The sequence below is a fragment of the Fundulus heteroclitus genome, chromosome 6 (genome assembly GCF_011125445.2).
Source record: "Fundulus heteroclitus isolate FHET01 chromosome 6, MU-UCD_Fhet_4.1, whole genome shotgun sequence".
Lineage (NCBI taxonomy): Eukaryota > Metazoa > Chordata > Actinopteri > Cyprinodontiformes > Fundulidae > Fundulus > Fundulus heteroclitus.
In genome coordinates, this window is record NC_046366.1 from 8893060 (window position 1) to 8964159 (window position 71100).

The following is a 71100-nucleotide window of genomic DNA, read 5'->3' on the forward strand; positions in this document are numbered from 1 at the left end:
CTTCACATTGTGTGAAAAAGATTAACTCTACTCATCCTAAGTAGGTTAGTGGCACCTATTTCTTTGACTGTGAAAACAGTGAGACTTCAGCCTTTATTGGAGCTCTCCTTGGGCCTACACATTAAATACTAACACTGCACACTACTCTAAACACATCCTCCTCTCCATGAAAGGAGGTGGTGGCAGCATGGTGCGGTGGGAAAGATCCCCTTCTGCCGAGACAGGGAGGCTGGTCAGAGTTGATGGATAGATGGATGAAAATCCAGGACACACCTGAAAGCCTCTGCGGTCTATTGGGTTAAGCCTGCATCTTTAATACAGGAAGGGCATCTAGTGTGAAAGTTTTGCAAATTCCAACATGGCGAGCTCTGAACAAGGGAGCGGCCGACAGGACCAGATCAGACCTGGAAGAAAACCATGTGTTCCTTCCACTTCACAGGAATGGATTATTTAGTGTTGGTCTGTCTCACAGAATCCAAACCAAATACATTAACGGTTGTCGTTTTTACTTAACAAAATGTGAAAAGCATAAATCTATGAATTATCTTTTGCAAAGCCCCTGTATTTAAACTTTGTCCTCTGGTGTTGATCTATTTATTTTCCAGGGGACCCTACACATGCTATCATGGCTGAGGATGAAATGCTTCTCTCCTTTTTGTTCCTCTCTTACATCCCTCTTGTCTTCTCTTCAACTCTTTGGGGACTTGAGGTTTTATCACAGGCATTACTTGGGCTTTGGCATAGCACAACCAGCTGCTCCTGCCTGTAAACAAATCTCCCGTTGGCAGAGTTGCTCATCATAACCCGTATGAAAAAGTGGAAGAGATATCAGCGGGAATCACTGAGGCAGAACGCCATCCAGCCCGGAGGGAGGAAGTCTTTTCAAAATCTAAGCTTTAACAGAAAAAAAAAAACAACAACAAAGCCCTTGAAAATGTTCTCATCGTTCATCAAGTTACAGCAACAAACTTCTATGTATTTTAGTGAGATTGTATCTAATAGAACAACACGAAGTAGGACATAATTCCACTTTTTGCTGCTATTACAACACAAGGTTCTCTGGGGTTTCTCTGTCAGCTTCACCCATCTAGAAACTTAATCTCAGTCCATTCTTCATTGCAAGAAGAGGACATGTGCTTTTTAATGCCTTCTTTTTCACATTGAACTCATTCGCTTGCGTCTATATAAAGTGGAACTGCAGTGCGTTGTTCTGAATTTCTCGTTAATTTACCCCAACATTCTCCCTTTTTACCTGTGTTGTGAGGTTCGTCTGAGAGCAACTCGTTTTGGTGCTGTCTCTTTAAATCTAAAGGAGGCACTTCATACCCCGCCCCCCTCCAGGTGCTTTCCACTTCACCCTGTCACTACCACTGATCTCTATTATACACTGGAGTGCTGAAGTCACTGGCCGCCATCTTGCTACTCCCTACTCTCACAGAATCCCATAGGATTTGGTTGCAACAACAAGCAGTTTTCTGGCTGTGTGAAAACATTTCACAGGTAATTCTACAGTCAGTGGATGTACTAACACTATCAGCTACTAGGAAATTAGGTGCTGAAATATTTTACATGTTATTCATATTAAATATAAATATATGTATATATATGTGTATATGTATATATGTATATATATATGTGTATGTGTATATATGTATATATATATATATATATATGTATACATATATGTAAATATATGTTTTTGTATATTGTTATTTATATATTTAAAAATGTTTTATATATATATTTAACTAAATAAAATGCAAAGTATTTCAGCGCACGACTTTCTCAGTACTTGATAGTTTTAGAACATAACATAAAAGTATATGACATTTGACATTTTAAAAGTTTTAAGCTCCCCTGAACATGAGAAACGTGGTTACTGGGGGAAATTAGGGAGTACCAATATGGCGGCTGGTGGCTTCAAAGCGACTCGTTCTAACAGCGGGCTATTAGCACTCCAGTGTATAATATAGCTCAGTGGTCACTACCCAATCTGTACTGGAAGCACAGTCCGTACAGTCGATTCTTTTGCGCATGTGCAGGCAGAAAGACTTCCAGGAAGTCAATTTTTCTCATTTTGGGCCACTCCAAAAATGGATCTAAAAATAAGTCAAAAAATAAGTTTTTGTCCTTGATTTGAGCAGGTAAATAAGATTATCTGCCAATGGAATAAGTATTTTGACCCCTAAAATAAGATAATTAGACATCCTGCACTTGAAATAAGATGATGGAGATGAGTTGTTACTATTTTAAGAGCAAAAATCTTATTCCACTGGCAAATCATCTTATTTACCTGCTCAAATCAAGGACAAATGCACTAATTTTAAGAACATTTTACTTATGTTTAGTTCTATTTTTGCAGTGGGATGTTTCTTTCATTGTTATATTTCATTGTAATTAGGTCAATATTGCATTGTTCACTCAAGTTTAATAAACAACTTTCCAATGCAATATATTTTGTTATAAAGTGAACCATAGCTTTTTGTTGTAAAGGATGGAAATACTTTTTTTCCAGTCCTTTTTAAACTAATAAAGAGCATTCAATGGCGGCCCGGAAGTTATTCTGGTTGCGCATCAGCAGAGGAGCTGATGGTACGGATTGTGCTACTAGGTAGTGACACACCCTGTTCGGCCATTTTTTGAAGCATGCTGGGGGGACAGTGTAGTGAACAGCTTGGACTACCAAATCACGGCAAAATAATGCCAGTAAGACCGGTAAGCAGGAAGTCCATGACCTTGTTTAGCAGTTCTGCAGCAAATACTATGAATTGTTCAAAACACAAAATAGAAGAAAGAGAAAGCTGGACAGCTAGAGAAATATGACCCAAAAAGAACACCAAGATATTTACGCAGCTCCTGGTCAGACTAGATTCTGATTTTCTGCATTCCCAGAGACCCCAAGTACGCAACAAGATGTATTTAAGGGCTAAAAAAGTGGATTTTGCATGATATGTCCCCTTAAATTCTTGCTACGGATTCCCAGTTTCATTTAGGTCCAGACTTTGACTTGGCTCTTCTAAAACATGATTATGCTACTACATGAACCACTCAGCTGTAGCACAGGCTGTTTGATTAGAGCCATAGTCCTTTACATCTAGGCATGTAGGCCAGAAACATTACATTCTGGTCTCGGTTGACCAGAACACCTTCTCCCACACGTTTGCTCCGTCTTTTACACGGTTTGCCGCAAACCGCAAGCTGGACCTCTCATGGCTTTCTTTTTTGCACCTCTTCCACAAAAGCCAGATTTGTTGAGCGCAGAAGCTGAATATGACTAAAGGTGACTGCATTTCAAGTTCATTTATATCCAAAGACGTATAAATAAATGAATCGGTGGACACCCTTGTGTGATTACTAAAGCCGGCTAATGTCAGCATATCTCATTCTTCTACAACCACTCCCTTCAGTGGTAACCAGCAGTCAAAGCCTTTGGGGGGGGGGCCACCACCTACAAGCCCAGGGCCGTGGGCCCACCTGTTAGACCGAGTGCATCTGGTACCAGCTGCTGGCCACAGCCTCATATTTATTCAACAGATGTAAGGTGTTTTCACCCATTTCTGGACAGGAATGTGTTTTTGTGATGTCTTTAATCATTAGGCTTTATGGCGCCTTATTAAAACAAGGCAGCCAGGAATTACAGAAACCATTGGGCGTGAGAAATAAAGCACTCCACGGACTGAGATAGAGTGCGGTTCAGCTTGTTCAGCATTAGGACCGTGTTTTGGTCAGATTGTATTATGAGAATTTTGTTATTCATTGCCAGCTGTGAAATGTGTGTGTATGTGTGTGTGTGCGTTGGCAGAGTTAATGCGTGTGTGTTTTTCTTTTCCTGTACAAAAAAAAAAAAAAAAAAAAGTCCTCACACATGCAAAGCTACACACGAGCCCAGGTCTTAACCGCCTGTTTTTTTTTTTTTTTTTCGTTTTTTCTTTTGGTGAAATACATTGATAAGCAAGTGCATGCATACACAGCAGTGTGAAATTGGGTCAGCAGTGGAGAGTGGGCTTTAATGCTGAGCACATACGCTCTCTAAAACTGATCTACATATTCATGTGGGTGGCTATCAAAATGACACACACGCGCAGCTACAAGCGCACACATAAATAAGTACGGGCCTTGTACACGTTGGCCGCAAACTTATCCATCCCACACACGTGCCCACACGCGCGTTTACATGCAGGGTGCACGCGCGCGGAGACAGCAGGGGCACAAAGAAAATGCTGAATCTCATGGATATTGTAACTGTCAGGGAGCTACAGGGGGCATTTATGTTCCACTCATTCTAATTCTCCGGCTAAAAAATGAGCTTCTTCCTCTCCCAGCAGTGCCATGTCAATCATTTCCCCCCTTTTCCTTTTCACTACCCTGTCTCCACTGATAGGGTTTCTAAGCAGTCTGGGAAAGTCTGAAAAAGTCTGAAATCAGATGTCAGTATTTTCTGGGTTTGGATACGTAAGTAAAAAGAAAATACTGTAAGAAAAAAATAATTATTTGCTGATTTCATTTCCTCGTCTGTATTCATTCTTCTGGCCTTTTTTGTGTCCTTTTTTCTGCCCTTCCATCTATGCTTCCTTATGTCTAACCTTCCCTCCTTCCTTCCTTCCTTCCTGCTTTGTGTCCTCCCTTCCTTCCTTGTTTCTTGGTTCCTACTCTTGTTTCTTTCTTTCCTTGCTTCCTGTTATCCCACCCAGCTCCTTCGTATCCTTCTTCATTCTTTGCTTTTTTGAGTTATTCTGTTCTCCTTTACTGTTTGTCCTTCCTCCCCTACTTCCTTGCTGCTTCCTACGCTTCCTTTTTCTTGTGTCCTTCCCCACTTCCTTCCCTGTGTTCTTCTTTTTTGTTTGCTTGAGTTCTTTGCTTGTTTCCTCTTGTTTCTTAAATCCCTCATACTTGCCTGTTCTTCCTTTAAAGTTTCTTGGGTCTTCCTTTCCTTCCTTCAATCACTCCTTCATGCCTTATGTCCTATTTTCCTTTCCTCAATGTGTCCTGCCTGGCATCGTTTGCTTTAATATGTCCTTTTTCGTTCCTTCCTTTCATTCCTCCATGCGTCAATCTGTTTTTTTTTTTTCCACGTTCCATGTCACTGCAGAAATATACGCCATAAATCCACAGTGAACTTTTAGATTGTATATTTTAAGAAGAGCATTAAGGATGGAGAAAGGTGGAAATTCGAGTCTGGAATAGCGTGGAACTTTTCCATCAAAAAATGTGAAGGTAGCCTATTCTCCCTTTCTATTCTGTCACTGGCAAAAGGCTGTGACCATCTTTGTGAGGGAAAGCAAGGTCCGGCTGCTGCTGCAGCCCATCTGTGCAGAACGGCTCTCATTACTGGAGAAATTTGGGAGTGAGCCGCAACATTGTCAGAAGTCTTAGAAGTGTTCACACTTCCCCGCTAAAAAGATATTCACACTCTGAAAACTGGAAAAAAAGAATAATAATCACGATTCGGCTGAAGACTGGTTGTGCTGCTGAGCTGTGACGAGAATTGGAGAATGGCAGAAGCAGAGTGAAAGAGGTGTGAGAGAGGCTGCGGAATAAGAGGTCTCTCCCTGCGGATATGCTTGTCAAAATTCCCATACTTTGCGTTTCTGACTTTTCGGCAATGAACAACAGTTTTTTTCTGACAAAGCATTTTCCCGCTTATTTGCAGACGGAGGGAGGAGACGCTGCTCAAGTTGGAACGTGAGAAGCTGAAAGGATGCAACAAAGGATTCGGAGCCCAGTAAGCAGATAGCTGGGAAGGCCGCTGGGGGCCAAAAGAGAGACGGAGAGTGAGAGGAGAGAGGAGGGAGATGGGTGGAGCGGAGGGATGCTTGGTGGTGTCTTTTGAAGATGGAGATGGAAGGAGAAAGAGAAAGGAGGAGACGCAGAGAATGAGACAGAGCGCGTGTGTCTCCTGTGGATGTGTTAGGGGACCAACACAGCGAGGCCTGAGCATGTGATTTATTTCAGAATACTAATGTCCCTTTGATCTCTGCTGCTTAAAAAAAGAAAGAAAGAAAAGAAATGCCCTTCCGGGATTGTGGGCACACACTTATGCACAAACACACTCTTAACGCATGCACACAAATGCATGCATGTGCTGCACACCTACCCACATCCTCACAGTCACATTAATATTGTTGTGGCCCCTTGACTGACTGCTGAAAGGGGCTCATTTATGCACACACACACACACACACACACACACACACACACATACTCCAGGGTGTCTAATCTACATTAACTATCATCAAATCCTCAGAGATCCAATTACAAAGATAGAGGGATATTTGTTTTTCTCTGTACACCCTAAAAGACTAATTAAATTTTCATGTAAAGATGAAATTATTTGATACAACACAAATGTCTTTTCATTTTCATAATTGTAACGTAATATGTTTTAATTAGGGATCCTGTCACCGCTTTTGCCTGTTCAAGCTGTTTTTTTTTTGTTGTTTTTTTTCTGGCCCACTTAACCTGTATTAGAGTCAGCCGGAAACAGTATCCGGATGCACACCCAATCTGTTCCCAACACTTCCCTTGATTATTCCAAGTCGGGGGTCAGGGGAGGTCAGAGTGCGTCCCAGCATGCATGTGACAGACAGGAGTCAATCACCAAGCTAACTAAAGACGCCCACAGATGAATGTGTGGCTCCGAAGGAAACCGATCAGAACCCGCAAGTGGGCTGCCTTTCGTTTCTGCATTTACTTTGGCAAAGTACCAACAAAGTGGGATATTGACATTTTGTAAATGTCAGCGTGTTTATTCTAAGGTACTTTTGGAACAGGACATAATGATAGCATCAAAATGTTAAAACTTGTAACGAGAAACAAGAGAACGCTTGATCACAGCAGCTAAAGAAAATATTCTGAAGGGATTTTATGGGGTTTTGAATTTACAAGGCATTATATGCTTTGCTACTGAAATGAGAATAGTCTTTTAATTCCCTTCATTGTTTTTGCATTTAAAATTAGTACAACTATCTACAACCTGTATCAAGACAATTGCTTTTTGAATTGTTAAATCAAAATAAGGTTTATACAAATGAGTTTGTAAAGTCTGTAAACAAAAAAATTATGTTTGCCAGAGCATTTGCTGTAAAATAGGAAGCAAATCTTTCAATGGAAGCTTATGGTTTGCTTCGGCTCTCAGTCCCCAGCTGATCAGAGCAGATCTCCACCCTCCTCAGGTCTGGTCCTTCTGAAGCTCTCTCCTAGTTAAAATCGAGCTCTCCTCTCCGCCGTAGCCGGCTACCCTTTGCATGCTCAAGCTGAGGGACTGAATCAAAGTGAAGAGTTAATGAAAACAGTGCGCCGCCTTAGGCAAAGCAAACCAAAACAACACGAGGCGGCAAAACACGATGTATCATCTGAAGAGGACAAAGGAAACTAATGTACTAATGTACAAAAGACAAAGTCAAAAGATACATATACTGAATGTGTCTAAGAAATGCAAGTTGAGTTATCGTCTGGGCCAGTGTAGCGTTGCCTCAAAGCCTATACCTCAAAATCAGAGTCAGCCTATCTTGAAATCACAACTTTTTGTCAACCATCGCTTGTACCCTACAATTTATTGCAAACATGACGAAACCAGAAAAGATTGACTTAATTCGTACATCATAGCGGTGTTTCAGTATAAGATTTCCCCATGTCAGGCTTGATGAACCTCTTTTAATAGCCGTCATTGCAAAGCCTGCGGTATCAAATGTACAGCTGGGGCTAGCGTTTCGATCTATAAAAACATCCTAAATGACTGTAATTAAATATGAATGCTAATCTGTGGATGAATGCTTTTTTTTTTTTACTTTAGTTCCAGGTCGCAGAGAAATTACAGTGCCGTGATACTGCTGTGTCAAGAGAAACGTCCTGACACTGTCTGGGTTTGGACGCTTGTCTGCAGCGACGAAGAGAAGCACACCAAAACAGCTGCGCCGGCTACAGAAACGGAAGGTGCAATGTTAAGTGTTTTTATATGCGCTTGCTTTTGACATTTACGAAAACGTCTCTCTCTGCACGGCCCAGGCTTGAAATAGCAAGAGGGTTAGTGGCTCCGTTCCTCTGGCGAACCCCTAGTCTCTGTTGATGCATGGTATCTGTCAGCTAGTCCCCGATGAACGCCTTCAGCGGCGGCCTCGGGGACGTCAGTGCATGCAGCTGCCGGCCAGGCTCCTCTGGGTATTCAACTCTGCTTTCACTGGAGGCAGCAGGTGTAGCAGCTTGGTGATGCCACCTCTCATGAGGGGCTGGCACAGTGCACCGGCTCCACTCAGATCTGGAAACAGATGTGGTCCCCCGGTACAGAGAGGTGTAGAAGACCGCTCCTGTTTTGAGCACAAGAGATAGAAACTTCCTGAGACATTACTGTCGAAATAATAAGACTAACTAGCATAGAGCCTTCCTGTTTAGAATGCACATGCCAAGTGCAGAAAAGCCATTTTACAATAACGGAGACTTCTGTCACTTGCTGAGAGCACTTGAATTATATGAAACACGATCCAGCATATACCCACTGCACTATTCTTCCAAAAATAATATTGCATACCCCTGACTTCAATGGGTCTGAAATCATAATTTATGGAATCCCTAAGCCAAAAATGCACAGGGGAGTCCAATTAAACACATACAATCAACCCGATCCGAGCTGCCCTTGGCATTCCAGGTCCCTAGAGTGAAACCTATTTGATCGAGTGCGTGACTAAAAATCTTTTCGGAGTAATTTTTTTATTCCTGGTTTTCACTGGTGTGTTGAATATTTGATGTCAGTGCAGTTCTATCTGTGTTTGTTCACCTTCATAGAAACAAGTCAAGGTCTGAGCCAATCAAACAAAAAAATAGAGCGATCTTTACCCTTTGTGAAAATCCAATCTTCTGATTAGCTGTGGCCTTCTAAATAGCTTGTAGGCATACTTGATATTGCATCTTGGTACTCAGGTAATTATGAATAATATGCTCAAATTTGGACAAGATAGGAAGATTTATGTGTTTTTTTTTTCCCATATCCCTGACTTTGGCTATGAGTTACACTCCCAGTGGTGGATACTGTATATCCCTTCATCTTCCACCACCCCAGGTTTTATGTAAAGATAAAAGGGTAAAAAGGGCAGACTATAATCCATTTTAACCTTAGTGTACTGGATTTGAACATCTGAGATGTTTTTTTGTATCTTTTAGGTTTGCAGACAGGATCATCGGGGCTGACCTTTCCTCCATCCAGGATTTACACAGGTCTAGGGTCAGGAAAAGGGCAGCTAACATCTCTGCAGACCCAATACACCCTGGACAAAAAACGTTCAGACTATTACCTTCAATTTGGTGCTACAGAATGCTATTTACAAAAACCACCCACAACAGAGACAGTTTCTGCCCTCAGGCAGTCATTCTGATAAACAATTGTGTTCAAATCGATACCATGCATATTTGATCCGATGCAACCACGACTTCCTCTTTTTTTAAAAATCACTGCATAGATACTTACAAATTTTGATTTCCCTTCCTCATATATTTATGCTTAAATATTTTCATTGAGAGCAACGTCAAACGAAATTTAAATTCCTTTTGTGCACAAACTTCGCAACTGAAGTTGATTTTGATTCTTTTATGTTTGCAGTACATTTCAAATGTGAATCTGCATCTTTTTCCTGCTACAATCATTTAAATGACAAAATACAACTTTCAAAATTGTAATATTGAGTAGGTTTGATGTCTAGCACCTAACGTTTGTGGCGGTGCATCTAAATGAAAAGGTCATCCATCCATACAAATGGTAAATGGACTTGAACTTATATAGCGCTTTTCCAGTCATGCTGACCACCCAAAGTGCTGTACACTATAGCCACATTCACCCAGTCGCTCTCACTAACTCGCACACATTTATACACCGAGACGCAGCTCGGTAGGCAACTTGGGGTTAAGTGCCTTGCCCATATACTTACATATAATCTACAGCAGTCTTTGGGCAAAAGGCAGGGTAAACCCTGAACTGGCCGTTTCGCCACAAGGTAACACACAGACAAACAGGACAAACAATTCATCTGTGGTCGTTTCCAGATTTTTGACGTAAATATAGTATTTGCTCTGATTGTTGCTCATCTCCAGAAACTCTGCCTGCTGCAACAAAAACTCCACCTTCCCGACTCCATTCCAGCTGTCTGCTTTATTATTTTTACTAAATAGATCTGCATGAATGGATCACATGAAACAGACCCCAAATGTGACAAATAATCACCGGATTAAGTTAAGACCAAAATTATTTATAACGCTCTTCCTGCAGCTCTGTTAACTGCAGCAGGAGTTACTGATGGCCACAAGCAGTAAAAGAAGCTGCAGAAGGCAGGGTTTTAGTTATTTTTATTTATTTAATTTTTTTGAAATTAACAAAATTTTTGGCCACAATTTAGCTCCATAGAGCTCTGAACGGCTCACCCGCAGCGCAGACGGGGGTTGTTTATTTCCGTGCGGAAGGTCACGTGTGACGCGTGTGCGCGTGCTGTCAGGGAAATGCGTGGCACGCGGTCATTGCCTTGAGAGCCCTGCTAGCTCCTTTTGTTTCTGCTAAAGTTTTTGTTGTAAATAAACAGTGAAACACAATTACTTTTAGGTCAAACGTTTTTGTTTTCTCGTGATTGTTTTGTCGCTAACTTTAAGCTAATACATGCTTGTTTTAGCTAACGTACTGGTTCTGGCTACCCTGCTAGCAGGTCTGGTGATGGCTATATTTAGATTTTAGGAGAGACCCTTTGACAGTATATTGTGTGAACTCAAAACATATTAGATACTTTCCAGGTTTAGCAATATTTCTGCTCTCCCGCTGAAGTTGTTTTGAGTGAAGCTACGGAGATTAAAGCCACACATAAAATGAGTAAAGCAAAGAAGAGGAAGCTGGCACATTTGCTCAAAAGGTATGTCCAAACTCTCCACTGACTCAGTAAAAACTGCCAGATGAGCTAAAGTCATATATAAATATAGGTACCTATAGGTAATCCAATCATAATTCAATTTCTTGACATAAAGCTATCAAATTGGATTGCAAGACCGGGTCAAGTTAATTGTTCCTTTTGCGCATGTGCTGTCAGAATTGCCATCAGGTGCCTTCACTTCGTATTAATGGTTTTCTTTGACAGTTTTTCCCATTTAAATTCAGAGCCGAGCAGAAGCAGGGAGGTGATGAGAGAAGAGCAGAGCGGGAGAAGGTTGGAGGGCAGTTGGAGGAGGAGCGAGGACCGAAGCAGCTTGGGAAGGAGAGGGAAGCAGCAAGTGAGGAATTACCTGACTCCTGAAATAAAAATCAATTTGAATATTTTAGCAAAGCTTTCACCAAGAGCAAACCCCCATGGTTAAAAATAAAATTTGTCACTCAAATCAGATAGGAATCAAATAGGAAAACTTTAATGAGAGACTGTACTGGTAGGCTCCTATGATAAAATTCATACTAAAACAGGGGGAAAAAAGTTCCGATTGCAGTGAACATTGTAAATAATACAGAAAAGGACACTTGAGGTTTTAGAAAAACATGCCCTACTGCTCTGTAATGCATTCCTCTCTTCCAGGGATGTCCATGCATTTTACAACAAGATGATGCAAAATCATATTCTGCACATTTTACACGGGAAGGGACTGGACTGGCCAATCTGCAGTCCATGCCAGTCCAAAGTGAAGAAGAAATATGGCATGAAGAACTTTGAGATAAATGCAAAAACTGTAAGCGGTAGTTTCTCATCCAGAGGCAGTTAATTTGACGGCCAGCTTTTGGCCCTCCTTTTAGATCTAGAGAACTAGAAAACGCAACTTCAGATGCCATCACCACTGAGCTGCAGAACAGCTTGCAGAAATGTGGCCTAATTATATCACCCTTAAAGTTAGTCTTGTGGGATTCTGTGTGGATGAAACATTGAGTTGGAATGGTCTTAATCAGATTTTTACAGAGACTAGCTACTAAAATCAGCCACCAAAACAAGCTAGTGTAGCCTCTCAAATAAGGTGTGTGTTTGAGAGGGATCGGTTTAGACATAAAGAAAAGGCAGGAGGCTGAATCTTGTTGTGAACGCTAAGTGTTGCTCTCCACCTAGTGATGAATAATTAGATGTAAACCAAAATTCAAGTGAAAGACAGAGCTGCAAGGGACCTAGTTTTTCACTGCAGCTAAAATCAGAATGAACAGGAGCAAGTAAAATGAACACATTGCTAAACATTTTGGTCTATTTTCTATTTTTGTTATTTTTTTTCTCAACTGTTCAAGAGTCAAAATTGCATTCTACTGTCAAAAATACGTTTAAAAAGTGGATGCTGGTGAGATCAGATCTTAAAGGTCACAAACTGAAGGTTGGACCTTCCCCTACAGGATCTTCTGATAGAGTAGAATTTATGGTTCAATCAACAACAGGAAGGCATCCAGGTCTGGGACCAAGTGAGCGGGTTTTAGGCAATCCACAGATTGGCAGAGGCGGAAACCACGTTCGTCTACTAAAAGGTTTTTGGGTCCCGTCTTCAGAATGTGGAACGGCCCGTATCATATGGAGGCTGAGGAGGAGAAAGGTGCGCATTGTGACGGATGAACATATAACCAGCACACATTAGGTCCTGAGGCACATGAGACTGGGGCAGACAGTGATGAACGGGGTACTGGGCCAAACTATCTGTTGATGTCCCAGAAAACAAACCTATGAGTCACAGCCAACCAAGGGGGCGAGGAGATGGGGAGGAACTCCCCAGAAACACTCAGTGATTGACAGAGGCGGACCTGGATATTTGGGGGCCCAATGCAGAATATGTTTTGGGGGCCCTACTTTACCATAAGTGGACAGTCAAAGCTACTTACAAACCAAATACTGTATGCAATTATATACCTTATGCATAGCATTTGACCTGTATGACCATGGTGTATCACAGTTAACTACTAACTGAGCACACTCACTGTAAATGCTGCACGGATGCATGTGTGGACATGCAAATGAGGGCAGAGACTGTGTTATAAAGTGCTTTGAGTAGCCTCATCGGCTAGTAAGGAGCCATGTAGGTACAGGTAATTTACCATTTGTTGGTCTAAATCAGAGGTCAGCAACCTTTACAGTTCAAAGAGCCATTTTTACCCTCCATCCAAAAAAATCAAAATTGTTTAGAGCCACAAATGTTACATAACATTTTGAAAAAAGACGACAAATAATGTTTAACAAATATCTACAATAGAAAACTTGTCATTAAAAAAACACTATTTTATTTTTACTGTATTTTCAGGAGTTAACATAAAAAACTGTTTATTGTTTGCAAAAGAGATGCACATATCTTTTCTCTATGGGATGCTAATATTTGTGGAAAGTTATGTAAAAAAAGAAAAGCACATAGTGTCTTGTATAATGTCAATAAAAATAGATCTAAAAACAATGAGTATGGCACTTTTAGTTTAAGCTAAGCCTAACCCTACTCTGTCACATTCTAGTGGAGATGCCCCTCTCTAGTGCCACCACAAGACAGACCTTGGGTGGGTGCCTTTTATTCAGCAGTGTTTTTTCACCAACTTCCAAGTACTCATTCTCACCGGGTACTCTGGCTTCCTCCCTCAGTCCAGTAGGTTACTCTAAATTGCCCTTGGGTGTGAATGCGTGTGGTTGTTAGTCCTGTCCCCCACAAAACTCTGCAGGAATAAGTGGCTATAGAAAATAAATGGATGGATGGAACGATGGATGGATGGTCTGTTTCCTACTGTTAAATCATGAACACTGGCCTTAACGAAGGCTTGGGAGGTTTGCAGTGCTTTAGCTATTGTTCAAGGTTGTTTTGTGACCTCCTCTGTGAATAATCAATGTGCTGTCAGAGTAATTTTGGTAGGCCGGCCACTCCTGTGGTTCAACACTGTTCTGCATCTGTGAGCAAAGCTTTCATTGTGGTTCAAGGAGAACCGAGTCCTTTTGAATATAGTTTTATCATTATTTTTACGCAAATAGATATTAAGGATTTTATTTCTAACATATTCTTCAATTTATAGCTCAGGACCTGAGGGGTTGCTTCTGTTTAAGTGAATTTAGCGATCCAAGAACTTTAGTTGATCCCAGTAAATTTAGGAATTAACATGGGGGCAAACACATTTTCACAGGTTTTCTTTGGCAGATATCAACATTTCCGGCGAATTCTCTAAAACATTTAAGTGTGAACAATCCAATTAAAAAGAGCATAAATCTGTAGGATGGTATGCACTGCAGTTGTGTGCAGCCCTGTAATAGAAAACCTAGCTGAGCAAGTCAGTATAAAACTGTCTTTAATGAGCACGTTCTCTTGAACCCTGGGATATGTAAAGGAAAGCTTTAGTGAGAGCAGCGCAGAGAACATGAGAGAACTCCAACTACTGTTTTATGGCCTCACGACTGAAAACTCAGTCTGATGTCTTTGTTCCAACATTCAGTAAAATAGTTGGACCTCTAGGGAAGCTACTGATTCTGTTAGGAAGCGGGTAACTACCAGAGGGCCTGTATGCAAAGAGCAGTGTTTCTGTAAAAAATATCTTCACTGAAAGACTTCACATTTTCCACCAGCTGAAGACTGGTAGGCTCTCCGTGCTTTCTAACGTATTAACTTTTGTTTGAATCAGCAGAGGTGTAAGACTCTCTGAATTGTGATTCCGTCTCTGCCTGAAGTGGAGTATGTCAGTGTTTTATACATGAGTGACGGGGAACGGGAGATGGATAGACGGATTGTAGCAATGTGGGCACTGCTCTGGTCTGTTATGGTGAGGACTGAGCTGAGACCAAAGTGTAGCTCTCAATTTAATCATCCGTCTATGCTCTCTCTCTCTCTCTCTTGAGATATAGATAATGACCGAACGAATGAGACTGAAGCGGCTGAAATGAACCTCTTCTGTTTCATGGCTGGACTCACCGTTAAGAGATAGGGTGTAGAACTATGTTATCAAGGGAAACTCAGAGCCTGCTCTGACACTTTGAAAGACGGCTGCTGAGGTAGTTTAGGCTTCTGGACAGGATGCTACCTGGGCACCTCACATGAAAGTTGTTGGTGCATGTCCCACTTGGAGGAGACCCCTGTTCTGATCCACAGCTGCATACGTTTGCTGGGGGAACACCTAAACATTTTCACAGTTTACCATGGTGTGATCCAAGGTCTTTTGATGCTTTCACAAATCACCTTGCAAAGTGCCGTAGTACTAACTCATCCACAAGACTCCACACTGAAGTCATTGTACCTGGTATTGATAATAATAATAATTGTTGCTATAATAATGTTTTTAATTAATCCACCAGGGGCAAAGGGTTTTAGAGCTTCAGAGCATTAAAGGTTCTTTCACTTTTAGTTTTTAATCTTGATTTTAGGACAGTTAACCAGCCCCAGATCAGTTAAGCGAAAAGGACCAGTGGTGATATAGGGATCTAAAAGCTTGCTGATGTATGCAGGAGCATTACCACGAAAACCATTAAAACTCCCCAGAACCTTGATCTGGGTCCTGTGCTGAACTGGTACCCAATATAGGGAAATCAACGACGGTGTGTATGGGAGCGCATATTAGACAGGGTCAAAAATACTGAAGCTTCATTCCATACAAGCTGCTTATGATTCATAAAACTTTCACTGACACAAGTAAAAAGAATAACAATAATTGATGCGAGAGGAGATAAAAACATGAATCACCATTTCAATTGATGGACCTGATCTCCAAATGTCCTTTAAGTGAAAAAAGCAGGAACATATACATTTCTTTGCATAATATTGAAATAATAAAGCCCATGAAACAAAGCTCCAGAGATTCTTAACAGTAAGCTTGATGTATGAAGCAACTGAACCCAAGTGGTCAGTAAATGGAGGAACCAAGAACCTCTGTTGTTTCCTCATTCAACTGGAGAAAATCATCATTCATTCTCTATTTAATTGATTTCATTTACCAATGTTGAACAAATAATTTAGAAACTGAATGGGGTTCATTAAAAGCTAAACATCGTCAGCATAGCTGTGATAAGAGATGTCATTAAAAGATTTTAAAAGATGGTATAAAGAAAGGGGGATAAAGCACAAATAATATAGAGCCAAGAACAGAAATCCAGTGGAACCCCATAGTTGAGAGCAACAGACCTCGAGTTAAAATTGGAATGGCCAAAACAAATATTCCTGAAAAGTCAATGAGCGGCAAAGCAGACCAAAGCTTAGCTGAATATGCCTGCATCTGAAGCATGGCGGAGTGATCCCCAGTACTGAAGGCTGAACTTAAGTCCAGGATCACTAGCACTGAAGATTCCCATTTCCGATCTCTGCATGTCATCAAATCCTTAGTCACTTTGAAGATTGCTGACTCTGTAGAGTGGACTCTTTTCAAAAACCGGATCTACCATAAGGGAAATCTGGGCATGTGCCCAGGGGCCCTTGGGCAGATAGGGGCCCTCTCTGGCAGCAGATTTTCTTTTCCCGTTACACAAATAGTCTAAACAGGGGTTTGACCTGAATTTTCATAACCATCCTGTCAGAATACAATAAAAGTTGTTTACCAAAAATGCACTCTCATGATTGTCTCTTTTATATGTCAGTTTGTTGACTGGTTATGATTAGCAGCAGGCGACAATGCACGGTGTAGATTGGCTAAAGATAACAATGGAAGGGCATAAAGCAGGTGGTTTCCATCATACTCGTCCCCGATCAGATTTTCTCAGATCTGGTTGAAATTAAAATGTTGCAATTAATTTGAAACTGAACCACGGTCTGTTGTGAGTCTGTAAGTGGAACTGTGAGAAAGCTGAGCGCAATCGTGTTAGCAGAAAGTGGACAGCGGAGGCAAACAAATGAGCAGCGAGGCTGACAAAACAAAGAAGAAAAAAAGGAGAGAAAGAATCAGCTGCTTAAAAAAATATCACACTAATTATTAGCTTTTTCAAAAAAGCTAGAAGATGAGGAGGATGGTTTCAAGCTAGCTAACGTCAGCTCAGAAGTATCGCATCATTGAAATCATTGTATATTATTGTGTTTTGTGAGTGATATAGCAGAGCTTGGTTTGACATGCTGGAAAGATATATTTTCAGGTGGATTAGTCATTCAGCGTGTGTGATCTGACATGCCAGCTTGGCTGGAAGTTAAAATTATTAGACTGGTCCTTAGCAACGTGTGTGTGTGTGTGTGTGTGTGTCTGGTAATGGTAACATCAGGTGGGTGTCAACAACCTTATCACCTCCATTAGAGGGTGTGGATGATTTGAAATATGAGCGGCAACAACTCAATGAGTTTTAGATTATTTCAGATCCAAAGACAAATAATCAGTGATCTGAAAATTAAAAAATCCTCAATGGAAACATTTGAGATGTTTAGTCTTATCAGTGCTGACAGGTATTAAGTTATTTTTTATTTATTTATTTTTTGTACAGCAAGGTCATACCATGAGTCTGTTATGTGATTTGGCTAAAGAAAGAAAAAAAATTAAACTATATTTTTCAGCCCATCTGCGTGTCCATCGAGGGCTCTACACATTATACCAGAGTTCTCACTGTTGTGTGGCAGATCTTTCTACCTGGGCAGGCTCTGAATGTGAAGTCTGGAAAACTACAGACCAGGATGGATGGATCAATGTCAACGGGAGCAAAGTCTAAAAATACAAATATATTGCCATACTTATCTATACCTGAAAGATGCTTTAAAGATATTCCATGATTTCACAGACCATGCATGAAGCCGTTTATATCTTACATTTTCTGTCTAGAATAACTAACAATGTTCCTCCCCGCTCTGCTGAAAGCCGCCTCCCGCCGCAGAGGCAGCATGTAGCCGCGGGGACACACCGCCATCTGGTGGCCGCCGCGCTGCGTGCAGCCGGTGGGCGGAGCTGAACACGTGGCGTGACGCTGCCCCGCCCCTTTGTTGTGTTTGGCTTTGAGGAAGTAGAGCCGAGATGGTCCGCGAGGAGCTGACGGTCCGTCTCAACGACGAGGAGTACAAGAACTGGCTGAAAGCGGGACGCTGCCTGCTCATCCTGAAGGATGGCCTCCTGCCGTTCACCGACGGCCAGATGAGAGCTTTCCACGGAGATCTGCTCAACCAGCACAGCCTTCTGCGGAGACCATGCGAGACCTCTACGTGCAAACCCAGAGGGAACAAGGTGGGCTCGGACACCTGTGGGTGTACTTCAGCTGTCCACAGCAGCTTTCACAGTCACCGTGTGTCTGTCCCCGTAGCTTGTCCCGGCGTGCAGGGCGTGTTCAGAGTGGCAGAAAGTGATCCTGAGACACCACAGGCAGCCTGACGTCACCATCCACTGGACAAACTGTTTCCCCCCTGATTGGAGGACAGACCACTGGGAGCTGGCCAAGGTAGTTTCTTCAAGCTTTCCTCTTTACGTCAGCGTCTCCTTTGATTGCTTGTAGAATGGCTGGATGACGCCACAAAACATTCACATGGTCGTTGCAGTGGCACAAATGTTGTTTTCCAAACTTTACACCTCCAGTTCAGTTCATATTGTCCGTGTATCATTTTGCAAAGATGCATCACTCACCGGCAAAAAAAAAAAATGTGCTGGAAAAGATCTGGATTTTCGCCTTAGCACATAATAAGTAGGCATCTCCTTTTCAGCATAGTGACACCGTAAACTCAGGTGAGACTGAACGGGTATCTGAAGTTACTTTATCGATTGAAAGAGCCGACCGATCGCTGTGACACGGGGACACAAGTGCAAGGACTTGTCTTCCACGTTATCAAAGAACTGTCAGGTGGGCGTTTTGTTTGGAGGGAGGTCTTCATGGTGTCCACGAGGGTCCATCAAATCCCAGGACTGTCTCCTAGTGTGAAGTGTGGGACAGGACTGCGTCGGCCACCGGTGCAGAGCTTGCTCAGCAACGTCAGCAGGTGAGGGAGGCGTATCGAGGGACGCATTCAGGCACAGATTTTTTGGACCTGTGGCAAAAAATGCCATGCAAGAAAAACGTCACGAAGAGACAAGAAATGTGCAGAACTTGAAGGGAGGGACAGCAGCAGACGAATGTAACGTTATTTTACGCCTTCATGAATGTTGTTCCCACAGTAAAGCTGCGTCTCATTCCAGGAAGTGGGCTTCCTCGTGATTCTTAAGATCAGTGCTATTAATATCAATATTGTTCAAATGTTCTGCAAGACCAACTTCTTCCAGCAGTCCAGACAGAGGGTGGTTGTTATGTTTCAGCATGGTACACCTCTCTGTTGTCATGGATAAATAAGATTCATGTTTCTTTATTCAACCAAGAGGTTTGTTACTGATAGGCAACGACACCCGCAGCTCCCCATAGATAATGCTGTTATTGTAGTAACTTAATCAAAAATGCCATTTTTGATTAAGAACCCCCCCCCCTCTCAAAAAAAAAAACTTCTGGCAGAGAACACAAACTGATGGCGCTCTGACAGATAAAAGTTTAAAGGCCTCTGCAGAGGAAGTGAAAACGCGTGTAAACAAACCCGAGCTCGGTAGTTAGACACAGCTCATAAATAAACGGCGGTGAGGGGATTCATCGCTGCTCTAGAAGCGCGTTTACTGCGCAACGCTGAAATCACGGTGAGCAACGGACACATTTTTTTAAGCAGCATGTTCTGCTAGGTAGGCAACATTTGTAGAAAAAAAAGGCTTATTTTAGGCTGACAGCACGGGCTGAGGTGTAAAAAGAGCCGGGTCGAAAGTTCTGATGCGTTATGAAACAAAAGATGATTTGCATCCTGGAACGCGTGTGTTCATTTCTGGAAAGATTTTTTTTTTTTTTTATTAAAGTGTTATTGCTAGACAGCACCTCTGCTTTTGATTTGGATCGTTCAGATTGTCTTTAATCTCAAATAGCTTGAGGAATAGACGAAACAGAAAAGTGTGTTTTTCTGCCGCACGCTGCAGTAAAACCACAAAGTGATTCTTCTGTGCAGAAGAGACGGTAAAGCATGACGTGGTTAGAAAGAAACGCGTTTAAACTGCTGTGCTTACTAAAGCTGCTCCTGGAGAGTCTGCCCATGCTCTGTCCCTCTGTCTCATTAGGCGTACATGCCGCGAGGTCAGGCGAAGGCGAAGGGGGCCAATCAGTGCGACGCGGCGGCTCTCCTCAACCTGATCAACTACTGCAAATGGTTCAGCGGTGTGGATCCCAAGCTGGTGAGGCAGGTGAGCCGATATGGACACGTCACACGGCTCCGTCTCTTTGTTTGCTGCGTCTGGCAGACCGGGCCTGAAACCGAAGATCTCTGCCTTTGTCTTAGCCTCACGTTACCCTCCGGTTCCTCCGCGCTCAGGAAGCCGCAGCTGTTTACATCTGCGCCACGTCTCACTCTGGGCACACACCTGTTTCCCCCTGCGCACAGCTGGACAGAGACGGCTGTAAAAAAAAGTGCCCGAAGCAGCTGTTCTCGTGTGAATATGTGTAAATTCATCAGTGTCGCAACTAAGGACAGGCAGCTGCTCAAGCAGGAAGGATACGCCCACCGCTGTAACCCTGCAGCAGCTCCAGGTCAACCATGCATAACGTTCTGCCCTCAGCTCCCTCCGTTTATAAAGCAATGCATTCCCTTCACAAAGTCTCATCATGTGCCTCTTCATCTTAACTCTCACCCTTAGACGCGTGGTATGCACAAAGCAAATTGTTTTCTGCAAATCGGGTGCAAAAGTTTGAATTTACTGTAAACCACCCAGGATCAGAATCCTCCGTACGTCACACCTCACCCACGAGCTTTTTAGAGCCACTAACAAGCTCCTGGCAGAAATCTGACGGGACAATTGCCCACTGTTCCTGGCAGAGACGGTAGAGTTTATTTTTTTTATTTAGTTTCTTTCTTGGGATGGAGCTGGCTTTTAAATACGGCACAGAAATGTTCGCAGCGCTCGTGGATTAGTGTTTGGGAAGGCCGTCCCAGCAGCTTGACTTCAACTTCAAGGCAACCTTAGGAGAAAACCTGTGAGGGGATGCAGAAGAAATGAAGCGCTGCTCAATAAATAAATAAATAAGCATGCAATTAAAAGCACAAAAGTCCAGGAAATAAATAGTAATGGTAATGAAATTATACAATGAGACACAAATGTATATATCTGTATATTTAATTTGTTTCTTTATTCATTCACCTTTGTAATAATTATCTTATTTATTCAGTATAATTTTCAACTTTATTAATTATTTCTATTTCGATTTATTTCTTCAGTGCTATTCATTTCTGCCTGTCCTTTTTACATTTCTGTATAGATTTTTCGGCCTCATAATGCAAATGAGGCAGAAAATGGTTGGCCTTCCTCCAGGCCAACAAAGAACTTTATGAAAAATCATAACGGATAATAAATAAATCAGGTAATTATTACAAAGGGGAATTAGTAAAGAAGCTAATTAAAAGAGATGTATACATTTGTCTCGTCGCACAATTTATTTCCTGCCTAAATTTAGTTATTGTATTTTCATGTATTTAATTGTATGCTTATTTATTTATTGAACATTTATTTGTTTCTGTATTTACTTTAATTATGGCGGGATTGCTCCTCCACACAGGTTCACCTTCAAGCAGGAAAACAGCACTAGGCACCATGAAATGATTCAGCTGACAGCATAATCAAGAGCGGCCCAGTCAAAGTCCTGGTCTGAACCCAGCTGAGAATCAGGGAGTAAAAAAAAACTACGGGGGAGCAGAGTTTTAAACCGTGGCTGGTTTTGTGTTTCTGCGTCCAGGTGATTCAGTGCAGGAACGAACTGATGCACTCCTGTGAGTTTCGGGTGAAGGACGACTGGATGAGGCGCTACAGGAGCGCCCTGAAACACTTTGTGCAGCAGCTGAGCAGCGTGGCCCACATGACAGCCGTTGGGAAACAAATCGAAGACGTGAGCACGTTTGTAAAACCACCGCTGCTCCACTTTGAGGCTCTCTCGCTGTTTGTGAATAGTGTTTGATGAGTTTACCTCCTGTTTTGTTTTGTTTTGTTTGTTTTTTCCCCCCTCAGATGCTGACCGTTGATCTTTCTATATGTGTGTCCGGTGTCGACCGGCTGGACTCTGCTGGCCATCCTGATTCTGTCAGCGAGCAGGAGGCCAGCGCTGAGTCGGTCAGCCAATGGGAAGCCGAGCTGCTGCAGGAGGTGCTGCAGGAGTGTCTGCATGCTGCTGATGAGGAAGACGAGGATGCAACGACACACGTAGGCAGAACAAACACCCATGGCTGCAACGTAGTGCTTTTTATTATTATTTTTTATGCGAGATGTAAAGGTTGTGTGACACGTTTCCCCCCCGACTCTCCGTCTCTTGTTCAGGACACAGAGCAGCTGAAGAGGCTGCAGGGCTTCCTCCAGGCCAACAAAGATCTGGGTGAGAGGTTTTCCTCAGAGCTCCAAGCTATCGACTGTCTGGGGATCAAAGGAGAGGAGGAAGATTGAAAGTGAATGAAGAGTGTATTATTGTCTAGTATTTTTTTTGTAAATATCTAATAGAGGCCATGGTAAGAATTCTAGTTGAAAAACGACTGTAAATATTTTATTGATTGGACTGTATACACTTATTAAAAAGAATGTGGGCTGAAAGGGCTAAATGTAACACAAACCTTTGGGTAGTAGTGGAGTAAAATATTTCTAGCAACAAACATCCAAAGACAGGTTAATGTTGCAAAAATAGATGAATGTAGAACAATTGTTTGTTATAAGTTATTTTTGTATGATAGAGATACCCGAATGTGGCTTTACTTAAAGGGCTTTTGTTTCCTTTAAGGTTACAATATATATATATATATATATATATATATATATATATATATATACACTAGTTCTCCAGAAAAATACTCTGTTTTTTTTGTTTTTGTTTTTTTTTTTGTATTTTTTTAACAAAGATTTGGTGCATTACTTTAAATTTCTTCGTGAACTTTCTCTAATCCAACCGGGGTCGAAATTATGCATTCAGGCTCAAATAAACGTCACGCAGAAGAAAGGAAATGTTTGGCCCAGTATTTCTCTGTTGTAATAACAGTTCCTGGCAATTAATCTAATCCAGTCGGAGAACATTAAACCAGGGTTGGGAGATGCCTGCAGCGTAGAGGTCCGCCATCTGTCTGATGATGCACATTCTGATTGTGCGAGGAGGAATGACCTTCAGCCGTCCTCTTTCAGGGAACATGTTCAGTGTGCAGGTTGAAAAACCCGGGGCCAGCGATGCAGGCGGGTCGTTCCATCGTCTCCGCTCTCAGATTCTGCCACTTGCCTCTGATATTTGTCTGTGCTCTTTGGGGGAAAGCATTGGCATCATGGAGGATGGAGTTTAGACTCTAAAAGTGGAGATATAGGATTGCCCTCATTTGCAGAATCCCAGGCCTGATCCTCCCTCCAGTGATGATACGCCTATTTAATTATTATTCAACGAGGCAGATGTTACACCACACAGTCGCACCGCCTTCACCTGAAGCTGCTTGGGATTGGCAGAGAGGATCTGGCAAGTCTTTGGGAACTCCCATACTGTTCTCTGCTACGCCACCCAAAAATGAATTTTCTCTACAAACATGGTGCCATTTAAAGGGAAATAAACAAGCGTTTCAGTGGCCTAGCGTTTATTCAAAAGAAGCAATGTTAAAACAACTGATAATGCTACAATCACAAATGTTTGGTTCCTTTGTGAGATAAATGATGTATACTTACATAAACTGCTGATTTGAGGTAGAAAGTAGAGTCTGGAGAAATGTTCCACCTTCATTCTTCCACACATTTTGCAGGAAGCCAATGAACCCTTCAGCATGACGCTGCCACCACCATGCTTGACAGTTGGTGGTTTATCAGTTTAACTCATCTAAACATTTTGTGTATGGCCCCAAAAAGCTCAAAGTTTGTCTCGTCTGACCATTCAAACTTTCTCTGGAGGAAAGTTGACCAATCCACGTCAGCAGCTGCACATTTCACCAAAGCTTTAAGGAACCGAGGAGGCGCTTCTTACTTGTTTGGGGCTCTGCCAGTCCGTGCTGATGTCCGGTTCTCTTCCCTGTGGGTGCTGATGCTGGCCTTCCAGCGTCTTGCAGCTTATGATTGAACCCTGGTGGTTCCTGGGTGGTTCGAACCACCTTCCTTTCATTTAGGGGTGACAGCTTGGGTCCCATTTTGAAATCTTGGACACATTTGATTGTCCCAAAGAGACAATAACCCCAAACACACAGGGAGGCTTATACTGAGCTTTCTAAATGGGCTCCATGAAGCCGGACCGCCTCCCCATTCAAACTCTGCTACCCACACCAACACGTTTTTATTCATTTTACGCTTCCCACCTGCAGCCAGCAAAAATAATAGAAGCTTGTTGATGATGTTGTTAAGGTACAGTTTGTCAAGGGACGTTACATCAAATATCAGTGGGGGTGCATCGGACATGTTTGAGCCTATGTGTATAATTTTAATCCTGTGGAGATGAGAAACAATCCATTAAAAACCTAAATGTTCAGTTCTTGTTTTTGTAAATCGCTTTATACGTTGGATGTTGTGGAACAATTCCCACCCCCCCACCCCCTTTTTTTTGTAAAAGAACAGTTCAAATAAATCATTAAAAGTATGAAATTAATATGTGAATTGTGTGCTTTTAATGACTAATATTCCCGTTTTGAGTACATTCTCACAGTCCATGCTGGTAAAGGTCTGACTGAAGACGTGTCTGTGTGTTAGAAGACGGCAGCAGTCTGTCAGAAAGGAAAAGTGTGACTTAGGAGTACAGAGGGGAGAGAGTGACCATCACCAAATGTCTTTTAGTACGGTGTTAGACGTTTTGGTTAAAGATGGCACCATGGTGGTAAATTTCTAAAAGCAGCACTCTCACTGCTCTTACTTTGCTCTCCAGTCATTAATTATAGCTGCTGAGCACACCAGGTGTTGACCTAGGAGAACTGCTCTTCACCAGGTCACTCCACAGTCTCCCTGCTGGACTTCTGGTCAGAACAACATCTCGTCCATGTAAAAGCTTCAGACCCTCAGACGCCGCCTGAGGGTCTCCTAAAAAGCTTTTGTCTGAACGCCTTCAGTGTATGCTAAAGATCCTTTTTTTTATTTGCAATTGTATTTTGCTCATTCCGAAGGTTTTGAAATAATTTACAGTTGGTTATCAAATATTGTTTAATGTGGTAAACCTTGAAGATGAGCCAGTCTTTTTTTTTATTTAATTAATGAAATGCTTACCTATAATGTTTGAAAATGTCAATGTGAAAGCAGCCATGATATAAGTTTGCTACTGTAACAGTTCACATTTTGGTCCAGAGAAAGTATTCTTTATTTCATTTTTTTCTTAGCTGTTTAACGTGTCGTTGCACAAAGCGCAAAGTCCTCTTCTGATTGGTTTATGACCTTTGGTGACGTCTCCTCACCAGATAGTGCATTGCTAACTGAGAGCTGGGGTCTAACCCAGTCAGACTGAACCAGACTGAGTCAGACAGGGCAAATGACCTTCTCAAGATTTGTTTATAATCACGTTTTTTTGTTTGTTTGTTTGTTTGTTTGTTTTTTTGTTTGCATCGTACCGTTTGCTGTGTTCTTCTGATTTTATGCAGTTTCTGCGATCAGATTTTGGACCCAAGCAACACTGTCAGTTCCTTCAATGGTGAAGTTTCAGGCTCTGAGAGCAGAACGCTCCAAGGAGTTCCAAGAGATTTGATTCATCTTCATGTTTCCTTTTCCTTCTGATATAAAGTAAAGATCACATCTCAGAATTAGGCCATAAAACCTTTTTATTGAGAAAAAAAAATTAACTGTTGATAAATCTGGTTTAGATAATATTCTAAGGTAAGTTTGGCAGAAAAATAAAGCTGCTCCTAAAGAAAAGAACATTATACCCGATGTAAAACATGGCGGTGGTAGCATCATACTCTGGGTTTACTTTTTTAAAACTACCTTTTGTGAAGGTTGTAGCAGTCATGAACAACTCTACATGTCAGCCAGTTTGACCCAAAACCTCCAATTGTCCGCTAGAAAGATGAAGCTGAGAGAGCCTGTATCCTTCAGCATCAGCGCGAGCCCAAGCATACATCCAAATCAACTTAAAAATGACTTTATGATAGGAAAATTCATGTTTTGGAACGGCCTCACCATAATTAAGAATTACATCAGACAGGCGATCTGTGGGGTCACCTCAAGAGGACGGTGGACAGGATGTCAACCAAATATGAGTCAAGATGTGTGTTGCTGACTGACTCCATCCAAACAAGGCTGAATTTAAACCTGAAAATAAATCAGTCGGGAGTCACAACAAACCAGGAGTTATAGGGGCCTTGTCAGGTTGTTTGACCATAAAAAGAAAACACAAAAAAACATATCCATCTTCAAATAAAACAACAAAACAATCTACAGGGTTAAGGTTACTAACTTCTTTCTTTTTACACCTCCACCAGCTCCGTTACTCCTCCTTGTTTAGTCATTGTGGTCATTATTGTACCTTCGGTCACATAGACTTGTTATGGTAAATATACACGAAAGCACTTTATTTAGTAACGAAAAGAAATGAAATATAAAAGGCAACAGGGTGGGATAATTTAATTGCAAAACCTTTGTTTACAACCAGAGTGAGCTACTGGAGCTTTGAAATAGGAATGGGGTAAAAGTTTATAAGAATTGTTCTCCTTCCTTGTTCTGTTTTTTTGCAAGTGTTGTTATTGTCATTGTTATTTATGAATTGTGACAGCCATACTTAGTATGGTTACATTACTATGGAAAAAAGAATGAAAATGAAATACAGAAAGAAATTCATAAAGTCATTGTACGTGACCAGGCCACTGTAAAGGGTGTATGAAAATTCTTCTAACAAATTTTTGCTTTCCAGTTGAATTACACAGGATAATGCATAGGAAACATGTTATAATATTTTTAGATAACAAAACCCTGACAAATTTACAGGAGTGGATACACTTTGGTGAGCCACTAAATGTAATACTTCATTTCAGTTTTAAAGGAAAGTTTTTTCTTTTTAATTTTTAAAATAAATCTTACTGATTAAAAATGCACAGACATGTCCTTGTTTTTTATTGGTATGGTTGTTTCCTGTGTTTGTTGGTTTTGCTTGTTTTTATGTTTGTTTTATTTTTATTTTTAAATATATATATATATTTTTTTTTTTTTGCATTGTACAATGCCAAAGAAAGGAATTAGTCCTACAATCTGATTCTTGACAGACGATGGGATTCTTAATGACAGAACAATTATTACTTCACTGTTTTGTCTTGCCGGGAGCCTGACATTTCTCAGGGAAGTCTTTTCGTTTTTTTTTATTCTAAAACACGTGACAAGGCCCGACGCTTTAAAATCAAACCACAGCTATCATTGATGTTTTGTGGGTTTGGGTGTGGGCGTGGGTGTGGGGTGTCGGTAGGTTGTTTGTCTGCTTCAGGCGACGCCTGTTTGCCTAAATCCCCTCGCTCTCTGTCAGGTGAGGTCAGCTGATGTTGTCAAGAAGACACACATAGACCATGTGACTGAATCGTTGCTTTACATTCACGCACATAAAATATTTGTGCTAAAGTTAGACACGATACACCGAATTTTCCAAAACTCACGGCCAGAATGGCTGTTTCAGTTTTCGCGTGAGAAACACCGACGCCTCCAAAGTAGAAAAGCAGAAACAATAATTGTTTTTGCTCTGTTAGAGAAAGTGAACCCCTCATTGTGGTTTTAAAAAAATCATCAGATGCATGCTGCAGTTTTTCTGTCTCTGCATGACAGAAAAGTGTGAAAACCAGAGAAGCTTTTCCTGCCTCGTAACCTTTCACACGCTCTTGTGGTGCAACAGGGTGCCTTGCCTTCACCTGCACAACACAAATGGGCACCTGCCTGTGAGGCAACATGGAGACGGAGGGCGTCCTCGTTCGCTCCATCTACTACGGCAGAATCGGGAGCAGGGCCACGGAGAAGCTGCTGGAGACGTTTGGACGGGACGGCAGCTTTCTGCTGAGGGACAGCAGTACGGTACGAGGGGCCTACTGTCTGTGTGTGAGGTAAGCGCTCACTTTTCACCTGAAGATGTTGTTTTTAATGCGGTTTTTCTTCAAATATATGGCCCTTCTATAAATTTGACAGATTTAGTCTGCTCAACCTTAAATGCACAGAATATCCTGTTCTTGGTAACGTTTCATGTTGCCTATACACCGTGGCAAGGTAAGGTGTTTTCTTCGCTGTTGTCTTTACGGTTGGACTTTTATGGTTCGTTTTTTTCTCTTTTTCAATTTCAAGCAATCGTTGGGTAGATTTCCAACAACAAACGCCGATATAAATGCAACTTGTGACCGAGCAGACGTTTGTGTGAGCAGTTGAAAGCTCTCGGTTTGCCAGTGACTCACGGACAGGAAGGATAAACGCGACAAAAAGTTGCAAAGAAAGCAACAGATAGAGATAACACGTAACCAAAGGTTTCTGAGCTTGCAGCCACCAAGATGAGTTAATCGTGATCCTAGCAGTTCTATAGCGTCTCTGCCATGCCGTTATATCTGCTGCCGTGCGTCGCCTGAGAAGCCTGCTGACGCTGAGTTTTTCCACATCTCAAAGTGCTCAGAACATGCTGTGTGTCGTAAGGTGGATTATGTAACAGTGACAGTAAACCTAAGTGCTAAAAACGTGGCGTGCAGAGAATCCGAACAGCAAAAATGTACCTTTTTAATATTTTCCGAAACAGTTGCGAGTAACAGATGAAACCCTGCATATCCGGTTTTTAGATTTTAGTCAAACCACATAGCTTTTATAAAACCTCAATGGCTCATTGTATCTAAATTATTTGGTGGGATGTAAACAGCTTAAAACAAAAGGAGCCTTCTCTTAAGGTGCTTTTCTATGCATGTAGTGAAATTAGAGAAGAGTTACAGTTCTGGAACATCCTCAACAAAGGTGTCGCAAAAGTAACATTAAATTAAAATTGAACGTGCATCATGTTTCTAAAATATAAATAAATAAATAAAACACATTTTAAGCTGCACTGCAACAAGTCTGATGTCTATTTTTATCCTGGCAGATTACGGTTGTTATATTCAAATTATTTAATAGAATAAACATATTTGCCTCTTCTCTGTTTTTAACTGTTTTTAGTTTGTTTTATGCTCCCAGTTGAGCCCAAAATTATTAATGTCCCTGGCAGATGTTGGCTTGGAGTAATCTTTTAATTTTGTTAAAATTAACAAAATTGTTTCTTCTGACTGGAGGTAGTAATCTTTTAGAGCGGCCCAGCCAGAGTCCGGTAAAGAATCTGTGGAGGGAGTAAATAATAATAACAATAACTTTATTTATAAAGCACTTCCAAATGAAGTGCTGAACAGTAGATGATAAAACTAATAAAACAAGGAATACAGTAATATAAATTGAAAATTGGAGTGATGCCAAGGCGACTTTTCAACCACCTGGAGCTCATGGCCAAAGATAATTGGTCAAAATACCAGTGGAAACATGCAAAAAGCTGGTCGGTAATTACAAGAAAGGTTTAATTGTTTTAATGCAAAAAAAAATATATTTGATTATTAAGAAGAGTACAGATAAATTGTCAAAAAACAATAAAAAAAAAACAAATACAAACTGATGAATAACTTTTTTTCAAAATTGGTACCCCTTTTAATTTGTTTTATTGGCTTTTGAGAGACGCCCACCTCATTTCTTATCAGAATCAAACTTCTTGATTGAATGATAATTGTTTTCAATCTAAATGTGACTATTTTTTTTTTTAAATCAGACCAATACAACCTGAGTGAATCCAAAAGTTAGTTTTCAAATAATCGTGGCAGGAATGGAAAGCATGGAAAGCACTGAACACCCACACAAAATTACATTTGTCCAAATGATGGTGCTGACCAGGAAGTCCAGCAGACGGGACGTTCGAGCTGAAGCTGGGAGATTTGACCTTAATGATGTTTCTCTACCTTGAAAACTTGAGAAGGCTTCTATCTACTAGAAGTCCATCTCACGTCAGGAAGAGTGAACCAACCAGCAGCCGACACAAAATGTGCCTCATCTGGCATTATTAAACTGTAGATGTGTTTCAACGCAGGATAGGGAAAATAAATCCTCAAAGCCGTTCGCCCACATGAAACATCACATTCAAACATGAAAATTGTCAACATAAATAAACATTTGAAATCTTTTAGTTCAGAATCTAATTTTTAAATAGAACTTCACAGTATTTGTCTTTGGATTAAAGCTTCAACTCGTCCTAAAAGTAATCACACCACATTCTGAATTTGTCCTCTAGGAGGGAGGAATACATCCCTTTATGGTTTTCTTTCGAGCTTGTAGAGCTCCACGTTAACCTGTTGCAAAAACAAAATATGCTGGGGGTGACAGTGAACATTACCTGAAGGAGAAAAAATCTTGGTGGGACTCTCTATGCCACATTATAGGCGCAGACTACCCTTTAATTGTACATATTAAATAATTAGTTAGAAAACGAACTGGCTGCTACAGACAGAAAACCTATCAGTCATTAGTAGCTCCCTGTGATAAAACGACACCCTGCGTTGCGAGTCATATCACAGATAGCAAAACGCACCACTGACAGTGACCGCCAGCCCAACACAGCCCTGTGAGAACGATTTGACTGAAACACATTTATTCTAAACCTTTATTAGACACATTCACTGGGGCTTAGAGTTGTTTCTTCCAGACGGCTTTAGTTTAAAATGCTCAGTTTTTCTTTAGCTTCTTTGTCGAAGCGTTTAAAGTATATGAAAATGAATGTTGATTTGAAGGGACAGTTCTTTAAAATTCACACAACTCTCATAAATACCTTTAGCACTAAAAACATTTTTAAATATGTCAATAAATCTAGATGCAGTCTTACGATTTACTTTTCAAATTGAGATTTTACGCATCGTGAACCAGTGTGCGTTTTCCTGTTTCTGCAGCTCGTCTCGGCGTGGCCGAAGCTGCAAACACCCACCAGTATCTGCTGAGCAAAGTGGGAAAGTGTTTAATGAGCTCTGAGTCTGTCCTGCTTCAAATGACTGTCGTGGGTGTGGTTTTTTTTCCCCCTAAGTCACACTCACTGCTGAGCAGGCTTGGTTCTTAAGTGGACAAAAAAATCTGAATTAGCCAGAAAAGGAGATATTCTACATTAAGAAAGCATGTGTTGTTAAATTACCAAGCTCAGGTAGAATTCATGATTAGAAATTAGAGACACCATAAACAGTAGCAGTGAGGAGAGGTGTCCTACTGAAAGAAGAAAAATATGTTTTTAACATTAAAGCATGTAACGTTGTTCAGATGGATACCCAGCTGATGAGTTCTATAGGAACTAAAGTCATATTTCAATTCTGAAGAAACTCATCACCCAGAATAAGAGATAAAAATACAAATAAGAAAAGGCATATCAACACAAATGGGGGTATTTATTAAACATGGCCGTTTGCAGGGAATTTCACTGTGTAGCTATATGTGACTGAACATTTCAGGTAAAGTATTGACTGATGTCTGATTTACGACAGTGGGCTGAAAATCAGTGACTCACAGTCTAACATCCACATGACCTGTCTGCTTCAAACATTTACCTTTTCGGTTTTGCAGAAATTCACTAAAAATAGTCTTCTTTCACAGGAAAGCACCCTTTGTACACACCTACAGGCTTGAACGCGACGCCGACGGCTGGTACCTTCAGGTGGGTGGACGCATACAGACACTGACACACAGTTAAGAAAGCTAATCCCTGTTTCCACTCACGTGTTCAAAAAAGCACTGTACGGCACTGCAGATTTCTTCTATTTTGGCTTTTTTTGTTAAAGAGTTAATTTCTCAGCGTATGTAACAGGATGCATATCCTGTAAAAAAAAAAAAGTCAACCTTTTATTCATCATGGCACAGAATATTGTCCAAATAATTTTTGGGAGCATTGATATATTTTTGGGTAAAATGAGGTGTCACATCACATTAGACCTCTCCTATGGATGTTATGTTTGCTTAATCTTTTTTTTTTTTTTTTATTATCATGAAAGCTGACTTTATCTGAAGCAACCAGTGGAGACATTAAATGTTGTTCTGGGTTCTTTTGAGACCTTCTGGATGAGAAGTCAATGCTCTCCTGGAGTACACTTGGTAGGCTGACCACTCCTGGGAAGCTCCATCGTGTCTCTCACTGTGGGTCACTCAGCTCCAAACTTTTAGAAACGACACCTATCAGCTTTTCCTGACTGACAGATATCAGTAAATGTTTCCCAACTTGAATTTCCTTAGATTATTGCAAAAAAGTGTGCCGCTTTTTAAGATCTTTAATCCTACGTCATTTTGTCAAACAGGTTCTATTTATATAATCTCTGGATTCTACATATCCAGCACCAGTCAGGCTAAATATGTGGATTGGTTAGGCCTGGGAGTACCAATTGTAGCTGAAATCAGGTTTACTATGGCTGATTCGTGTGTGTGTGTGTGTGTGTGTGTGTGTGTGTGTGTGTGTGTGTGTGTGTGTGTGTGTGTGTGTGTGTGTGTGTGTGTGTGTGTGTGTGTGTGTGTTTCACAGGACTTAAGAAACGGACAGCTGAGGTTTGGAACTCTGGAGTCGCTGATCCAGCACTACGGAGGGCATGAGGTCTCTCACCTGGGCATAGTTCCCCTCACTCATCCGCTGGACAAAACAACAGTACCAAGCAGCTGGATTCAAGGTGCCACACATGCAGATTTACGGACATGCACACATGCACTCCAATGCACACATCTCCAGTTGTTACTGCATGGCTGTACTGGCAGGGGGCAGAGCTAATGGTTTCAAGGGGGGCCAGACCCCACTGGCCCCCCTTGAAACCTAATTGCCCCCTTGTGCGCCCCCACATGATTGACATGTAACAGGACCAGGTCATTCCTGTACAGTAGTTGGCACTATGTTATATACGTAAATAAGAGAGGAGGATCATCAATGTAAAAACTAAAGAATGAATGATAGACAAGGTGAGACGGAGGAGGAAAAGGAAGATGGTTTGATAGGATCAAAAAAGGCAGCTGGAGAAATGAGAACTGGAGGAGGGAGCACATAGGAAGAAATATTAATAACAAGATTAAGGTTTGGACATACAGGACTTAATTATACACTCTTAAAACTAAAGTATAATACAGGGGATAGCGCCCGCTGTGGGGACGATGAAACAATTGAACATGTTGTGTACATGTGCCAAGTTCTGTTTTAGATTTCCAATTTTAGTTACAATGTTAATAAAATGCAAATTTCATACGCAAATGTAATCTCCTTTCCGCTCACAGTTTCCCTGTTTCACACCGCAGGACTCGTGTACATGGAAGTGAACGGCAGCAGCAGCAGCTAGCCTGGCCCCCCTGGAGCCCCCCCGTCTTTTGGCCAAGAGCCAAAACCATCTGTTGCCTCAACTGAAATCTTTCATATTTATTATTCTATTAAGAATTGTTTCTTTTACTACACCTCTGAAATAAATGTGACTTTTTGACTATTGGGTCTATGTCTGGGAACATTTCTGGAAAGTTGATGCTTTTCACCGGAGTGCGTGGGAGTGTTTCTGCTTTGAATTAACAGAAGCTGTAATCCGCTATCTGATTTTCTGTGGTTTCCTCTCTGCAGACCTGTCTTGCTTATTTGACCTCCATCATTGCCTGTTTGATTGTGTTTCCCTTTCGATAGGTCTGATGCTTTGTCATGAGAAAAAAAAAATTCACTATGTGTTCTGACCGCATTCATCTGGGTAATTTAGTTTCATCTTATTTAAGGACGTGAAGAAGTTTGTAGCGGTACAGGAAATGGTGCAAATGCTTTAATTGTTAGTTGTTTTTCTTTTTGCACCACAAGTTTCCACTGCAAAAACGGAACTAAAAATAAGTAAAGTTTTCTTGAAATTAGTGTATCTGTCCTTGATTTGAGCAGGTAAATAAGAGGATGTGCCAATGGAATGAGTATTTTGACCCCTAAAATAAGATATATTGCCCTCTAAATAAGATGATGGAGATGAGATGTTCCTATTTTAAGTGCAAAAATCTCATTCCATTGGCAAATCATCTTATTTCTGTGCTCAAATCAAGGACAGATACACACATTTCAAGAAAATGTGACTTATTTTTAGTTTTGTTTTTGCAGTGTCCACTCTGTATCAGATAAAAGAGGATATTTAAGATGAGATTCTAAGAACATGTGCTCCAGTTGAGAGAATGTCAAAGCTTGTATCTAAATTCATCAAGCCTACCTTTTGATTTACAGTATCAGAGGGTGTAGCAAATTCCCTGTTTTGGACATAAAACATTCATACCTTCACCAGGCTTTCAAATTAAATTTTCACTTTTGCTTTGGTATTTATTTTAGCTTCATCACCACATGTTTAAAAAAACAGATGTATAAAGCCAGAGTATCTTTGATAATCACCAAAGATTACACTACACAGATATTTGGTTCAATTCAGTTTATTATATAGCGTCGATTATCATCACAAGGCGCTTTACCAAAAAAAGTCAAACCATACAGACAGAGTCCAAGTGAAGAGCATCCATTCCATTTGATCCAAGTAATCAAAGAATGCACTCATGTTGAGTTTATTATTCAAATGGATTAAAACGTTTTCAGTCTGAGGAAGCCTGGTAGATTGCATCGAGTCATTGACTTGCAGCGTTCCCTCCTGCAAAAGCATCTAGCGACAGTGAGAATCCGTCTGCATTGACCTTGCAGCAATCCCTCATATCGAGCATGCATTTAGCGACAGTGGAGCGGAAAACTCCCCTTGAACAGAAAGAAACCTCCAGCAGAACCAGGCTCAGTGAGAACGGCCATCTGCCATGAATTTCTATGTTGAATCAAGTAAAATGTACATCCATCCATCTATTTTCTTTAACGGGTCCAGGAGAGAAATCCAGACATCCCTTTCCCCAGCGACATCCTCTTGCTCATTCCAGGGATCCCAAGGCGTTCCCAGGCCTGACAGAATGTATAGTTCCTCCAGTGAGTGTGGGTCTTCCCTAGGGTCTCCTCCCAGTGGGACGTGCCCAGAAATCTTCCAAAGGGAGGGCATCCTGATCAGATGCCCAAACCACCACAACTGGCTCGTTTTGATGCAGGATAGTGATCTTAAATATACGACCAACAACACATAAATGGTTCACCAAACACAAACTCAGCTGTCTGTTAGTGGAGTTGAAAAGATGAAAGCTCGTAAAGTTTATATTTTAGGACCAATTGCCATGAATACGTTTCAATCTTACGTTTTATTTGGCCTAGTTACAGAGGCTTGCAACCCGGTCATGTGACTTAATGTGGAAAACTCAACAATTAAAGAAAGCATCTGCATTTATATGCATTTTGATAACATTTCTAGCAAGAAAAATCCATATAACTTTCATGATCTTCGTTCAGGGAAAGTAGAGAATCTTTTGCTTTTTAGTTTCACCGAAGAGTTCAGTGTCTCTTCAGAAAAACGTGGGAATGTTACATTTTCTGCTTCCCTGACCTGTGCCGACATTCCCCAAACTTTATGTGGAAAACACAAAATGTAACCCAAAAATCTGCAGTTATGTTAATTTTGATGGCCTCTCTAGCGAGAAGTATGCATAATATTTTCAGAACCTTTGTTCAGGGAATGTAGACAATTAGATTTCAGTCTGCAAAATGTCCGAATGTCAGATGTTCTACCGCTGTTAAGAACTACAGAACAACAGCCTGTCCACAAGTCATCACATTAATCAACACAATCATAATACAAAGTGTCCGGCGGGTATATAGCGAGTTGATTTCTTGAAGTGAATTTTCTCAAAAAGTTACAGTGAAAAATCCTTGTTTTTTTTTTGTAAATAATTTTATTGAATCAATAGGTTATTTTTTTGAATTAATGTAAAAAACATGTTATTGTATTATATGGTTCCCTGTTCCTGTTGGGCCGTAATGACACACCCCTTTACTAATGCACGCACTGCTCCTCTGTTCCCCCACAGTCATGTCCCCGTGGACTCCCAAAAAATGGTTAAGCTAGCAGCTGTAAAAGTTATGCCAGTCTGTATAAAAATGCTAATACACGAAGGCTAACAATGAAATTATATTGTGAAATTATATTGTAAAGCAGTTTTGTCAACGTAATGACGTCATTATCGGCACCAATTCTAACGTGGGAGCTGCATTTGTGCTTCGTGGCGCGTCCACTAACTGAACGCCTCCTGCTGTTTTAAAAGTTTGTTTCACATAATTTGTCTTAAAATAATAATTGGTGCTGCGTTGTTCTAATGCTGATTTTATTTTTACTGTTCTGTTTTTATATACTGTTTATATGTGTGCTTTTTTGCGCATTTATATTGTTCTTGACCATTTCATATTGTACATTATAATTATTAATACTTTCAATGTATATTACTTTATCTGTTAGTAACATAAAAAAAACTATTGTATTAACACAGTTGAGACGAGCAGCCACACTGGGAGCTGCATTTGTGCTTATGGTGTGTCCACTTACTAAACACCTCTTGCTGTTTTAAAAGGCATTAAACAAGCAGTCCAAAATCTTGCGTCTCGTCTCTGTGTTCTGCCAACCACCGTTACAAACACGCTACAGGTACATAACTCAATATTTATACGTAGGGGTTTTTCAAGGAGATGCATCTTTTTTCTTGCACTAATATACACCATGTTGCATATAAATCAGAGCTACTGGTAAACATAAATCTGATGTGCAGGGTCATCTGGTAAGTATCTGACGTAATTTTGAAAGGTATACATGACTCACATAACTTTATCAGAGATACTTAGAGTCAACGGGTGGCCATTTGCCTGCATAATATTGTCATGTCATATAAACCAAACAGTCTATCATACATACAGTCCTTGATTTGTGTAATGGACAGTCGTACCAGAAGGGACAGAGCACACGGTACTTCCTGGGGAAGCTTAGATCCTTCAGAGTTTGCAGCAGATTGTCTATTAATCTGTTGTGGAGAGTGTGATCTCCACTGCCATCGTCTGTTGGGGTAGCAGCATCAGAGAAACCGACTTAAAGAAGCTCAACAAGCCAATAAAGAAGGCCGTCTCTTTTCTAAGGACCCTTCTGGAACCTCTGGAGATGAAGTTACAAAAAATGATTTTTAATAAAATGAAGAACATTAGGGACAACACTGAGAATCATCTTCATCAGACTGCCCAACAACAGAGTGTCTACAGACAGAAGCTTCTCCAGATCCACTGTAAAACAGACTAATATAGGAGATCCCTCCTACATACAGCTATCAGCACCTACAACTTCTCTTTGAGGAAACCCCAATATGACTTATACCAACTTGATCAGTAGTAGTTTTTGGCATGGGCTGCAGGCAGCCGACCTGAGCGGGATTATTTTCTGTGACGCATAGGTGGTGACGCGGGGACTTAGAAAAAATAAAGGAAATTAAAAATAATCTGTGCCGCAAAAGCAGATTTCCATTGTTTATCATATCACTGTGCAGAAGTGAGAACTTGTCAAATTGGCACCCCTTGCAGCTGCAGTTGCTCATGCTTGCTGTGAGCAGATGCTGCAGCCAAGCACCCTGCACAGAGGCTGACAGGCTGAAGGCTTATTAGATGAGGAAAGGCAATAGAGAGGTGCAGCTCACATCTGGTTGCTCAAAAGGAATGGACAAGGGGGCTGCAGGGGATCCACTCTACAGTGCAATGGTCTAGTGGAAATAGTTGGCTAAAGTCAGTATTAAAAAAAATTGCACATCTCATTCAGAATAATTTTCCGGCCGTTAATTCCCAGGCATTTTTCTGAATGCCGTGAAATGGCTTATAAAAATAAGTATACAAAACAATTATGAGGTCACACAGGTGACTTGGTTTAGTCTTGCTTTTGGTCGTGAGTGACATGTTGTGGGATGGGAAATCTGTCGATTGTTGAGTGCCAAATAAATACAAATATGGACAGAAAACACTCAAACAAATTTATTCAACTTTTATGTTTTCTTTGTATTTACTCTGAAGCTTTTCGGCTCCACTTCAATTCGACATGTAATAAAAAGCTAACTTTTGTCATCTTTTTTTCTAATTCAGTACAAAATATTTTACATTCGCGACCTTTATTTTATGACATACCAAAATTGGTCAGTTTTACAGGTGTGTTTATTTACAATGTTCGCTATGAATTGGCTGGGGAAAATTATAACTTATGATTCATTAAATCCAGCCATACGTTTTTAGACAAGAGCGGACTAAAACTAAAAATGTTTACATGGACAATTTATGTTTGGGTCTGTTAGCTGGTCATCTGTCTCAATGTGTGAAAATAAAAAAAAGGGTAACATCACAAGTAATAGAGCCGAGCCCGCCTCATCCTTCTGCCCTTGTTTCAGTCTCATCCTCACATTTTCTTAATATTTACTTATTTATTTACATGGGATAGAGTGCACCACAAAGCATACACTGGATCTGTGGCATCTCTGTATTTGGGGCCAGTGAGACCTTGCTCCACCAGATGGCGCTGTGGAGCTCTATGTTCACAACAATCAGGGGGACAGGATTGTTCTGTAATGTAAAAAAAATAAAATAAAAAAACAGATTCCCTCACCAGTCAAAATTCTGTCAGAAACATTTGTGTTTATATATCTAAGTCTGCCAGATAAGAGTACTGACAAGCTCAGTAGGCTAAATCCTCTTGAGGCGACTTGATATTGTGGGCCCACCAACGTTTGTTTAAATCACTGAGCTATATTATAGCTCAGTGCGTGGGGCACAGATCCTGTGGTCCCAAACTCGGATCGTCCAATCAAAATACTTGAATTGCACACGTTACATTTACTTTCTGCCGGAAAGTGTGCAATCATCCGGGCAAGGCAAATTTATTTGTATAGCACATTTCAGTACAATGCAAAATGCTTTACATGATTAAAACATTGGAAAATAAAAACAAAATAAAAGAAAGTAAAAAAAAAATTTGGAAAATTTGAACAAAATAAAACATAGGAAAATGTAAACTAAAAGCAAATATTAATCTAGTGTTGGTTGTCCTTGCTGGCTCATTGAAGGATTGATGTGAATCTTTTCTGTTCAATAAATTAACACTATGAGTGAGCCTTTATTTATATGTATAAAAAAACGCAATTGACTTAATGGAGCATAGAAAATAAACTGGTTAATATCTTGGATCTGTTCGAGGAGAGGAAAACGAGGTACACAAAAATCTCTAATAAAAAATATATATCATCAAAGACGACACAAGCAAAACCTCCAGACCACGATGAGTTCATGGAAGAGGTTTTTATAGTGTACTGAGAATCAATGACTAAAGAAGCTGCGTTTCAGATCAGATCAGAATGCATCAACAGGGTGTGACTATATGATTCTAAACAATTGTCGTGTATGTGAAACACCTTGACCAATCATGAAGAACCAGTCCTTGTTTGACGTCAATCCTTGGCTCAAGAAGTTGTTCTTTTGGCACGTTCCAGATGTATTTCCAAGGACCCATTAAAAGAACATTATTCCAACTGGTCAGCGTAACACAAAAGGAAGTATGTTATCTATCAAACACAGAACCACATTCCAGGAACTTGGAAAAACAGTTAGCGTTTACAAACTCCCTTTCTGGAAAGGTCTACGTGCTGTTTTGACAGGACATTAATTCTTGGTTTATGTTATGTTAAGTTTTACAGTAACATCCCTTCTATTCACCTACAGAACTAACATCTTAGTTCATTTTGGTATAATATCCCCAATTTCCTCTTTAGCCAACTTGATGGCTTAAATCTGCTGCTCGTTTCAGACTTTGATGTAAATAAGCTTCCTGTGACATTGTCAGATTTCCAGAAAGAAATATTGTTGTAGTTGAAAAGTTATTTACACACAATTTCTCATCACCCTCTACGATAATTTGGAATAATAGATCTGTGTTTAATCCACGACAAATCCTTGTTTTTCAAGAATTTCTTTAAAAGAAATATTTGGTATGTGATCCATTCGATGGATGATGATAATGTCTTTACTGGATTATCAAAGTTTTTGAAAAATAACACAAATCCAACCATCCTGTTTTAGACTTTTATCATTCTCTGAATGCGCTTCCACAACAATTTAACAGTTTTGACCAGAAGCAGAATGACTTATCAAACTATACAACCACGGTCTTGAACAACATGAACAATAAACTTTTCAGAAGCAAGTTGCAGCAATTTCACTAGAGTTCTGGTCTGTTCTCCCGGCATTGACTGTAAAAATGGCGGCACTCTGTGTCTGCAGTAGGTCACTCTTGCTTTATTTCTTGGGCGACAATAACTAATAATGATATCCTAGGTAAATTTCATAAAGATTCAATCACTAAATTAAGATCAATGTATACTGCTCCAAAAAATAAAGGCAATACTTGGAGTTACATTGTGTTGTTTAAGTGTTTTCTTTATTTTTTTGATACTTTCCCTATAGCTCCTAAAGCCCAAGAAATAGACTTCACATTTATGGCCGACATTATACTGACGCCATCTTAAGTTTTACATAGAAGACGTTTTGATCTAGTTGACAACAGTTGCACTCTTTGTGAAAAATGATATTGAAACAACCAGCCATCTATTATTCTTTTGTGCAGTTGTTAAAAACTGTTGTGGAGATTTACAGACATAGTTGACCAGTAAATTTTCATCATTTCTAATTTCACGTTCTAGAGATGGCATACCTTTTGGATTGCTAACTAAAAAGCAAAGATAAAGAACACTGTTATAATCTTGTCTTGTGTTTGGCTAAGTGTTTTGTTCACATGAACAAAACAAAGAAATATCCCCCTAATTGAAACCTTTCATTTCACAAATTACCTTTTATTTGAATGTGAATTCTTTAAAACTTGTGAAAAGACCCCAAGACCAAACACTTCCCTTCTGAGCAATGTCTTACATATTAATTAATATACTTGTATTGCATGTCCCCAATACACTGAATTATTATTATTATTATTATTTGACTTCTATTGTGTATTCTTTCATTTATTTTTGTCCCACTTGTCCTTAAAAATGTAAGACTAAAGGTGCGTTCACATTGCATAACAAAGTTTCCACTTGTGCTTGCTGTCCCTTGCCTGACATTATCGCAGCTGTTCGCACAGCGGGCGACAAGCCAGAAATACAGCAATATGCTTTCTAGTGACGCTTTCACTTCCCTGCCACTCCAGCTCTTCTCCAGGCTTGCTCCTTTCTGGACTTGCCTCGGTAGTAATAATTGGTAGAGTCATACAACTCAGGCTGACCACAGACCACCACTGTCAGCTTGTCTCCCATGTTGACTGAAAACTGCTTTGTCTCCGCTGCAGTCCTTCACACCACATCACACCCACACCCAGATCCTGATTGGTTGTCGTTGAGCGACAAGACACAAAAGTTTAGCTTTTCTAACTCCAGCCATGGTCGCTTCGCATCCCTCACAGGTTTCATGTCTCTCTGGCTTTGGTTTAATCGGCAATTGCTAGAATTACCTCTGTGGCCTCGTTTAGCGTCGTTTTTCGACACGTCATTCCCCTGTGGCACCTGAACATTGTCGCTGTCGAGCTCCACACGGCTCCGCGGAACGAAATCCATCTGGCGAGAGTCAACGGGTGGCCATTTGCGTGCATAATATTGTCATGTCATATAAACCAAACAGTCTATCATACATACAGTCCTTCATTTGTGTAATGGACAGTCGTACCAGAAGGGACAGAGCACAATCTGTCGCTCGGCCTGCCACATTCGCGCTCAATGTGAACCCACCTTAAGATTGTATGGTCTATTGTGTTTGTTGTAAAGTTTCAATAAAAAATTAAAAAACAACGTGATACTCGTGTGACAGGGTTGCAAGCCGATATAAATGAGTAGGCCAAATAAAACGAAGAATAAGCAGCCAAATTGTGACAATACTACACTTCCCCTTGAGGACCACAGTGGGTATTACACGTTTTTCAGCGAGACTGCTGTAGAAAAAAACAAACTCGGTTCATAGGAGCCTCCCTGTGTCAAACAGTGTGAAGGAAAAATGTATTTTATTTAACTCGATATATCATAGAAACAGTAGCCCTCTGAGCCAAACTTGAAAGTAGAGATTGCCTGAAAAGAGAAAGAGTGGAAAAAAGTCCCTTCTGCGATCAAGATCTGTCTTCAAAGTGTCAGAACTAAAAGGAGGAACTGAAAGAGGAGTGGAAAGAAGTGCAGCAGGCACAAGGCGGCATCGCTACACACCAGAGTAAACTGTCCTCAGCTACTGTTATTCACTTGGATCGATTTTATTACCACCAAAGTCCTTTAATAACTCTTTACTTTGTATCTTAAAGCCACATAACATGTAAAGCTGCTTTCAGTACTGCTTGTTTCCGTTTAACTGGCCTGAGCTCAGGCGGCTTTATTCACCCTGTGTTCTAACAATTATTGCTCCCTCTTCCCTTTGTAATGGTGTCATCTAGCTGGATGACAGGAAGCAGACGGGCACTAAAGAGCTGCCCTGCTCCATTTTACATCATATGCAGGTTTTTGGATTAAAACAAGAAAAAAATCAAGGCAGCATAAACCATATGTTCTGAACATATTCCAAAACAACAGATGGAGATACTTAAAAACTCAACTTTATTAAACAATACAATGAGTACACAGTTGGCCCAGTGGAACAATCTCAATTTAGTACACATGTGCAAATGTTTTAAAACACCCCTTAATTTCTTCCGATTTTGCAAGGACAACGAGAAAAACATGTGCAAACAAAAACAAAAAATCTGATATACAACAATAGTTTGAACAATTCTGTCAGTGTTGAGTTGATCCTCTTTATTTTGCCAGCACAGCCTGTGTTCATTTACCATCTTCCATGATTTAGATGGCAGCAACAATGGTTCTGGGCAGGCCAATTCATCACCCTTGATAATTTAACTCATTTGGTAAGATAACTAATTTGGCTTTAAATTAGTAAAAATCGAGTATTGATTTTATAAATGCATATTCTGGCAAAGTGAAATGGAGGACCATCTACCGTATCGGACCATAAGGCGCACTTAAAATCCATAAATTTCCTCAAAAATGTATGGTGCGCTTTATAATCCGGTGTGCCTTATACATGATTTAAGTTTTGTTTACTGATTTTACGCGGTACAAAGAAAAATCTGTTACAATGTGTAAGTATGACTTTGGTTGCAACGAAGCCGCTCCGCTCAGTGGATATTCAGAGCATTACGGTACACTGTGTCACTACCTGATCGGACCCACTGAGCTATATAATACACTGGAGTGCTGATTTTGGCCGCCATCTTGCTACTCCCTACTCTAACAGAATCCCATATGATTTGGTTGCAACAACAAGCAGTTTTCTGGCTGTGTGAAAACATTTCATAGGTAATTCTACAGTCAGTGGATGTACTAACACTATCAACTACTAGGACATTAGGTGCTGAGATATTTTACATGTTATTCATATTAAATATACATATATGTATATATAAGTATGTGTATATGTATATATATGTATACACATATGTAAATATATGTTTTTGTATATTGTTATTTATATATTTATAAATGTTAAATATATATATTTAAATGAATAAAATGCAAAATATTTCAGCACATGACTTTCTCAGTACTTGATATTTTTAGAACATAACATAAAAGTATATGGCATTTGACATTTTAAAAGTTTTAAGCCCCCCCCTGAACAGGAGAAAATCCTTGTTATTCGATGCTGCAGCGCACATATTCCCTAGTTACTGGGGGGAAATAGGGAGTACCAATATGGCGGCTGGTGGCTTCAAAGCGACTCGTTCTAACAGACGGTGATTAGCACTCCAGTGTATAATATAGCTCAGTGATCGGACCCCTAAGCTGTCTACAAGACCGCCTGACTGTAATGTCGAAGTGCATTCATGTAATTGTAAGGTAACCCGCGCCCAGAATAAGCATTAGTAACAATAAACCAAGTAAGTTAATTAAATATAAAGGTTAAGTTTATTTTAGCCTTATGTTAAAAACAGGGCAGTTTAATCCAATTACTCTGTCCTCCCGACAGAGACGGATAGCTCTCCCTCTCAGGAGAGAGCTGTGTACACGGGAGAATATGGAGAATATTCAATGCGCCTTATAATCCGGTACACCTTGTGTGTGGACATAGAAACGTCCATTCAAAGTGCGCCCTATAATACGGTGCGCCTCATGGTCCGAAAAATACGGTATACTCTGCCCAGCAAGAGGGAAGAGAAACTGACCAAAGAAAGAAAAAGAAGTTGTAACCAGGAGAAAACAAGAGTCTATATTGGCACAGCTAATATTACCAGGTGGAGACAATTCATGAGGGAGTGCTGGCTCTAAACTAATGCGGAGGTTGCAGGTTTTCTGCTGAACCGCAGGTAAGTTAATTCAATGTAACAGTGAAGTTTATTTCTGCCGTTATGTTAGAAACAGGGCAGTGTAGTCCAGCAGCTACTCTGTCCTCCCGGTAGAAAGGGCTCGTTTGTCCGTCTCCGTCTCAGGGAGCATGTGTGTACACGGGGGGAGCAGAGGGATGAGCCAGCCTGTTCACTGTCTATAGTGCAGCAGCAAGACTGGGTCTCTTTACTGGTGTTCATAGTCGCTTATATATAAACAAAACGCGATTCACAGAATTTACAAGCGACTTTAGAAAAAAACAAGCGGACTGGAAAATAATGCCAAAAGCTATTTCACATGATGACCGTAGCTGTTAGCTATTAGAGACAGCTAATACATGGAGGACATGTTTACATTGTCACATTTATGACACTCCGCGGCTTCCGTAGTAGTTATTACGGCAAAGTTGTTTGTGATTCATTTAGCGCACCACAAGATGGTGCACTAAATGAATCAGATGTGCTAGTGTGAAAACTGTGCACACTGGGGCTTTAATATCCAGGTATGTTTTTTTACTGCTCTAATGTTTAAATATCTATCACACACAAAAGAAACCTACTGTTAATCAGACTATTTGACCTACATCTTTGACCTTTTTGAACTCTGGCCAACAGATTACTTTAAAGCTGCAGTAGATAACTTTTGTAAAAATGCGGGGTTTTTTTTTACATATTTATTAAATCTGTCACCATGTTCTGGCAGTAAAATCCAGCTGTTGTGGGTCCTCCCAGTGGTCCTACTGTCATTTATAGAAATACACCGTTCCTGGTCAGAAATAACCAATCAGAGCCAGGAGGAATGTCCCAGCAGTGTACGTGCTGCTCTCACCCCTCCCCCATACAGTGCTACTGTCATTCAAGTTCAAAATTGCAGATGGGCTGCAGCTGTGAAGAGAAATGGTGGCGAAAGAACCCGCTTTACAGGACAACTACCAATTTCTCAAGTGGCACCTGTTCAGAAAACAGACAGGTAAACATTGGATCAGCATGGCAGGCTCTGCAGTGGGGGAGGAGCTGTGGAGGGAGGGCTGCAGCGCTGCAGAGGTGTGCTTGTTCACAGACTAAGTCACACAGTTTTTTTTCAGAACTCCCCACTGCAGCTTCAAGAATGCTTTGTGTCTTTAAAGACACAGCCTTCAGGAATGATCTCCTGCTAAAAGGGTTTCAGGTTTGACACTTGTCTTTTTGTCCTTTATGGGTTCAGTTTATTCAGACATTTTTGAGAATTTTCCACCCATATAGGAAGACCTTTGCAGATTTTCAGTAGATGAGTCATTAGTTTTGTCCAAAATGTACAATCTTCCGCCTGTTTTTCATGAGTAATTTATGTTTTTGGACCAGGCTCTATTGGCTCCACAGTAGAAGATCACTGAAGGAGTTATATGTGATTTTTACTCTAGTTGTTGCAAATCTGTGGCTTGGAGTGCTCTCTCTATCTTAGTACTGGCTCATAAATCTAACTATGATACATGCGTTTATCCCGGATTGCTTTTAATTGGTTGCTCCGGGATCATGCTCTGCATCCTCCACCTCTGTGATTTCTTCCTCGGACTTGATCGTTGAAACAGGATGGAAGAACTGCAAACACAAGAAGAAGGGAAAAAAAATCATTGGAACCACCTGTGTACAAACACTGATAGTGACACTGGTGCCAAAGATATAAAGTGTGTTTCATATTGTGAACTGGAAGGTAAATCACAGATAATTTCCAAAATTGTTTACAAAGACAGTTCTGAAAAGTGTGGCATACATTTGTATTCTGCCCGCTTTAATCTAATACCCATAAATAAAGTCCAAGGCAATTCTAAATTGTTACCAATTAAAAAAAAAAAAAAACAGAGTCCCTTTGCATACATTTTGGTAAATGCAGCTGTTCCATGAAAGCCCCAGGCATTTGTTAGAGAACATCCGTGAATCAGCAGCTCAAGTGGGAGAATCAGGACAACCGCTGGCCATGCACTCTACAAATCTGACTTATGTGGGACAGCGGCACAAAGAATGCTGTAAGATGTCCCATTTGACATCTGCTGCAAGTCATGTAGGGGACACAGCAATCATGTGGAAGAAGGTGCTTCGGTGAGACCTAAACTGTAAACATTTTGGGAGTCTAATTGTGTGTGTGGAGGAAAACTAATGCTGCACATGACCCTGAATGCACCATACCCACAACGAGGTATGGTGGTGGCATGCTGTGAGGCTGCTTTTCAGCAGGTACAGGTAAGCTGATTAGAGTTGATGGGAAGATATGTGCAACTAAATACAGGCCAAAAGAGACAGAAAAACCTGTTAGAAGAAACAAAAAGTTGAGGTTGGGAATGATTTAGATTAATGCATATTTATGTCAGAATGACCCAGATCTAAGTTAAATAGAAAATATGTGGCAAAACTAGAAAACTACTGTTTGCAGACATTCCACTTCTAATGGAAAATAGTCATAAAATTCAGTGTATGCAAAGCAGGTAGAGATATCCTCATAGGAGTTGAGCAGTAAAAGGTGGTTCTAAATATATTACATAACTTAGAGGGGCTGAATAGGAACGCACCCAACACTTTTCAGATTTGGATTTGTCAAAAATTCTGAAACCCGGTGTCCTTTGCCTTTAACAACACAATTATGCGTTCCTTGGTGTTGGTCTACCACATCTAATAAAATACATTTCACTTTGTTTGTTTTTTTACCTGCCAAAGTGTGGAAAAGTTCCCAGGGTGTGAAAACATCTGCAAGGATGTGTGTGTGTGTGTGTGTGTGTGTGTGTGTGTGTGTGTGTGTGTGTGTGTGTGTGTGTGTGTGTGTGTGTGTGTGTGTGTGTGTGTGTGTGTGTGTGCAGTATGAGGAAGTGCTTACATTGAGCGGATCGTTTTTTTCCAGGAAATTTTTGTACTTCTCAGGAGGACGAGGAATCGGAGGAAGCAGAACTTTACCCAACCTGAGACATAAAATAAGCTTTAGGGAAATTTTATAATCCATGTTTCTGAGTAATCTTTTCTAAACTTCATTATGAAACAGAAAGTTGGCATATGATTATCAAAGAAAAAAGAAAACACCCTTTGGGTTGCTTAATAGGTCTTGTGTTTATTATCTTTTGACTTCCTTCCTCTTATTGGCTATTTTGGAACCCATTAAAGGTACGTTGTGTGAGAAAAACAGAAGTTTGGCGAAGATGCTGGCCTGTGGTTTTACACATGAAAAGAAACAACCTGCTGCCTTTTTACTTCTTCTTTCTACACTTTTTGCTCTGGAAGAAACTTCACAACTTCTGTAAACTCAAAGGTCACTTTTATCCTTTTTTTCCCTTCATAGGTCAGTTTCGTATTTACGAGACATGGCCTGCTTGATGAGTCAGTTTAGAAGGACATGGGTAATAAGGGGAAGTTTTCTTTTAAATGGCTACAACGGCCCTTCTTGTTAACCAGAATCATGCTACCTCTGATGGCGCAGCAACAACAGCACAGCCAGGAGCATCATGGGTACTCCAAGCGAAATCACAGCAATTACCAGAGGATCGAGTCTGAACGATGGCTCCCCGACCGCTACGTACACACAGATGCACATGGAGACAGGTTATTTTACTGGGGACATCGCTGTACGTCAGCTTTAAGATGTCCCGCCAGCTCAGAATGAAAACAGGAACCAGTCACTGATCAAGTCTGAGAAAACCAAAGTGTACTCACTGACTGTGGGACTCCACTCGCTCCACTGAGTGCATCCAAAGCAGAACTCCAATATCCTTGCCCTCATCCTCACCTTGTAGGTGTGACCAGGAACAACGTTTGGCTCCAGGTGTTGCAGCTTATCGCTGAAGTTTCTCAGTTTTTCCTGTTTTGAAAAGATTGTTTTTCTTCTTTTAGTGGGTTGCCTCAAGCTGAAAAATATCCCAGCTGGTGTGTGATGTATATCCACACATACACGGAGACAGACGTACCTGTTCACCCATGTCCAGCTGGTAATTAAAACAGTGTGGTGGAAAGCTCTCGCTTGGAGCATCCCAGGTGACATTAAGGCTGCCGTCCTGAACCGATGCTGTAACGTTCGCCGGAGGAGGGATGATGTCTGTGGCGAAACCCAAATGACCACAGGTTACAGTTAAGGCCAATATTGTTACTAGCAAAACAACATAAACATGGTATCAGAAAAATCAAATACATAATGTATCCGTTTAAGTACATTTTGTTTAAAAACTTGTAAAATTCTGTATTCTCTGTGATTAATAGAGAAAGAAAAAAATGAACCTCTTTGAGGTTAGAAGGATCTCCTTCACTGCGAAAAGAGAACTAAAAGTAAATAAGATTTTCTTGAAATTAGTGTATTTATCCTTGATTTGAGCAGGTAAATAAAATGATCTGCCATTGGAATACGATTTCTGGACTTAAAATTGGAACAATTAATTTCTATGATCTTATTTCAAGTCCAGTTTATCTAACAATCTTATTATAGGGGTCAAAATACTCATTCCATTGGCAGATAATCTTATTTATCTGCTCAAATCAAGGACAAATACACTAATTTAAAGAAAATTATACTTATGTTTTAGTTCTGTTTTTACAGTGTTGCTTTGGGCAATTATCATACTGTGTTTTGCTTTCAAGAATGATTTGTTGTTAAAACCACAAACTTCACATGATATTAAAATTTCCCAATAAATAAATGTATTGTTGTAATTGTTACTATTCCTCATTTTCCTCACTGTAAATTCAATGAGAGTGCCAGTAAGTATTGTTCATGTTTGAAAATGTGATTATGTGCTGTCATTGTGAGCTAGTCCTGAAGTAGCCACTTCAATAGCTTTAGATGCTTTTCTGGTAGTTTTTAAGAGCAGGTTTGGGGTTTGTGGGGCTTCGACCACAGTGAGGTGCAGTCTCAGACATCAAAAAGTGTGCAAGGGTTTTGTTTTTAATAAATATAATCATCCCTTTTATCATTATAAATACCACAGATAAACTTGGAAGTCCATTTCTTCCATCTCTACCTGCAATAATCTTTAACTATCTCCAGCTTTTGGCAATAAAGTGTATTACTTTACATTTAAATAAATAACTTTATGCCTAAATTATTTAGAGAAGAGGAAAAATATATCATTGCAGCACTTGAGTGTTTGAATCCTTAAATAACTTCAGTTTTGATCTTCCTTAAGACAAAACTAAATCTGACTGAATCAAAGCCTAGCAAAGCGGAAACTGCTTTCGGTGTCTTGTCACGGAGATATTTGACTGTTTGCCTGAATTTTTAAGCATTTTTATCAAGAGTTGTTGTCCTTCTTTCTCAAGAACAAAAAGGTGCTCCACCAACAGAGTGACACAAGAAGAAGCGTCAGCGTTCTAAACCCCAAATTAAATGCGGACCTTTGTCATCATGCCCTGGGGTGTTAATAAAGCCAGCATGGGAAGACCTGCTCCACGCTCCTACAATGATTAAGATCAAGCATGCTGCACTATAATCACTTTCACCTCCTCATTTCCTGTTGAGACAATTCCACTTTTCACCAAGAAAAGCAACAAAAAGGCTATTTTTATCTTGGTGCTTTACCTCCTGCTGTAACGTGAGGTTTGTTCCAGAGCAGTTTGGTGTGCAGACATTTAAAACACTAAGGATATAACACGTTGCATAGGTGACATATATCTTCTCTTTTTTTTTATTCTGAGGTGAGCCTTGACGGATAGGACTGTTACTTTCGCATCTCGTGACTCAAATCTTAACACGTGTAATCAGTTCTTACTGCTTTGAGTGAGTTACTGCTTTCATGTATTTATGGCCATTAGAGAACAAACACTGATGACTTTAATTGAATTTTAGAACTATTACCTCTAATTAAAAAAACAGATATTCTGTGTGTCCTGATCTGCTGACAGCAGTACATATCTATGTATTCTCTGTGTATTAGCAAGTTCAACTACTCAACAAGAACAGTGTGTGTCTTTGATAATTACGCAATGAATCGTCGTCAAACGATGCTCGGCAGCACATCCAGGCGCCACGCAGGGTCACGTTAAAATCGACGGCTACCTCCCTATGCTCGCCATCTTGGAGCATCCAGGATATGAACCCAACTCTCTTCGCTGAGCCTTGGAGTCGAGAATCCACCAATTCGTCATTTTCAGAAACCCTGCAAAGAAACAAGCAGGAATACTCAGAAATCAAATCAAATCAGTTTATATAGCGGCCGCTCACAACAGAGTCAGTTCAGATGTATCATACAGACAGATTGGTTCAGTTTTCTATCTAGAGAAACCCAGCGGACTGTTCTCGAGTCATTCACTTGCAGTTGAATGACTCGAGACTTGTTTTTAAATCTCTTAGAAGTAAGTTCTGTGTGCATGTGAGTTACATTACCAAAAGCATGGAGGAAATAAATTGGATCACCTGACAGAGACAGACAGCTCAGCATCCTGGTCCAAAGTGTGGAAGGACCAGGAACAGTTGAGCAGGTTTGTCGGGTAGACGAGACAGATGACAGCTTTTGAGGTGTTTGGCAATTCTTCACATGCATCAAGCCCTGTCGCATTCTGTATGTGGACAGAAGAGGAGAATTAGGAGAAACTGAAACATAAGTTTATGCTAAAGCATCGTTTGTTAGCCGCTGCAAGGCATTTTGAATCGGGAAGAATAACTGAATGCTCACGTCGTTGGGAGAAAAGGTACAGACGTCTGAACTGTTGCCCTCTGTCTCCGATAAAAGAAAACATGAATCCAGATTTAGAACATGAGAGACAACCAACAAGACATCCTCATCAGGTTCACATATAACCTGAGCACCGCAGCTGTATGCACAGAGCTGTAAAACCTGACAAATCAAACATGCTTTGCATCAATGGATCATTCTAAACCCTTCGCCTTTTGCAGTTATCCTTGAATCTGAATTCACGGCGGTTTCCAGCAATATTGTCTTAAGGAGAAAAGTAAGGCCCCACCCTGATAAGCAGTTTAATGGTTCCTCGTGCGGCTTCTATTGTTTATTTTAGTCATGATTGTTTTGGGACAGAGACACCCACCTTGTGAGATCCACAGCAACAGGAAACTGCACCAGAGGGCAGGAAAGGCGGGAGAGAGCTTCATAATCCGTCTAAAATGTACACATACACACAGACATCAGATTCACAACACAGGCTCTCTAGTATTTGGTGTTTAAGGAGTCCTTGTTGGCATTAGGCACTCACCTTGCTGTAAATACGTGAATATCTGATTATATTCCCACAGACATGAGTCTCAGCTTTTGAGACGGACCACATGCAGCACAGAGGCTATCGAACACGTCTACTGTGGGTGATTTCCTGGCTTTTTAGCCAGGAAATCACCCACAGCAGACTTGTGCCTCTAGACTTTTTAGACTTCCCCTTTTTAACTTCTTTAATGCACACAGGCTGACTTCTTGTAAGTCACCTCGGAGAAGGTTCTAACTGATTTAAAGAAACCGCTTGGCTCATTTCTGTACCGACTCTGATACCTTCAAAGTTTCAGAAACACAGTCGTCAACCGCACTGAAAGACAGAAAGCCCTTCTGTGTTTACACACGGCTCCCCCTCTGATTAAAGGACACGCTACGGCAGCTCACTGCACATATCAGCTCATATATCTTAGGAGGGAGACCTCAAACGCAACATTCTGTCTGCTATGCCACAATGAAACCGTTATTAAAAAATTAAAAAAAGAGTAAATAAGGCGGCGTTACCTCCTTCTGTGTCCCCACGCTGCTGCTGAATGCGTCTCTCTCTCTGCCAGGAGACACAACGAGACCTTTTGGGGGAAATATGAATAATGACGTCACCTACTGTACAGATCAGCAGGAAACCAAGACTGGGTTTTTTTTTTTTTTGTTCCATCACTCTGTTCTTTGCTTGTGTATGTACATATCTCAGTGCCCTGCACAGGGAGAATTTTCATGGAAATAAATCAACAAAGCAAAACAAAAACAGAGCTGTAAAGGTACATGAAAAATTTTGTGTGAGATTTGTGACAGGGGGATTGGGGGCTGAGGGAGTGGAGAGGGGTGAACGGACCGCTCGCTGCCCATATGGGCGTTGTTGTTGTGTGACATTCACATTTGATTGAATTTATTTATTTGAATTCATTCATTTAAGGAATTTAATATATATACATATATATATATATATATATATATATATATATATATATATATATATATATATATATATATATATATATAATTTTATAGGTTTACGTGTGTTTTGAGTATAAATGATTAAAGTAAATGAAAACCCAAAACCCAGTCTCTCTGAAAAATCTAATTTTTACATTTTTTTGCTTTTACATTGCACTATAATTTTTTTTTTTTTTTTAATGTAGAAAAATATTACAATGCACTGTACTGTATTTGTGTCCATCGCTTGCTGGGGCCTCCTTCTGCGTGAATCACTGTATCGATGCGGTGTGTCAGAGAAGTCATCAGCCTGTGACTCTGCTGAGGCGTTCAGGAAGCCCTGCTTGCTTTAACAATGACCTTTACCCCACATACAACGTATGTTGGGCAGGTGCCGAGTCTGGCGGGGAAATGAAACCAGCCTCTCCGTAAATTCTGTCAGCACAGGGAAGTGTGAAGTACACTTTCAAGCCTTGTGGTAAGACAGATGCCCAGACATTGAAAACCGGCATTCATGGCTCCCCAGATCATCAATGACTGTAGAAACCTTACCCTTGACCTCGAGCAGCTGGGATTCAGAGCCTTTCCACTCTTCCTGCAGAGTCTGGACTTTAATCCAAGCAATATAACTTTGCACTAAATAGCAACACTCCAGTTGTCTTTCTCCTTCTTGTAACTCATTTCCTAGATACTGGATACCAGGAGCCTCCGACAGACACAACCCACATCTTGTGAATATCCTCCAAACTCTTGAATAATCTTCTCGGTCTGTGTCCCAGTTGCTTTTGCAACTTTTTCTACCACAGTTTTTTTCTTCCACTTAACTAACCATGATTGTGCTTGAACACAACACTCTGTGAACAACCAGCTTCTTTGACGTTGACCTTTTTGGAGGGGCTCAGCGGTACTGACAACTTTCCATTCGGCAGTTTTCTTTCCTAACACATTCCTGTGTTCAAAATCTATTTTATTGGAACCGTGGAATATTTACATATTCTGACACAATTGGATTTTGGGGTTTCATTAGCTGTGAGCCATAATAACAGAAATAAATGTTCTGATGTGTCTCAATAATTCAGGTAGAAAAATACAAACAAACAAACAAACAAAAGTGACATTTTTTGTTAAAATGTTTCGTCCCTTCTCCTTTTCTTCAAGGAGAAGAGACAAAACGTTTCAACAAAAAAATAACCTGTCCAGATGAGGTACCCAATTTACTTCTTACTTCTACTTTTTTTTTTTGCACCTTAAACAGATGGTTGTTTTGAGTCCATATGGTATAAAGAGTTTTTTTTTATTATTAAACGACTCAAATAAAATAGTTGTTTCTAAATTGAGATGCACCTGTGTGTTATTACCAAAGTGATGAACGTTAACATTGCTCTTGGTAAAAAAGTCTAACCATCAGATCCTAATAGGTTCTCAAAAGCTGAAGAGTTTATCATCTAACTCGCTCTGCAGCTCCATCCTGGCAGCACCATTAGCATTATTCTCTGTGTTGTTTTTAAAAACGATTCAATCTTTGCCATATAAGAGGCTCTGTAATTTAAAGGTTTTAAACTCTGCCTATGTTGAATATTCACTGTGAACAAACAGACCACCGCTTTATGCAACTATAAGGTTTGCAGCAAGAGTGTAGGATAAGGGAGGTTTTTGTTTTGTTTTGTTTTTATCGTTACTCTGCACATTTCATTTCCCAGACCACATGTGTCTCTTCTCCCTGTTGGAGTAATGAACTGCGGGAGGCACTGCTGAACGAGGCCTAAAGAGAATTCTTCCTTAAATGATTCTGAATCATTTAAGGAAGTTCAATACAGGGTGGCTTGCTATTAAGATGGTTTTCACTTCGGTTTAGTGGTTACCAAACGAATACACAGAAAAGAGGCCATGTGAAGTTTAGCACCGCTACAGCGCCATAAAACCTGCTGACGATTACCAATAGATATCTAGTCTGTTTTCTACAAAAAAAAAGAGGAAGAAAAAAAAGACGGAAAGAAGTTGTGTGTTGTTGTTCCAATCCTACATTACCACACATTCCTAATGCAAAGCTGCTAAATAAAAGCAATCATGTGATTGATTGTGTTATGTATTGACAAAATGGCAATAATTATGACACTATCGTTTCACTATCGCTGCTCAGATTGCATTAGGTTATTTTCTTACCACCAGGGGGCAGCACAGACCACCCTTTATTCTTTATCAACAATTAAAACTTAGATCATGCTGCTTTGTGCCTGTCTGGGTGGCGGGACTTTATCACCGCCTCGCAACGTGTCTATAATTGTAGTTTTATTGGTTTAAAATAAGCTGCCTAACTTACTAGCTTTACACTTTGATTTTCGGACAGGCTGAGAAGTGGTATGAAATCTTTAAGAAACAGGTTCTAGTCCATTTATTTGTCCTTAAACCGCTAACCTGCAACTTCCTGCTTTCGTATTTACCGTCACCACAGGGGGTTTGGGAAAAACGAAAGCATTTACTGCTTTCGAAGAAGCACGCAAGACGACGGACGAGCTTTGAGGTTCTGGTTCTAGCGCAGAAATGTCGGCCAGAGACGCGCTTAGGCGCAACAAAACCAAACTCCTGGACGTCTTATGTGGAGACCGCATTCTTATCCTGCAGAAAGTCTTTGAGAAGAATCTGATCACTCTGAGGGAATACAACGGTCTGAAGGGAATCAACAAGGAGAACGATGAGGGCCACGTTGTGGAGCTTGTGGACAAGATCATGAATAAAGGAGAAGAAACCTGCCAACTCTTCATAAACCTCCTGCAGACAGATGCGGACATTAAAACGACTTATCCCGATCTGAGGAACATGCAGTTCAGTGACGTCAGAATGACCGAGCCGGTCCAGGCTAGCTCACCTTGTTCAGGTAATTCAGGTCACACCGCGTGCTATCATTTTTCTCCTGGTTATGAAACATCTCATTTATGCTTGTGTTGGCCTTTTCACCCAGGTGACGCGGGGCCAGAGAATAAAAAGCTGAAGGTGAGGTCCTGGTATGGAAACAGGTTGTATTTTTCATCAGCGTTTATTATAGAAACAAAATATAGGCTTGACTATATCGGTTCAGGTAACTCAATGGTAATTTATTTCAACATGCTGTTACACGTCCTGATAAGATCGGACGTTCCCCTTTATTACACTGTACTGCAATCCTGCTCAGTAGTTAAAAGCATGGACAACTTGGAGTTTGCTCCCGCTTAATATGGTTATAATATCAAGAGAGATTATATAGGGGATGGAAACAGCTGTAAAGGCTGACATTCATTTTTATGAGCATTATAAGCCTAATTCCAGGAAACAAAGCTCATTTTTTTTTCTTTTTAGATGACAGGAAAAGGATGGCAAAATGTTTGTAGTTGTTGCGTTTTAGTGATATTTAGCTGCTCCTGTCATGTATTCTGTGATAATCTGTAGCAGCACTAAATCGGTCCTGCAAGGATGTCTTGCAGCTTGGACAAACTGGAACTATTGGCTTATTATCTACAGAAATAAAGTGTTGAGATCCTTGGATAAGGGATTATTAAACATTTATTACAACAAATCATGCTTGATTTATAAATATCTCAAGATAAACAATTAATCTAACTCGTTGCTAGGATTCCCAGCTTGAGCTATTTGTTCCTCAACCTACAGGTGCTTATCAGTAAACTGGAACATCAACGAAAAGTTCATTTATTTCAGTAATTCAGTTTAATAAAGGGAAACTCTTGCTATGAGCCTCAGCTTTAAGTTAGTTTTGTCATGCTCCCCTGCTATGTATTTTGCTGAATAGCTTAAACCTACCACACTTTTTTCCTTCCACTCAACTTTCTAGGAAATTGCTTGGATACAGCGTTCTGTGAGCAACCAGCTACTTTAACACTGACCTCTTGTGGCTCACCATCCTTGTGAAGCTTGTTGATGACTGTTTTCAGGACAGTCATCAAGTTAGCCATCTTTCCTCATGGTTGTGTCGCCTACTGAGCCAGACTTAGACCTTTGAAAGGCTCAGGAAACCTTTGCTTTAAGCTAATTAGCTGACTAGAGTAGGACACTGTGAGTTTCCAGTGTCTAACTTTTTTCAAAATATTAAAATGTTATGACAAATGAAAAAATTACCAAAAAATATGGAACCTTTTTCTGATACAATATATTTAGACGTACCTTTATATGTCAATGTGGTTTCTAAATTCCGTATGGTGTTTAAAATTTGAGTTTTTGAATTTTTGAAACATGTGTGTAGGGACTTATTTTTCTTTTTTGCTTTGTATTGAATTGCATTGTCTTCTGTTCAAGGGTGAGTGTTATGAACTAAAAAGCCAGCCTGTTGGTGTCTGCCTGATCATAAACAACAAGGAAGTCATCGGCGGCAAACCGAGAAGGGGGACGGACAAAGATGCTGGTACATTATTCTTTGTTTTATTTTTTAAAGTATGTCTTGTCTGGTGTTTCCTCAAGTCTAATTCCTCTCTACTTCAACAAATCATATCAAATGCTGCAGAAAGCCTGGCAAAGGTGTTCAGCTGGCTGGGCTTCAGAGTGCTGATGTGCAAAGACCAAACCAGGGACCAGATGAAACACACACTGGAGAGCTTTGCTTCGCTTCGTGACGCCGACCAGCTGCAGGAGTCGAGCTTGCAGGAATGGTTTGGTTGCTCTTTCATTGCTCCCCAGCAGCTTCTTAAGCATGGCGATGCATTCGTCTGCTGCATTCTGAGCCACGGGGCGCAGGGTGTGGTTTTGGGGATTGACTCAAAGCCTCTTGCCATTAAAGAGATAACAAGATATTTTAATGCCACTGACCAGTCAGCCCTCACTGGCAAACCCAAGGTGTTCCTGATCCAGGCCTGCCAAGGAGGCAAAATCCAGCGAGGGGTTCTGCTGAAAGATGTGGAGGAGGATAGCTTGACATCCATTCCTGAGGAAACAGATTTTCTCGTTGCTGTTGCCACTGTTGAAGATCATGCAGCTTTTAGACACCCAACAGAAGGAAGCTGGTTTGTCCAGTCTGTGTGTGAGCAGCTAGAGGAGCACTGTCCTAGGTAAATAAAACCCTCATTTCAGGGGTTTCCTGTCTTGTAATTCTAACCTTCGATAACCAGTGCCCTCCGTTGTTTGATGTTAGTGTTTTTTTCAGTTCTAATCTATGCAGTTACAGTGATGTTTTTTTTCTTACATACGTTTAATTTCAGGGGTGAGGACATCACTTCCATCCTCCACCGTGTAAATGATCAAGTAGGACAAAAAGAGGGCTCCATCTATGTTGGAGAAGAAAAGCAGGCGCCTGAAGTGAGGTTCACGCTGAGGAAGAAACTTGTGCTGTCGCCACCTTCCATGTGAAGCAACAAAGCTCCTGCAAATATAGCATCTCTAATTTTTGATACTATATTTTCTAATCTATTTTTACTTTGAGTCACATTTTTTAATTTTCTACCAATTTAGCAAATAAAGTGAGAAGTGCGGTCAGTGCTGGTATGTGTCTGGTTTCATTTTCATCTGCTGTCTTTGCATGCCAAATACACATCTGCTCCACATATCAAACACTGGTATGCTGCAGTTACTCAAAGCTTAATGTTTAATCCTAACATATTCGTATATTACACATGGTCCATGCATTATCTGCCTGCATGTCTTGATTCAAAGCCACATAAAAATGAAAATCTCAGTAAAGAATTACCCATTGTTGCATGATAAGTACATTGTTATTTCACAATCTGTTGAGAAGAGTCAACCCCCCCCCCCCTCCCCCTCCAAGGACATTGAATGAAAGATATTAGGTTAGTTCTGTTTAGCAAAACTGTTATATTTGCTCAAAAGTTCCTCAAATTCATAATGCCTTTAACCGATTTAGAAAGGTTTGCATGAAGAGGTTGTAGTGGATATTAATAATTATAAATTAAGTGAGCACACGACTCATGAAAACAAAAGATGCATCTTATTTAATTCAAAGGCATGAGCGTTTGAATGTCTGTCTCCCAACGCAGTCACGAAACAGAGAGAAGAGAATAAGAACACACTAAACAGTTCAGATGGGTTGTGCGTGTCAGAGAATGATATGTTTTTGGAGCAAAATGTACATAATAACCTCCGAATAAAAGCTAAAAACCTTGTAGAGATTATAGCTATGACCAATAAGAGATTAATTATCCACAATAAACTGAGTCCTGTATAGACATGGGCTCAAAGTACTCTCAGAGAAGCAGAATTCATTGCTCTAACAGAAACATATAAAAAGCCAGATTCCACAGAAGAACGGTGACATTCATTTTTGGAGACGTTTCCTGTGGTCGGATGTAACAGAATAATGTTTGACCATGATGATTGTTGCTACATTTAAAGGGAGGAAAAGAAGCTTGCAATCCTGAGAAAACCGTCCCAATTGTGAAGCACAGTGGTGGCAGTACCACGCATCGGTGGTTTTTCTCCACCTCAAAGAAAGATTAGTGCTCCTAACAGGAGATGACATCCTGAGAAAAGAACAATATTGAAGCATGGGTCTTTTAGATAAACACTGACACTGACTACAAATTGGCTAAAAGACAACAATGTGAACTTATTGAAGTGGCCACAAAAGCCTGATCTCAGTCCCATTGAAGATTTGCTGAAAAGGTGGGTGTGAGCAAGGTGGCCCACAAGCCTGCACACCACTTCTGACGGGAGAAATGGGGCCGGAGGTAGCGAAGATGTTTAAAAACAGGAAGTGGAATTTGAATAAAGTTTTTTTTTTATCCCCTCACTCACTTATTTATCTGGATATAGGAAACATGGATATTTTTGGTAAATCTAAAAATTCTGATTTACTTTCAGACAGTAAGAAAAAAGTTTGTCTTTCCATTCAGTTAAGTCGATTTTTGTAGCCTTTACGCCTTAAAGCAACAGCAGCAGAGTCTCACAGAGTCATTTTGGACCCTGCCGCGGCTGCGCGCTGACTTCCGTATGGGGGTGAAGATTCTCAGTCATCCAGGTCATGGTCATTCCAAAAAAAGTAAAAAACAAAGCAACTGGACTTGTTTTTCGTAGTTGAAGATGTTTCGCTTCCTCTCCAGGAAGCTTTCTCAATTCAAAAAGTCTGGAGTAATGGGCAGTAGTATAAAGCTTGTTACTCCACATTACTCCAGACTTTTTGAATTGAGAAAGCTTCCTGGAGAGGACGCGAAACGTCTTCAACTACAAAAAACAAGTCCAGTTGTTTTGTTTTTTACTTTTTTTGGAACTTCCGTATGGGGTTAGTTATAAAGCAACCCTGTGGTTGATTGTGTTACGTATTGGCAAAATGGCAATAATTAAGTTATGACATTATCGTTCCACTACAGCTGCTCAGATTGCATTAGGTTATTTTCTTACCACCAGGGGGCAGCACAGACCACCCTTTATTCTTTATCAATAATTCAAACTTAGATCATGCTGCTTTGTGCTTGGCTGGGTAGCTTTATTGGTTTAAAATAAGCTGCCTAACTTACTAGCTTCACACTTTGATTTTTGGACAGGCTGAGAAGTGGTATGAAATCTTTAAGAAACCGGTTCTAGCCCATTATTCGTCCTTAAACCCATAGACATTATATACGTAGATGTCCCATTGGGCGCAGGTTTGCACGTCGACGTCACCGCCGTATTGTATGTGGCAGAAAGTAGTGAACGTCTATGTTACCTGTGTATATGTTTTAACTATTTAGATAGAAACATATAGATGGAGTTAACATATACTTGTAAATATATATATATATATATATATATATATATATATATATATATATATATATATATATATATATATATATATATATATATATATATATGAGAGAGAGACAGAGAATGAGAGAGATAAATATATATATATATTTGTGTATGTGTTATGAATATAAAAATCAGTTGTTTAAATCTAAACATTGCGGTCTTCATTATTTCATAAAACCGTGTGAACTTTTAATATCTGGTATAGACACAGATTAGCAACAGACTTTTGGGGGAGGATTAAAGAGATAAAAATACTAATATGAGAAAAACGTCATAGGAGAATAAAGTTTAAAGAAAAGACAAAAATAGTAATATTATGAGAAAAACATCATATTATGACAATTAAGGGGGAACATTTCCAGAATAGTCACAGTTTGTAGAACTATCTTAGTCCTGGAGTAATAGGGCCAGGATAGATTGTTATAATTATTTTTTTCTTTACAAGAATAAAGTCAGGAGAATGAAGCCAACAGGGATAGGAAAATAAACTTGTAATATTACAAAAATAAAGATCTTACAAATATAAAGTATATTCTGAGGTTAAAGTCCCTCTGATACTGTTTAAGTGATTCAGTCTAACTGCAGACTTGCCACATTCAACATGACGGAGTCTCTGACGCATCCACAGCATAGGCAGAACCCGCACAAGGAGGCGTCTATATGTCTATGCTTAAACCGCTAACCTGAAACGTCCTGCTTTCATATTTACCGTCACCACAGGGGTTTGCTTTCACAGAAGCACCCAAGACGACGGACGAGCTTTGAGGTTCTGATTCTAGCGCAGTAATGTCGGCCAGAGACGCCCTGAGGCGCAACAAAACCAAACCAGTGGTGGCTGGTGCTAAAAAAAACTGAGGGGGCGCACACAAACAAACAAATGAAAAACAAACAAAACAAATCTTAAAATATAGCACTATTTGAACATGAATTTTGCCCTCCTTTCCTTCTGCCCAGCAAATTTCTCAATTATATTCATGTTAAAGTCAGTCATCTCTGTGACTAGTCTTTTCTCCATTGACAACATGGCCAATGCATTCAGCGTGTCCTGAGTCACTGAGTTTCTCAGAAAAGTCTTGATTCTTTTCAGAGTTGAAAAGCACCTTTCAGCTTCTGCTGTGGTCATGGGTGTGGTGATGAGCATCTTCAAGAGCGTGACAGTTTCTGAAAAGACTTCTTCTAGATTGTTTTCCTGATTTTAATAACATTTGCTGCCATTTTTTAAGGCTGTGTTATGAAATGTGTTACAGCATTTTTGTGGGACAAGATTATACAAAATTCAGTAACCAAATGTTTTATTCCCCATTACCCATAAACTTCAGTACAACTTAAATAATAAAATATCTTGCTGACAAACATATCAACATACCTACACAGCATAGACACAACTAAAGGTATTTCTAACTACAAAGCACATCTTCCTAATATATTAAATAACATTACAATAAACCAGTGTAACAGTGATTTTCCACAACAACTCACCTCTGCAGCAATCCTTTCATGGTCTTCTACACTGAGTGTCCGACGCGTCTTCACTGGCTGACTACTACCTACACTGCTTTGTCCAACCATGGAGTGGAGAGATCACTTGCCTGCTGCTGAATTTGTAAATTAAGACGATCCGGTCCAAGCTCCTTTATCCTGTTTTTTTCTTCAAGTGAACGCTTTGTAAAAGCATTTTTTTTGTAAAGACAAAACAGAATTTTCTCTCATTTTGAAACTACTCCACTTTGCAAGCGTAAACGTGAATCAACCTAACGAACTGCAGCTGCGCTAATGAGTCGAATCGGGGATTGTCCAATCACACAATGTTTGAAAAAAAAAATTGCCAGTACTGACACTCTACCAGTAATGACACAACAGAATAGGTGTGTCCGGGACGCAGAGCGCTGCGCCCTGTGGAAAACCCTAAATAACCAATTTAAAGTCAGCCTCAGATCACGTGCTTGTCCAAGTTGCTGCGCCTACATTCACTCTCATTAGACCGGCGCCCTGCACATAGGATAGGAAGTGTGCACAATGTGAGCAATTAAATAGAATTATGTATTTACTATTTTAATAAATTCTAACATGTCTATTGGACACACAGTATGAATAAATACATTTCTAAGAACTTTGCAGTTCAGAAATCATTTATTATCTAAACAATTTAAAGGGGGCGGCGCCCGAGCGCCCCCTACTGGCCAGCCGCCACTGAACCAAACTCCTGGACGTCTTATGTGGAGACCGCATTCTTATCCTGCAGAAAGTCTTTGAGAAGAATCTGATCACTCTGAGGGATTACAACAACCTGAAAGGTATCAACAAGGAGAACGATGAGGGCCACGTTGTGGAGCTTGTGGAAAAGATCATGAATAAAGGAGACGAAACCTGCCAACTCTTCATAAACCTCCTGCAGACAGATGCGGACATTAAAACGACTTATCCCGTTCTGAGGAGCATGCAGTTCAGTGACGTCAGAATGACCGAGCCGGTCCAGGCTAGCTCACCTTGTTCAGGTAATTCAGCCTGAATGATTCAGGTCACACCTCGTGCTATCATTTTTCTCCTGTTTATGAAACATCTCATTTATGCTTGTGTTGACCTTTTCACCCAGGTGAGGCGGGGCCAGAGAATAAAAGGCTGAAGGTAAGGTCCTGGTTTGGAAACAGGTTGTATTTTTCATCAGCAATTATTACAGAAACAAAATATAGGCTTGACTATATTGGTTCAGGTAACTCAATGGTAATTTATTTCAACATGCTGTCACACTTCCTGATAAGATCGGACGTCCCCTTTATTACACTGTACTGCAATCCTGCTCAGTAGTTAAAAGCATGGAAAACTTGGAGTTTGTTCCCGCTTAATAGAATGGTTATAATTTCAAGAGAGACTAAATAGGGGATGGAAACAGCTGTAGTGGCTGACATTCATTTTTATGAGCATTATATGCCTAATTCCAGGAAACAAATCTTGTTTTTGTCTTTTTAGATGACAGGAAAAGAATGGCAAAATGTTTGTAGTTGTTGCGTTTTAGTGACGTTCAGCTGCTCCTGTCATGTATTCTGGGATAATCTGTAGCAGCACTAAATCGGTCCTGCAAGGATGTCTTGCAGCTTGGACAAACTGGAACTATTGGCTTATTATCTACAGAAATAAAGTGTAGAGATCCTTGGATAAGGGATTATTAAACATTTATTACAACAAATCATGCTTGATTTATAAATATCTCAAGATAAACAACTAATGTAACTCGTTGCTAGGATTCCCATCTTGAGCTATTGGTTCCTCAACCTACAGGTGCTTATCGGTAAACTGGAACATCACCGAAAAGTTCATTTATTTCAGTAATTCAGTTTAATAAAGGGAAACTCTTGCTATGAGCCTCAGCTTTAGGTTAGTTTTGTCATGCTCCGCTGCTATGTATTTTGCTGAATAGCTTAAACCTACCACACTTTTTCCTTCCACTCAACTTTCTAGGAAATTGCTTGGATACAGCGTTCTGTGAGCAACCAGCTACTTTAACAATGACCTCTAGTGGCTCACCATCCTTGTGAAGCTTGTCAATGACTGTGTCAGGACATTTGTCAAGTCAGCCACCTTTCCTCATGGTTGTGTCGCCTACTGAGCCAGACTTAGACCTTTGAAAGGCTCAGGAAACCTTTGCTTTTCTAATGAATCGTGGAGATAGAACCCAAATGTGAGCCAGACACGGAGCTGAGTGTTGAAAAAGGGGTTTAATAACAAAATCCAGGAGGCAAAAAAGGGAAACATACGGGATTCAAACAGGACCAGACATAAGCTAAACTGACTCAAAAAACAGGAGGGCAAAGAACAGATCAGACACGGATTAGCAGACGGGCAGGTAAAATAACAGAGGTTAGGATGTGCTTACCGCAAGCTGACGGGAGGGAACTACACAAGACATTCTGGCAACAGACAAATAACTAAGGTGGGCTTAAATAGGTGACGGAACAGGGGAGCAGGGCGGGACTAATTAACAAAAACAGGTGAAAGTGATAAAAGGAGCACACTGACTGATCGACAAAAACCCTAAGGTAGAAAATAAGACCAAATAGACACCAACAAAACGAGGATCCAAACAAGACAGAATCTCAAAACAACCAGACAATCAAAAACAGGAGAGAGGAGGAAAACTAAAAATAATAACATAAACCAGAACTAAAACCGGAATATTACAGAGCCCCCCCCCCCTCAAGGACGGATTCCAGACGCCCTTAAACGTGTACGAAAGACCGCAACCAAATAAAAAAAAATAAAAAAAATCAACACGGGCGGGAGGAGGGGGTTCCAGGACGGAGGGTCAGGGTCTGAAAAAGAAAAACTGTTAATAAAGTCCAAAAAGTCAAAACAGAAAACAACCCACAGAGGGCAGACCATAACTAACAGTCTCTCAGCAAAAAACAAGAGTCTGATGGACTTCCCGGAGGACGGCCCCGGCGTGACAGGTTCTCCGGCGGTCGTCCCGGCAGACGGCCCAGACGTGACAGGTTCTCCGGCGGACGTCCCGGCGGACGGCCCAGACGTGACAGGTTCTCCGGCGGACATCCCGGCAGACGGCCCAGACGTGACAGGTTCTCCAGCGGTTGTCCCGGCGGACGGACCAGACGTGACAGGTTTTCTGGCGGTCGTCCCGGCGGACGGACCAGACGTGACAGGTTCTCCGGCGCCGGACCACAGGGTGCGGAAGGCGCCAGACTACAGGGTACGGAAGGCGCCAGACTACAGGGTACGGAAGGCGCCAGACTACAGGCTGAGGAGGGCGCCGGACTACAGGCTAAAGGAGGCGCCGGACTACAGGCTGAGGAGGGCGCCGGACTACAGGCTAAAGGAGGCGCCGGACTATAGACTACGGGAGACGGCGCCTGGTTAACGACTACAGGCGGCGGTGCCTGGTTAACGACTACAGGCGGCGGTGCCTGGTTAACGACTACAGGCGGCGGTGCCTGGTTAACGACTACAGGCGACGACGCCTGGTTAACGGCTACAGGCAGCGGCGCCTTGTTAACGACTACAGGCGGCGGTGCCTGGTTAACGACCACATATATATATATATATATATATATATATATATATGAGAGAGAGACAGAGAATGAGAGAGATAAATATATATATATATATTTGTGTATGTGTTATGAATATAAAAATCAGTTGTTTAAATCTAAACATTGCGGTCTTCATTATTTCATAAAACCGTGTGAACTTTTAATATCTGGTATAGACACAGATTAGCAACAGACTTTTGGGGGAGGATTAAAGAGATAAAAATACTAATATGAGAAAAACGTCATAGGAGAATAAAGTTTAAAGAAAAGACAAAAATAGTAATATTATGAGAAAAACATCATATTATGACAATTAAGGGGGAACATTTCCAGAATAGTCACAGTTTGTAGAACTATCTTAGTCCTGGAGTAATAGGGCCAGGATAGATTGTTATAATTATTTTTTTCTTTACAAGAATAAAGTCAGGAGAATGAAGCCAACAGGGATAGGAAAATAAACTTGTAATATTACAAAAATAAAGATCTTACAAATATAAAGTATATTCTGAGGTTAAAGTCCCTCTGATACTGTTTAAGTGATTCAGTCTAACTGCAGACTTGCCACATTCAACATGACGGAGTCTCTGACGCATCCACAGCATAGGCAGAACCCACACAAGGAGGCGTCTATATGTCTATGCTTAAACCGCTAACCTGAAACGTCCTGCTTTCATATTTACCGTCACCACAGGGGTTTGCTTTCACAGAAGCACCCAAGACGACGGACGAGCTTTGAGGTTCTGATTCTAGCGCAGTAATGTCGGCCAGAGACGCCCTGAGGCGCAACAAAACCAAACCAGTGGTGGCTGGTGCTAAAAAAAACTGAGGGGGCGCACACAAACAAACAAATGAAAAACAAACAAAACAAATCTTAAAATATAGCACTATTTGAACATGAATTTTGCCCTCCTTTCCTTCTGCCCAGCAAATTTCTCAATTATATTCATGTTAAAGTCAGTCATCTCTGTGACTAGTCTTTTCTCCATTGACAACATGGCCAATGCATTCAGCGTGTCCTGAGTCATTGAGTTTCTCAGAAAAGTCTTGATTCTTTTCAGAGTTGAAAAGCACCTTTCAGCTTCTGCTGTGGTCATGGGTGTGGTGATGAGCATCTTCAAGAGCGTGACAGTTTCTGAAAAGACTTCTTCTAGATTGTTTTCCTGATTTTAATAACATTTGCTGCCATTTTTTAAGGCTGTGTTATGAAATGTGTTACAGCATTTTTGTGGGACAAGATTATACAAAATTCAGTAACCAAATGTTTTATTCCCCATTACCCATAAACTTCAGTACAACTTAAATAATAAAATATCTTGCTGACAAACATATCAACATACCTACACAGCATAGACACAACTAAAGGTATTTCTAACTACAAAGCACATCTTCCTAATATATTAAATAACATTACAATAAACCAGTGTAACAGTGATTTTCCACAACAACTCACCTCTGCAGCAATCCTTTCATGGTCTTCTACACTGAGTGTCCGACGCGTCTTCACTGGCTGACTACTACCTACACTGCTTTGTCCAACCATGGAGTGGAGAGATCACTTGCCTGCTGCTGAATTTGTAAATTAAGACGATCCGGTCCAAGCTCCTTTATCCTGTTTTTTTCTTCAAGTGAACGCTTTGTAAAAGCATTTTTTTTGTAAAGACAAAACAGAATTTTCTCTCATTTGGAAACTACTCCACTTTGCAAGCGTAAACGTGAATCAACCTAACGAACTGCAGCTGCGCTAATGAGTCGAATCGGGGATTGTCCAATCACACAATGTTTGAAAAAAAAATTGCCAGTACTGACACTCTACCAGTAATGACACAACAGAATAGGTGTGTCCGGGACGCAGAGCGCTGCGCCCTGTGGAAAACCCTAAATAACCAATTTAAAGTCAGCCTCAGATCACGTGCTTGTCCAAGTTGCTGCGCCTACATTCACTCTCATTAGACCGGCGCCCTGCACATAGGATAGGAAGTGTGCACAATGTGAGCAATTAAATAGAATTATGTATTTACTATTTTAATAAATTCTAACATGTCTATTGGACACACAGTATGAATAAATACATTTCTAAGAACTTTGCAGTTCAGAAATCATTTATTATCTAAACAATTTAAAGGGGGCGGCGCCCGAGCGCCCCCTACTGGCCAGCCGCCACTGAACCAAACTCCTGGACGTCTTATGTGGAGACCGCATTCTTATCCTGCAGAAAGTCTTTGAGAAGAATCTGATCACTCTGAGGGATTACAACAACCTGAAAGGTATCAACAAGGAGAACGATGAGGGCCACGTTGTGGAGCTTGTGGACAAGATCATGAATAAAGGAGAAGAAACCTGCCAACTCTTCATAAACCTCCTGCAGACAGATGCGGACATTAAAACGACTTATCCCGTTCTGAGGAGCATGCAGTTCAGTGACGTCAGAATGACCGAGCCGGTCCAGGCTAGCTCACCTTGTTCAGGTAATTCAGCCTGAATGATTCAGGTCACACCTCGTGCTATCATTTTTCTCCTGTTTATGAAACATCTCATTTATGCTTGTGTTGACCTTTTCACCCAGGTGAGGCGGGGCCAGAGAATAAAAGGCTGAAGGTAAGGTCCTGGTTTGGAAACAGGTTGTATTTTTCATCAGCAATTATTACAGAAACAAAATATAGGCTTGACTATATTGGTTCAGGTAACTCAATGGTAATTTATTTCAACATGCTGTCACACTTCCTGATAAGATCGGACGTCCCCTTTATTACACTGTACTGCAATCCTGCTCAGTAGTTAAAAGCATGGAAAACTTGGAGTTTGTTCCCGCTTAATAGAATGGTTATAATTTCAAGAGAGACTAAATAGGGGATGGAAACAGCTGTAGTGGCTGACATTCATTTTTATGAGCATTATATGCCTAATTCCAGGAAACAAATCTTGTTTTTGTCTTTTTAGATGACAGGAAAAGAATGGCAAAATGTTTGTAGTTGTTGCGTTTTAGTGACGTTCAGCTGCTCCTGTCATGTATTCTGGGATAATCTGTAGCAGCACTAAATCGGTCCTGCAAGGATGTCTTGCAGCTTGGACAAACTGGAACTATTGGCTTATTATCTACAGAAATAAAGTGTAGAGATCCTTGGATAAGGGATTATTAAACATTTATTACAACAAATCATGCTTGATTTATAAATATCTCAAGATAAACAACTAATGTAACTCGTTGCTAGGATTCCCATCTTGAGCTATTGGTTCCTCAACCTACAGGTGCTTATCAGTAAACTGGAACATCACCGAAAAGTTCATTTATTTCAGTAATTCAGTTTAATAAAGGGAAACTCTTGCTATGAGCCTCAGCTTTAGGTTAGTTTTGTCATGCTCCGCTGCTATGTATTTTGCTGAATAGCTTAAACCTACCACACTTTTTCCTTCCACTCAACTTTCTAGGAAATTGCTTGGATACAGCGTTCTGTGAGCAACCAGCTACTTTAACAATGACCTCTAGTGGCTCACCATCCTTGTGAAGCTTGTCAATGACTGTGTCAGGACATTTGTCAAGTCAGCCACCTTTCCTCATGGTTGTGTCGCCTACTGAGCCAGACTTAGACCTTTGAAAGGCTCAGGAAACCTTTGCTTTTCTAATGAATCGTGGAGATAGAACCCAAATGTGAGCCAGACACGGAGCTGAGTGTTGAAAAAGGGGTTTAATAACAAAATCCAGGAGGCAAAAAAGGGAAACATACGGGATTCAAACAGGACCAGACATAAGCTAAACTGACTCAAAAAACAGGAGGGCAAAGAACAGATCAGACACGGATTAGCAGACGGGCAGGTAAAATAACAGAGGTTAGGATGTGCTTACCGCAAGCTGACGGGAGGGAACTACACAAGACATTCTGGCAACAGACAAATAACTAAGGTGGGCTTAAATAGGTGACGGAACAGGGGAGCAGGGCGGGACTAATTAACAAAAACAGGTGAAAGTGATAAAAGGAGCACACTGACTGATCGACAAAAACCCTAAGGTAGAAAATAAGACCAAATAGACACCAACAAAACGAGGATCCAAACAAGACAGAACTCAAAACAACCAGACAATCAAAAACAGGAGAGAGGAGGAAAACTAAAAATAATAACATAAACCAGAACTAAAACCGGAATATTACAGAGCCCCCCCCCCCTCAAGGACGGATTCCAGACGCCCTTAAACGTGTACGAAAGACCGCAACCAAATAAAAAAAAAAAAAAAAAAAAATCAACACGGGCGGGAGGAGGGGGTTCCAGGACGGAGGGTCAGGGTCTGAAAAAGAAAAACTGTTAATAAAGTCCAAAAAGTCAAAACAGAAAACAACCCACAGAGGGCAGACCATAACTAACAGTCTCTCAGCAAAAAACAAGAGTCTGATGGACTTCCCGGAGGACGGCCCCGGCGTGACAGGTTCTCCGGCGGTCGTCCCGGCAGACGGCCCAGACGTGACAGGTTCTCCGGCGGACGTCCCGGCGGACGGCCCAGACGTGACAGGTTCTCCGGCGGACGTCCCGGCAGACGGCCCAGACGTGACAGGTTCTCCAGCGGTTGTCCCGGCGGACGGACCAGACGTGACAGGTTTTCTGGCGGTCGTCCCGGCGGACGGACCAGACGTGACGGGTTCTCCGGCGGACGGCCCAGACGTGACAGGTTCTCCGGCGCCGGACCACAGGGTGCGGAAGGCGCCAGACTACAGGGTACGGAAGGCGCCAGACTACAGGGTACGGAAGGCGCCGGACTACAGGCTGAGGAGGGCGCCGGACTACAGGCTAAGGAGGGCGCCGGACTACAGGCTGAGGAGGGCGCCGGACTACAGGCTAAAGGAGGCGCCGGACTATAGACTACGGGAGACGGCGCCTGGTTAGTGGCTACAGGCGGCGGCGCCTGGTTAATGGCTACAGGCGGCGGTGCCTGGTTAACGACTACAGGCGGCGGTGCCTGGTTAACGACTACAGGCGGCGGTGCCTGGTTAACGACTACAGGCGACGACGCCTTGTTAACGGCTACAGGCAGCGGCGCCTTGTTAACGACTACAGGCGGCGGCGCATGGTTAACGACCACAGGCGGCGGCGCCTGGTTACAGGCGACTGAGGAGGGAGCCTGGCTACAGGCGACTGAAGGGAGGGAGCCTGGCTACAGGCGACTAAAGAAGGAGCCTGGCTACAGGCGACTGAAGAGGGAGCCTGGCTACAGACGACTGAAGAGGGAGCCTGGCTACAGACGACTGAAGGGGGAGCCTGGTTACAGGCGACTGAGGAGGGAGCCTGGCTACAGGCGACTAAAGAAGGAGCCTGGCTACAGGCGACTGAAGAGGGAGCCTGGCTACAGGCGACTGAAGAGGGAGCCTGGTTACAGGCGACTGAGGAGGGAGCCTGGCTACAGGCGACTAAAGAAGGAGCCTGGCTACAGACGACTGAAGAGGGAGCCTGGCTACAGGCGACTGAAGGGGGAGCCTGGCTACAGGCGACTGAAGGGGGAGCCTGGCTACAGGCGACTGAAGAGGGAGCCTGGCTACAGGCGACTGAAGAGGGAGCCTGGTTACAGGCGACTGAGGAGGGAGCCTGGCTACAGGCGACTAAAGAAGGAGCCTGGCTACAGGCGACTAAAGAAGGAGCCTGGCTACAGGCGACTAAAGAAGGAGCCTGGCTACAGGCGACTAAAGAAGGAGCCTGGCTACAGGCGACTGAAGAGGGAGCCTGGCTACAGGCGACTGAAGAGGGAGCCTGGTTACAGGCGACTGAGGAGGGAGCCTGGCTACAGGCGACTAAAGAAGGAGCCTGGCTACAGGTGACTAAAGAAGGAGCCTGGCTACAGACGACTGAAGAGGGAGCCTGGCTACAGGCGACTGAAGGGGGAGCCTGGCTACAGGCGACTGAAGGGGGAGCCTGGCTACAGGCGACTGAAGAGGGAGCCTGGCTACAGGCGACTGAAGAGGGAGCCTGGTTACAGGCGACTGAGGAGGGAGCCTGGCTACAGGCGACTAAAGAAGGAGCCTGGCTACAGGCGACTAAAGAAGGAGCCTGGCTACAGGCGACTAAAGAAGGAGCCTGGCTACAGGCGACTAAAGAAGGAGCCTGGCTACAGACGACTG

The 71100-nt window shown here is 41.1% G+C and overlaps 4 protein-coding genes across 7 annotated transcripts; 3 read left to right on the plus strand and 1 right to left on the minus strand.

The window, feature by feature from the left end:
• Positions 1 to 10555: 10555 nt before the first annotated feature.
• LOC105930250 (uncharacterized protein CXorf38 homolog) lies at positions 10556 to 22503 on the plus strand. Of its 2 annotated transcripts, XM_012868364.3 has the most exons (8): positions 10562 to 10880; positions 11123 to 11235; positions 17835 to 18055; positions 18132 to 18266; positions 19943 to 20065; positions 21609 to 21758; positions 21878 to 22069; positions 22184 to 22503. In XM_012868364.3, exons 1-8 carry the CDS (start codon positions 10837 to 10839, stop codon positions 22304 to 22306), a joined length of 1101 nt encoding a protein of 366 aa, XP_012723818.2. In that variant the 5' UTR covers positions 10562 to 10836; the 3' UTR covers positions 22307 to 22503. The 2 variants fall into 2 exon arrangements, with proteins under 2 accessions (XP_021175120.2, XP_012723818.2); XM_021319445.2 differs by lacking the exon at positions 19943 to 20065 and having other exon boundaries at positions 10556 to 10880.
• A 4555-nt stretch (positions 22504 to 27058) lies between these two features.
• On the plus strand, positions 27059 to 33288 carry LOC118563406 (SH2 domain-containing protein 1A-like). 3 transcript variants are annotated; one of them, XM_036137979.1, is made up of 5 exons: positions 27059 to 27299; positions 27660 to 27864; positions 31436 to 31496; positions 32352 to 32493; positions 33086 to 33288. In XM_036137979.1, the coding sequence occupies exons 2-5, from the start codon at positions 27713 to 27715 to the stop codon at positions 33145 to 33147; spliced, it is 417 nt and encodes a 138-aa protein (XP_035993872.1). In that variant the 5' UTR covers positions 27059 to 27299; positions 27660 to 27712; the 3' UTR covers positions 33148 to 33288. The 3 variants fall into 3 exon arrangements, with proteins under 3 accessions (XP_035993872.1, XP_035993874.1, XP_035993873.1); XM_036137981.1 differs by having other exon boundaries at positions 27063 to 27299; positions 33107 to 33288; XM_036137980.1 differs by lacking the exon at positions 27059 to 27299 and having other exon boundaries at positions 27306 to 27864.
• An 11516-nt stretch (positions 33289 to 44804) lies between these two features.
• On the minus strand, positions 44805 to 51874 carry LOC105930254. Its single transcript, XM_012868371.3, has 10 exons — positions 51810 to 51874; positions 51133 to 51203; positions 50763 to 50803; positions 50504 to 50646; positions 50071 to 50246; positions 48069 to 48196; positions 47818 to 47962; positions 47571 to 47676; positions 46991 to 47072; positions 44805 to 45723 (listed from the first exon to the last, which is right to left on the minus strand). Exons 2-10 carry the CDS (start codon positions 51194 to 51196, stop codon positions 45637 to 45639), a joined length of 972 nt encoding a protein of 323 aa, XP_012723825.2. The 5' UTR covers positions 51197 to 51203; positions 51810 to 51874; the 3' UTR covers positions 44805 to 45636.
• A 2572-nt stretch (positions 51875 to 54446) lies between these two features.
• Positions 54447 to 57692, plus strand: LOC105930248 (caspase-8). The gene is made up of 6 exons (XM_036137984.1): positions 54447 to 54596; positions 54691 to 55113; positions 55198 to 55229; positions 56523 to 56628; positions 56728 to 57268; positions 57419 to 57692. The coding sequence occupies exons 2-6, from the start codon at positions 54780 to 54782 to the stop codon at positions 57564 to 57566; spliced, it is 1161 nt and encodes a 386-aa protein (XP_035993877.1). The 5' UTR covers positions 54447 to 54596; positions 54691 to 54779; the 3' UTR covers positions 57567 to 57692.
• Positions 57693 to 71100: the final 13408 nt, after the last annotated feature.

Bases quoted from the DNA above. Each gene is read 5' to 3' on its own strand.
- LOC118563406 (XM_036137979.1), top strand. From the start codon at position 27,713: ATGGAGACGGAGGGCGTCCTCGTTCGCTCCATCTACTACGGCAGAATC. The intron at 27,865-31,435 runs GTAAGCGCTCAC...CTTCTTTCACAG, and splicing joins GCCTACTGTCTGTGTGTGAG to GAAAGCACCCTTTGTACACA. The intron at 32,494-33,085 runs GTGCCACACATG...TTCCGCTCACAG, and splicing joins ACCAAGCAGCTGGATTCAAG to TTTCCCTGTTTCACACCGCA.
- LOC105930254 (XM_012868371.3), bottom strand. From the start codon at position 51,196: ATGAAGCTCTCTCCCGCCTTTCCTGCCCTCTGGTGCAGTTTCCTGTTG. The intron at 48,197-50,070 runs GTAATTATCAAA...GTTTCGCCACAG, and splicing joins GTTTGACGACGATTCATTGC to ACATCATCCCTCCTCCGGCG. The intron at 47,073-47,570 runs GTAGCATGATTC...TTTATGTCTCAG, and splicing joins TTGTTGCTGCGCCATCAGAG to GTTGGGTAAAGTTCTGCTTC.
- LOC105930250 (XM_012868364.3), top strand. From the start codon at position 10,837: ATGAGTAAAGCAAAGAAGAGGAAGCTGGCACATTTGCTCAAAAG. The intron at 18,056-18,131 runs GTGGGCTCGGAC...CTGTCCCCGTAG, and splicing joins GCAAACCCAGAGGGAACAAG to CTTGTCCCGGCGTGCAGGGC. The intron at 21,759-21,877 runs GTGAGCACGTTT...TTCCCCCCTCAG, and splicing joins TTGGGAAACAAATCGAAGAC to ATGCTGACCGTTGATCTTTC.
- LOC105930248 (XM_036137984.1), top strand. From the start codon at position 54,780: ATGTCGGCCAGAGACGCGCTTAGGCGCAACAAAACCAAACTCCTGGAC. The intron at 55,230-56,522 runs GTGAGGTCCTGG...CTTCTGTTCAAG, and splicing joins CAGAGAATAAAAAGCTGAAG to GGTGAGTGTTATGAACTAAA. The intron at 56,629-56,727 runs GTACATTATTCT...CAAATGCTGCAG, and splicing joins GGGGACGGACAAAGATGCTG to AAAGCCTGGCAAAGGTGTTC.